Source organism: Diuraphis noxia, unplaced genomic scaffold (genome assembly GCF_037042655.1).
Source record: "Diuraphis noxia isolate RWA-SAM2 unplaced genomic scaffold, SU_Dnox_SAM2 contig0001, whole genome shotgun sequence".
NCBI lineage: Eukaryota > Metazoa > Arthropoda > Insecta > Hemiptera > Aphididae > Diuraphis > Diuraphis noxia.
In genome coordinates, this window is record NW_028301711.1 from 59,745,312 (window position 1) to 59,798,462 (window position 53,151).

The following is a 53,151-nucleotide window of genomic DNA, read 5'->3' on the forward strand; positions in this document are numbered from 1 at the left end:
TTTGCGTAAAAATTCCCGTTTTTCTGTCATTTTTTTTTGTTTTTCTCGATTTTTTTGAAAACTGTTGGAAAATGTTTACTTTTGACCTATATAATACACCAAGGATATTGACTTTTACATCGGAAACCACCCCAAAAGTTTGAAATTGAAGCATTATTTCGACTAGTTATGCTGTACACAGACACAAAAACAGAAAAAAAAAAACACACATCATTGTAAAATCAATACATTCATTACTTCGTTCAGAATCTAAAAACTATTAATAATACCCACCATATTTTATTAAGATATTATATTATTTTAAGCGTACACCCTGGACGTAAATTATTACACGGCAACTAGGGTTTTATCATCGGTTCACATACTATATGCGACTATTTTATTATTATATTGCGTATTTATAAGGCTATAAATAATAACTACAGCAGCATTGCAAGAACCCTGGCCGAGTAGGATTTGTTTTCTAAACAACGATATATTTACTAAACACTAGGAACAGCAGGAACTGTATTTATAAACAAGTAAAGGATCTTTTTACAAGTTGCATGTTTACGCCATGTGTTTTGTTTATTATATTTTTTTTTTGTTCCTACCGGTGTACCTATATATAGTATACACGTTCCAAGTGGCCTGACCACAGGAGGGACAAAATATTTCACTGCATGCGATGACCTCCTGCTGCAGTGACCCATACACTCATCGAGACCTGGCACCATCATGCAAGTAGTAGTAAACGGGTTTTGCTTTCGAAATCTGAAAGTGGTTTGATGTCGACAAGTTTGGTATTGTTCACTGTAAAATAATAAAACCAGTAAAAATTCACAATTTTTAAAATATTAAACTTCTGTGCCTATATAATCAATCAATTATTGCACTATAAAAATATGACCAACGAGCAAACTGATAGGTACCTATTATAATATCCATATAAATATATCATATTATATGAGATTTTTATTGTTTTAAGACAATATCATCATTTTGATAAATTTTAATATTTTTTAACAACTATTGAATTATAAATTGTACGAAAATAATATATATGAAATGTACCTATATTATAATATATTTAAATAATAAAGTATTTTTCTGCCATATAGAATTAACGTATCACATTATTGACATTATCAGGAATTTACACATCTCGTGTGCTAGAACTTACGATTCTCCAACCAGTACAGTAACTAGTAACTATATTTTTAAGTACCTACATATCTACCTGCAAATTAGTACTAACATGCTACTTGTATAATATATTGAGGCATTATAGCCTATAAGAGTCGAATATTATTTATTTTGTCACTGAAAAATCTAAAATCAAACGACCTCAATAGAAATGATATAATAATATTAAAGTATCGCTTTGTATTTTTATTAATAAATAAATAAAAACGATCATAATATTATGCAGTAGGTATCTATACCTACTTATTAGGTAGGTCGTTGGTACTATAAAATAAATGAGTCATTATAATTTATAATTTTTGCTAGGTATCGATATTTATTTTAACATTTAAATAATAATATTTTTTATTTTTAAATTACGTTAAAACAATAAATTGAGCCGTTTATAATTTAGAATTTAAAATTAAACAATGATATATTTCTTTTATGTGCAATATTAAAATAATAGGTACAAAAAAAACAATTAGCAAACACAAATTATTATATTGTTTTATTTATTATTGAATTCGGTTTTACTCTGCAGGGCTCTGGGTAAAAATTACCTCAGACAAATAGCATTCAGCGTAAGTAACAATAAATAATTTATGGGCTAATAATGGCTTATTAGTTATATTATTGTCATGACTAATAGCTGGTATTCAATATGCTTTTACTAAGAATTGGTAAATGTCATTCACATGATTATAAATAAAATAGAATCATACAAAAACAGCTTTTTTTTTTATCTATTAACACTTACTTCTATAATCTATATAATATATTATCAACATTAAATTAATTTGGTTATGATAATTTTTTTTTTAATCGTTTAAAAACTAATTAAATGTTGAACTGTATTAGTTTTCCTTAATATTTATTTTCATTCAATAATAAAATAATAATTTTAGTATAGTAAGCAGCAAGCTGATAATGTTTATTGATAGTATACATTAATTTATAACATAATAATTAAAATATGAGACATAAAAGTCAGATGACACATATCGTCTATAAATATCAGTGTTAATAAAATACTCTTTAGAAATTATACCATAATTAAATCCAAATGTTTAAAATATGAATTAATCATTCCAATTTTATAGATGTTCAGTTGCAAATCATTCTAGAGTAATAAATCGTTTTTATACACCTAATTAAACTTAATCATAGAATCATAAATCGATAAACAAACAAAAATAATCTTTTCAAATCCAAAACCTATTGATAAAGCATTAAGGCATTTAAAACCATAATGAAATATTAATGAATATTTAATTGTATTTTATATTTTATAGAAAATAGAATTGACCTTTTTATTTTTGTTGTCAAATTGACCTTCTAGAAAAATGTTCATGATTTATACGAGTTATGATTCTTAATACCTACTAACATAAATTATAATACTTTTATAACTTATAATCTAAATGATACAGTATATGTTCTAATACATTACTTTATAGGTATATAATTAAATATTTCCTAAAATATTATTTTTGCATATAAATTGCATTCATAGACATAGAAAATAATAATTTAACGTACATGTTTTTGAAACAACAGCAATGTATATTTAAATTTAATCAATCGATTAGAATTAATTTCGCATTGCATAAAAACAATATAATAAATGCAACTCGTACCTTTTTATGGGGTTTTTAAGGTCGAATCACTTGAATCCCAGTTCAGTTCTAACGATTTTTTATAGACATAATCATAACAGATTATGATATTATAGGTTAATAGGCAATAGATAGTAGCTAAGTAATAGCTGTTGCTTTTTATTGGTTTTATTTGCTCTATATAGCTGATGTTATATCGATTTATGGGTACTAGGTAGTTCAGTAGTTCTACCATGACCTAAAACTCCATATCAAAATGTTTTAGATTATGAGCAGAGCAATTAATGTATAATATGTAATATTATGTATATATCTATTATCAAATGAAATGTTCTAAAATTTGAAGTAAAAAAACGATTGATTCTTCAACATCGAGAGTGGTTTCTGTTTCAAAATTGAGTTCACTTCGTAGTGAGGGAATTCAAAACTCAAAAGTAAAACTTAAAAATACACTTCAAAATAATAGGGTAAAGCGGGTTTATATATACAATTCAAAAATTAATAATCGTAGAGACTATAGAGACTAAATTTGTTTCGATTATGTATAATTAATAAGTTACTAAAATTTTCCAGAAAATATATTGTGGGTACTTACTACTTTTCGGTTATCGCGACTACCACCACTACCAACTAAGGACATAATATTATATATCATAAACATGACGCGGTAGGCTCACTCGTACAATTAAAATCAAAAATGTCTCTTGATCAGTTAGGTAAAATTATGAAACAATTTTTTGAAGTATTATAACTTGGCTTTATATCAAAACCTATCAAAAATACCGTGAGATATAATATAACACATGTATGCTATATCGGTAGTCACGATAACCGAAGTCAAACGTAAATTGTGCCCAACGAAAGGAAAAAATTGTAAATTGCGATTTGTATTTTTCAGGTATAAATTTTTGTACAGCAAATTGCTCCCAATCGAAACATTATTTTTATGATAGTTATTTAACATTACCCAGAAGATACCACGATGAAGTGAAAATGTTTTTTTGGTTTGCTTGGTTAGTTAATAAAAATAGAAAAATTATTTTTATTTTTTTTTTAATATTATGGTATTAATTATTATAGTTTTATAAATTTTTTGTTAGGTTAAAAATGTTAATAATAAAAATACAGTTAGTTATCTGCATAGTAATGAGACATAATTTTTACATAATATTCAGCACTAGTTATAGTGTTTTCATTGTATTATTGAATAATTATTTCCATTTTTTCGATTTGGTGTTTTTAAATTTATATGGTTCATTTATAGGTACTATTATTTTTTATATAAATTTCGAATATTGTAACTCAAATGTTTTATCCATGAAATTATAAATATGAAGATGAGATATGATGTTAATGAATGATAAAATATTTATTTATAAATAAATAACTTGAAAAGCAGGGCTCAGGACTTTATGTGCTTAAAATCTTAAAAATATGCGCATACATATCACATATGGACCAAAATATATCAAAATATGCGCTTAAATATGCATTTATTTTTTTATTAAAAAAGGCTTATTTATACAAATGTACGTAAAACAACATATATTGTACATGTTACTAAAAATGTATATCTTATACATACTATAATATTTTAAAAAAAGTCCAAAACTGTTGAATGTCATGTCTTTGGATATTTTTAACTCTCAGCATCTTCTATATCTACCAATTAAAATGTGTACGCTTACCGATGTGATTGGAGCATATTTAAAATATGTCAGATCATTAATATTCAAGTCTTCTGGTAAGTCTTTCATGTCGATTAATTCACCGTTAAGAATATTTTTAATTTTATTTACCCTAGCAAGACCAACATTTTTATTCAATACATTTTCCATCTTTGTACAAATATTTTTATTCCCAGTAAGACGTTACATAGGTAGCATTAAAAGTTGATTTACTAGTAAATAATCAAAAATTATTTTAAACTATGCAATAAAAATCAATAAATCTTAAAAATATGCAATTGTAGAAAAAAATCCAAAATATTCAAAAATATGCATAGTCAAATTTTAAACTTTAACTCTAGATATCACAACACAAATTTGTAGCAGATCAAATTTATTGTATTATTTCTATTTACTTCCCGAACAAATATGCAAATGTATAAAGTCAAAATACAAAATATATGTGCAAAGTCCAACATTTTTATTTGTAAGCAGTTAAACTTCAAAGTTCAAATTTTGATAAAAATGAATATTAATAACAATTTCACTATTTTGTTGCTGTTTAAAAAGATATTATCGTCTTGAAACTTGATGCTTAAAATCAATATTAAATAACAAAATATTCAGATTTATTTGAAGCTATTTTACCACTACATTAATCACATCGTTGTACGGAACGCAGTAAGCAGTATTATTGACGCGTGGTAATGTATTGAAGTTATTTAACTTTTAAGTTATAACTTATAACGTATAAGTTGATGTTGATAATAATAATTAGTATCTCCATAATTATTACAATAAAATGAATAATAATTGTTTAAAAAAAAAAATTAGTTCAGCATAACAAATTGAGTAGTATGATAGACAAATTAATTACTAATAGTAGGTAATAAAAAAGAACTATAAATTAATAACCTTTGAAATAGAGATATTTTTCAATTAGAATCGATTTCGTATGCAGTGATTTATCATTGAATTCAAATTTAACACATTTATTACAGTGACCTATACATAATGATGGCGATTGGCGAGGGCACTTTATAGTTTATACCTAATATATTGCTAAGTAACTTCCCAAGATTTTTATATCGATGTTGTAGCCGAATAATATGTTTGCTGTGATTGCCGATTGGTCTAGTATTAGATTCACAAAAGAATTTATCTATTGCCAAAAAATAACCTAAACACTATAATATAAATTTTTAATAGTAGGTTTTAATAACAATAATCCCATACCTACTTAATACCTATCTAATATTAAAGGCCTTCACTCAGAATCATTTTTAGTCAACATTGGTTTTATATTATTTAATTTAAATTTAATACATCATTGCAGTCTCTTTTCTAGACACCTGTTGTACAGAAGATCAGTATTCATTTGCCACTTTTTTATATATAGGGAAGTTCTGGAGAGCAATACCCCTCGATTTATCTTAAAATAATGAATTCCTCCATTAGTCTCCCCCGTCTACACCACTGGTCAAAAGTGTCAACTAAATTCACTTTCCTGCAAAAAAAATATATTGAAGTTGAAAATATTATTTCGACTGCCTAATGTATACATACATTATTGTAAAATCAATACATTCATTATTTTGCTCAGAATCTAAAATAAGTATATAAATAGTAACATTCATCAGTGGAGAAATGGAATGGTATAATCAAAGTGAAAACGTTTTCTGGTCAATTTTAAAAACGAGCTGTGTAATATACAATATATTATTTTAAGTAAAAACATTTTTATTACCTTTTTTTCGTTATAATTTTGATAGTTATTGGTGGCTATTAATTTGATGGTTGAGAGGGGAGGGGGAGATTAGAGTATCGTCAGTATCGAAACTCATAGAATAATAGTCTGCTTTGGAATATGAAATAAAAACTTTATATTATCACTATTCATTCAAAAAGTAATAAATTTAAAAACTGGTAGGGATTAAAAATATTTAAAAATATTGATATTATAATCTTGAAAAATAATTTTGTTTTTTTTTAATAACTATAAGCTCTATGTACATTTTTTTTTCTTAAAGATTTATACTTGTTTGAAATAATTAGTGTTGAATGATAAAATAATTAAGTGGTATAATCTAAATAAATGTTAATTTATTATGAGCAATTACTGAAATTTTATATTCCTAATAAATTTAGTAGGTAGGAATTATTTTAATCAATCAGTAGGTACTATTGTCCACTGCATAACTAATTAACCATGTATGACTCAATATGTGTGCAGTAATGGGATATTCAGTATTTCAAAATCTGTGTGTGATTTTGTCTTGCAAGTATTTTGTACATTTTTGTACAGAAATGGGTAACACCATATTTTATAATAATGCCTATCTATATCACAATAATATTGAAGGTAGGTAATGATTTTTTTTTTCTTTAAGGTTTGAACGTCATCACATCATACCGCACTGATGGTTAAAAAAGAAGGAAATATTAATAAGATGGCTATAACAAACAACTTATTGCTGGAGATGTACACCGAAAAATTCAATTATAAATTTAAAAAAAAAGCGGCTAAGTAATGGATGTCGCTCTTCTGTAGAGTAAGGTATTACAAGTGGGTTACTTGTAAATTGTAATGGATAGAATTAAATTTGAATCCAATGATAACGAAAAAAATTCTGAGCGGGGGCGGCTTATCTATATAGGATATAATAGATTATTAAAAACTTTTCAAATCTGTGATTTAAAAGGAAAATTTTTTATGAATTTCTAGCTTAAAATAATTTGAACATTGTCGTAATTTTTACGTATTTAGTTAAAATTTGAACTTTAAATGCTTATAAAAAAAATCGTACCTATGTATTTTTAATATTTTTCAACTGCTTTTGTAACAATGACACAATGTGTTAGGTATCTTGAATTAAATTTTCAAGCTTTTCTACCCAACAAATAAATTTTTATCGATATTTATAGAAAAAAAAAAACTAAAGAGTTGAAAAAAAAATAACAGTAAACAGCTCAAAACATTTTGAAAATCTAATCAAATATAGAAAATGCCTATATAAACATTCAGTGAAAATTTCAAGTATCTGCGGTGATTTGTTTTAGAGTTAAACCAAAATAAAAAAAAATCGCTAAATGAGAAATCTAGTGAAAATCCTGTTGTAAAAATTTAAATTTCAAATGTTCATAAAAACTTAATTTGACTTTCTGGTGGACATTTTTTTTTGTGATAAAGATTGAAAAACTTATAAGGAGCCTTGTATTAAATTTTCAAATCTTAGATTTAAAAAGAAAATTTTTATCTAGCTTAGAATAATTTGCGAATTCTTGTGATTTTTACGTATTTTACAAAATTCAAACTTTTAATGTTTATAAAAAAAAAATTGTGACGATGAATTTATTTTATTTTTCAACTCCTATTTTAACAATATGTTAGGAGCCTTGAATTAAATTTTCAAGCTTTTCCACCCAACAAATAAATTGTTATGCATATTAATTTAAAAAAAATAATAATGACCGAAAATTGCATATGCCTATAAATAGTTCAACTCAAAATGTTTTGAAAATTGCTTATATACTTATATGAACATTTGGTGAAAATTTCATGTATCTATGGTCATTTGTTTAAAAGCTACATCAAAAAACCAAAATCGATTTTGTCGAAAACTGATTGTGCGTAAAATTTCCCGTTTTTCCCTTAATTTTTAGTTTGTTTATCCCCATTATTTAGAAAAATATTAAGAATTTTTTTCCTTTTGACCCCCTCAAAGTACCAACTAGATTCACTTTTTGATCGAACGAGGTACTGAAGTCAAAACTCGAAGCACTTTTACTGCTCCAAAACGTGATGAAAGACACAAAAAAAACACATTATGGTAAAAATGTAAAATCAATACAAAATGAATCTAAAATGAAATAAATTCATACATATATTATAAATGGTGTTCTATCAAAATGCATTATTGGCTTGTAATATTTTCATATTAACATAAACAAATATCGGCCTGCATTAGAAACCATAGTTTTTTATTAGCGTGTACCTTTTATATTATTAATAGCTGATCCTGTGCACTTCGTATAAATCTCCTTGAAGATTGATTCCAAGTATGATATTTTGGCATTTCAAAATATAGCAATGTTTGTGCAAATCATCGTTTTGGCATGTCTCAAAGAAAATATGGTTAATGTACCTAGTAGAAGGTGGCTGAGCAGCTCTTTGTACTGCGTTCTGTGTTGTAAAATACACTCTTTGTCTATTTTCTAAATGCACAGCTAAGTGTACAACAGAAGGGTGTCTCTCATGAATAGGAAAAGAAAATATTCGCCAAACTGCTTCATTACTACTAACATAGCGGCCCATTTGGTATTGGGTAACTTCATCATTGGAATGCTCTGCACCAATTCCAATCACAGCCATATCACTCCCTTTGGTTACATAGTATGCAAATGTATTTAATAGATTTCACAGAATAGTAAGATTCAACGTTGAAGTGTACTTTGAAGGTCTTTGATAAAGTGGGTGAATATTCGAAATTTTTCACGTTCATTTTGGTTGTCACGTTCTTGTTCACTTTGATTAGATCGGTAATTACCTTGGTTTGTAGCATTTCGGGTTTTTCTACCTAAATTGCTTCGTCGTATAGGAGGCATATCAAATATAAATTATTGTGTCACATGCAATAATTAGTGATCATAGGTAACTTAACACTCCGCACAAAACATGATATACGAATTTAATTCGTGTATCAGTTGACAAAAGCAAACTCAGTAGAGTAGGTAACAGAAAATCTAAGAAAAACAACACTTACGACATATTGACAGTTTGTTGATGTTTCAATTTTCAACTTTTTTAGTAAAAATGTACGTCTTTAAATAATATACATACCCGAATAATGAATAAAAAATGAAATGGCATTGTAAATTGTTCATCTACCAAATCATTATAATTTTAATCGTTCATTAACAGAGAGCTCACAAATAATCGACCACCGTAGATGATGTTCTTGATCAGTGATTACATTACCATGGAGACGATCAATATTATATTATCCATATTATAGTAAGGGCTGTTTTAAAAAGAAAAGAGCTGTTTTTAGGGTCTTCCCAGCAATTATTCGAATTTTTCTCGCTGTAAAAACCATCAACGACTTCAACGAACATTAAAAAAAATAATTGGCCAAATTGGTCCAGGCGTTGTTAAGTTATGCGCTTACCAACACATTTTGCGATTCATTTTTATATTATAGATAACAACTGTTATAGTACAATTTTTACTCAGTGTTATACAAATTTTCGCAAAGTGTTCATACAAATAGTGTTAAATAATTTATCGGATATAAAAATGGCTCTCCATGAATTCGGGGCACCTCCAATGCAGCTCAACGAATCGTCAGTTATTCGCCTCGAAGTTCAACTAATGAACTTGGCATTTTTGGTCGGAGTCTTTCTGATGTTGGTCATATAGGTACGTAGGATTTTATACATTTATATACATGACGACATATTCTGTTCACCGTCCGGACAACAAAAACGGCATTGACCGCTGCGGCTGCCGTCGCTGGTTTCAACCGTTCTGCGACCTTAACGCCGATCCTGACGATTTGTAATCGACCGAGTGGTTTGGAGATTGGACTTCTGTTTGCAGCTCGGTGTCGAATATTTCTGCAGACGATGAGTCGTGATAAACATTTTTTTTTATTCCCATTGCCATGTTAATTGATGTGATTGACGGTGGTCAGTGTCTCTACGACGATACAATGGATAACAATTGATATTGGTGATTGTATCATTTATACAATTTTTTGGATAGCTTTTCGTACATTTTCTATTGTCCATACACGGCGCCGTCATGTTTATATAGCACCGCATGTCCGCATGGACCATGTTAGCGGTAACAATCTCATATAATAATTCTTGACAACTAGATTCACTTTCTGATCGAACGAGGTAGGTACTGAAGTCGAAAATTGAAGCACTTTTACTGGCCCAAAACGTGATGACAGACACAAAAAAAAAACAAATTTAAAAAAAAAACACATCATGGTTAAATCAATACATTCCTCGCTCCGATCAGAATCTAAAATGTTATATGACATATTATTTGAGAAGATTCCGAAAACCGACAACCCATTCAAAGAATGCTAATAACTTTACAAAGATTAGCAAACAATTTTATTTAAATAAGTGATTTATTTTATTATATAATTTGTGTTACATCTGATATAATATATTGTTTAACAAATGATTCTAATTTGGTACATATTTTATTAAATGTTGCAATTAAGCACTAATACTAAAATTTTAAACAAAAATGCAACAGTCTGCAAACATTATTGTAATAGATCTATAAATTGTAATCATGCTTGATGCTATTATGAAAGTGACAAAAAACATTACAGGGGTTTTGATATAATTTGAAATAAGCCTTTGGCAAGCACTAAACGTGTGTATGTGATCTCTATCAGTCGCCGTTAGCACATGCAAAAGTCCTCTGCAAAGTTCACGGAGTCAAATATTTGGTATCATAGTTTGAGCAGCTTCATCCCAATACAAAAAATAATCTGTTTAATAGCAATATTATAGAATAATGTACAACTTGGAATTACTTTATACTCAGAATATTTTATTTAATGCCTAATGTGGCAACTATTTTACTGTTTAGATATGCTAGTATGGTATTTATTTACTTTAATAAGAATTTATTCAATATTTTTACTCAATCAAGTACTATGAAGCTCGCAGCAATTGACACTTAAAGTATATTAGAATAAACAATAAACAAAATAGACAATACATAAGTGTTATAACCTAGTATATTTTTCAAAATACATATTTATACAGAAAAAAACAATTAAATAATACGAGTAAATCAATTTTTTGAAAAAATGAATGATGTATAAAACATGTCTACTAAAAGTAAAATATTACAATGTTGGACGGGATGTACATATTACAAAATATAATTAACTAATTAAATTTGTTATAATATAATTTTCTAACAATCTATAGACTAAAAGGATATGAAACCATAAACATTAATAGGTAGGCATACCTTATGGTTGCAATTATTACCTACATATGTCATAATACTTATAATGGTATGATATGTCGTAAAACTAAAGTGTACAATATAATAACATATTAAGTCAGTGATGATAATGTCCAATGTACATGTATAAATATATTTAAATTTTATAACTACACATAAAGATCGCTCAATGTTTGTATACCATTTAAATATGTTTATTGTATGTGAATTTATGAGTAAAATATTATGTTCGTGAAAAATAGTACAGATGTTCATGTTATATTCATAGCACTCAATAAAAAATAGTAATAGTGCAAAGCTGAATAAAATGGCAAATTTTCAAAGTGTATTTGTGCATTTATTAATGTAGAAAAATTATTTAATTAACAAATAAAACTGATTGTTACATACTAACTATTATAACAATAAAATATAAAAATATAATTAGTTATTAAACTTTTTAATAAATAATGAACACAATATTCAGTTCTCATATTTTCTTTCACAAAAAACTTTTTTAACTTTTACAACTTACAAGAAAAAAATCAATAAATCTATTGGTAAAATAATTAATTCTTAAATAAAAAATAGTATCAACACGGTTTGGTTTGAAATTTAAAATTTTAAAATTTTATTCTTCTCTAGTAAATATCTAACAGGTTATCAACTGTTTATTTTTAGTTCATATTAAAATCTACTGGTTATCAATGATACAATTTGAAAAAGGTATGTTTAAACTATAAAAAAATTACAAACTGAATTCAGAAATGTAAGAGTATCTTGGGTTAGTTTTTATTTAACTTAACCAATCCCACACCAAACTCCTTAACCTGTAAAGCACACTATACTCTATCTCCGATTAGAAAGAACTTGGTAGTTCTGAGTGAATATCAATTTGTTTAGTAGTTTTATTTTATATAACAAAACCCAAGGTATTAAAAAAAAAATTGCATTTTAAAATATAAACGGTTTTTAAATCAAACTCAATTGATATTCTGTAGACAATTTAAAATATATATATTCTATATAATTCTTAATAAGTTGTAAATGTATTTAGTATAACAATTTCACAAAAGTGAATTTTATATAATAAAATAAAAAGCATTGTGTATTATTATAAATATTGCCATTATTACAAAAAAAAAAAAAAAATGTTAATATTATAATAATTAAAAAGGACGGAATATATCTTCACAGTCATAATCAATTTTTTGATTAGTTGCAGGAACTTAACAACAACCAAGTAAACAAATTAATTCATAAATTCAATTTTATGCTTAGTTAATAATATAAACTAAATTAACATAAAACGATCCTATTACAATCTTTAGTTTAATTTAATATGATTGTATAGTATTTTGTGATAAAGGTTTTACATCTTAAATGTATTCTATCAATTTGTTTAAAAATAACAAGGATAAAACACTTTTTATTTTAATAAACCCAATTCACGGGCACCCACTGATGTTCATTAGATATAATTTCCAAGGCTTCAACAACTTTACGAAATGTCATATCAAAATCTTCATTAACTATAACTAGGTCTATGTACTTTTCGTACATACGTTGTAAACATGCACTTTCTTCCAATGATTTCTTTACGTCATCTTCCTATAACATTTTAATTAAATTTTAAAAAGGTTCATAATATATTTACTAAATGTTTTTATGAACTAAATATTTATTATTTTGTTCAGTAAGTTTGTTTTAAATATTTTATTATTTAAGTATTTTTTTCAACCATATGGACAATAATTGGTAAAATATTAACTTGTAATAAGTTTTATAATTATTCAATGATAATATAATATATATGCTAAATTTTAGCCAATAATAAAACAAAATATGTTTCAATATTCAATATATTAAATTATAGTACCTACACAATTAATCATCAATATTAATCTATGATTTAAATTATTTATTATCAAAATTAACAAGTTTTGGTTAATAAATAAAAATACAATCCATAAATAAACTAATATTAACCAATATTTATTAGATAAAAAGTTTTTTGATTATTTGATTATTTTACCATCTTAAAAGTTTGAAATTTAGTTGAAAATGTATTAATGCTTACAAATATACTAAAATATTGTAATACATAAATGTAAAAATGCTCAAAAGTTTTGGGCAGAATAGAAGTGTCAATGTACCATATACTGAATAAACTAAGTCTATAGAAATAATTATAACTTATGGTTTGGTTGTTAAGATAATCCAAAATATATTATACTCAAATGAATTTCAGAAAATATAAACAATAATAGGTACTACCACTATTATTACTATCTGTATTCAACTAATTGTATTATTATGATTTACAACCAATCATCTTTAATGGTTAATTTTAAATCACAAGGTAGTATACTAGTATTACACTAAATGTAATACGGTTAATTTAAAACTTAACCATGGAATAGTGTAGTAGATTAGTACAGCTACTAAAGGATAAAACATTAAATCAAGTTAATTAAAATAAGATCAGTCTAACTTGAAATAATAAAATTATTCTCGCAGTCTAGTTTAGTTCTAGTCATTTATTTATTTAAATAATAATTACCTCATAAATTGACGCAAGTGATTCTAATGTACGGGCTCTTCTAGAACTGTATCTAATGGAACTTTGGCGATCAAACTAAATCAATATAATAAAAATAATATATTGTACTATATTATTAATATAATCACATGAGTTAACACTACATCAAACTACAGCTAGATGTGAGAAAAGGTATATCACTTTTTAGATTTACTAACAAACTTTTTACTTACTGTTAATGTACGAGTAGAATAACCAAGGTTTCTGGAATAATCATATAGGCTTTTCATCACCTCAACACCAGGTGCTGCTATGAAAATTACATATGGCATGAATTCTGAAGAATTGTGAAGCATTTTTAAAGCCTAAAACATAGTTTCAATGACAATTAACATAAATATAACAATTGAATTTGATGAATTTTAATTAAAAACAAATAAACCAAGAACATATATTGTACATACCACTGGACTGCAGTCCAAGACACACATTTTTCCTTGATTAATAACGTCACGAATGGAATCCAAATTTGTGCCGTATAAATTGCCACCATTTTCACCGTATTCCAAAAACTTATGTTCTCGAATATCATGTTCCATTTGATCACGATCAATAAACCAATAATTTTGACCATTTTCTTCTAATTCTCTTTGTGGTCGTGTTGTGTCTAAAAATATAATTCAAAAAATTATATACAAATTGTATGAAATAATTTGAATAACTTCTAAACCTTAATGACGTCAAATTATAGTATAAAGATTAATCTATTTTAAAACTGTATTTACATGGTATAACTCCTGCAAATCTTTGAGGATCGCTGTTTATCAGACGACCTTTGAGTGTACGTCTTCCCACACCGGTTGTACCGATTATTGCAAGTGTACGTCTCTTAAAAGGAGGCATTTTTGTAACTTCTTCGTACAGTAATAATTCTGCTTTATCAAATTCACCATTCCATTTTGATTGATACATTTTTTTACACTTTTTTTTAGAAATCTAAAGTAAATTTTTCAATATTATTTTAAGAATAAACATTTAAATATAACTTATGATATAAAATAACAACTTTATAAGATCATTTATAGTTATGGTCTATAATTTATACTTTATCCATAACATTAAAATTCAAATATAAAAAATAATTATATTTAATAGATTACCCTAGTTCCACAAATACTAGTTTTATGAACATAGTCTGCTTCTGGTGCTACAAAAGCTTTTCTTCTTTCCTCCAATTCTTGAGATGGTATTAACCCGGGAAGTTCATTATCACCCACTTTCTTTGCTTGCCACCAGTTGGGATCTTTTTGATCCAAAACCTATATTTACGCATAAAAATATACCATATTAACCATTTAGTTCCCTAACAATAACTAGTACATATTTATGATTTTGTTATATAATATCATAATATAATTAATACTATTTTATTACAATAAAAATAAACAGATTTTATAAACACACTATACATAAACTAACCTGAAGAATGTCTCCATGTTTAAATGTTAGACCAATTTCTTTGCAAGGAATTAAATTGTCTTCCAATGGGTTATAATCAAATAATGCTCGCATATAACACTACAATTAAATAAAAACAAAATTAAAATTAGTAGTTAATATGAACAAATGTTAATTGTTTTTAAGCATACTTGTTGGGTTTGAATTGTATTCTTTTGGGAAAATCCAGGAGCAATTCGAAACTGCAACGTATCTTTGCTACGACTAACTTCGTTCAATAAATCTTCAGGACTTTCAACTCTTTCGCCATTTACTTCTAGTATGACATCTCCTTTTTTCAATAACCCTTGTTTATCAATGGTTCCTCCAGCTAATATTCTTGCCACTATAAGGTTTCCATTTTCGTCTTGTTCAACAGTTAAGCCCTGTATAAAAGATATTTGCATTTTATATATATTTTTATTTAACCTATGCAAATACTGTATAAAATATAAACACTGTTTTTATTTGTATTTATAATTTTATAACTAAGAAGTAATGAGACACTAATTTTAATTTTGTTCAGTCATAATTACATAAAATTGAATGCGTCATATAAAATCAAAATTGTGGGCTTGTGAATTACGTAAGTATTAGACCTTATCAATCTATTATTTAGTTTAAATGTAGCTAAAATATGCAATATTTTCATTTAAATGTGGTATATAACAAAGAGAATAGATTGAATTTCTTATTCTAAAAACCTTCTTATTTATAAAATTTGTCATGAAGTGAACAAGTATAAATAATATATTTTAAGCCATTAATAAATAAATATCAAAAAATTATATCTTTAAATTTGAGATCAAGTGAATAAAATTAAATTTTTGGCTCTATGAATACTGAATTCAGGCATGTAGCTAGGATAGCACAATTAAGGCCTAGTGATTATTACCAACATTATTTACTTCCCACAAACTATAAATAATAACTTGAATACCTACTAATATTACACTATACACAAATTACGATTTTTGACTAAGTCAAAAGTCCATAGATTTTAATTGGGGTGGGATAGCCTTATAGACAAAGAAAAATATAACACAGAAACAGACACAATATTGTCACTTTAAATATTACAAGTTAATGGAAAATGCTGAATTGCTAATATAGGAATACGAATTCATACGAATACAATAACTGATTTAGATATATTGTGCCCTACGTTAACACAGCAAATATTACAGGCATATAGGCATTTTCCCCCTAGCTTTTCGGAAAAGTGTTTAGGCCGGGCCACCTTAAGCAATCCTTTAGCTATGTGCCTGGCTGAATTTGTTAACGTAACTAAACCTAACTTGGTAAAAGAATTACGAATAGGTGACATAACACTCAGGCACTCACCAATGGTTCATCTGGTTTTTTTCGCAATCCAATTACTTTGTACGTTTGTGTAGACATTTTGGTTCCGTTCTGTTGTTGTGGTGGTGAGGGGGGAGTTGGAGGTAAATCAGAGGTATCTAATGCTTTCTTCAGTCTCTTTAACGCTATTTTATCATGTACTTCTAAAAGGGTCTAAACATAACATTTGAGATTAAAAAAGATCAATATTATAAATTTTTTTGATAGTTAAAACTGACCTTAAAATGTAATTTGGTAATTATTGAGAGTAAATCTTTGGCCACTGGATGTTGTGACGACGTACAGTGATGACACAAATCAATTAAGGTTTGCTTAGAGTTATTGGCTTCTGGTGCACACGTTTCGTACTCCTCCAAAGAGTTTTGAACCTGCACAACAAAACGACTAATGAAATTAATTTTCCACATAGTTTTAAAGTGTAAGTAATAATAATAATTATGTTTTATAAATTATATTTTAATAATGATGAAATAATATGAAGAGAGAATATAGATAAGTAATATTTTTAATAGTTGTATGTACAACTATATAGACTTCTGTAGTAGTAGTTATACATTGTCCTTAAAGAAAATTATCAATTATACAATGGCTTTAGTTTCCATGGTGATATCGTGGTATACGTCCACAAAACATATGAAAGAAATTTTCGACGGTAAATTTTGTATTATATCAACGAAGGTATTTCAATTAAATTAAATAGCACAACAGCTCAAAAATTGTAAGTAAACTATATGCGTTATGCGTATATAATGCTATACAAGCATACCGTGCATAGTCAGTATTGCACGCATGAGTGCATGACTATATATTCATACTATACCTACATGAGACGTAACTCATAGTCATAAGTCATAACATATTGGGATAATAACCATAGGCAAGTAGAACTACCAAGTATAATGTATAGCTAAAAACGACATTTATCGTATGAAATCGTTTTCAAACAATTATCTAACTGACTAACTATACCTATTACTATTATTATTTATCGATATTAATCGAGATATTAATTGAAAAACAAGATGCCAAAGTATATGCTATCAATACGTCAAAGTTTTTCTGTAGTAATTAACTAACCTAACTAATAGTTCAAAACTAGATTTTTTTTTATAATGTTTCAATATTTATTACACTAGTAAGGATGATTGAAAATAAAAAATAACTAATTAGAAATACTCATTGATAAATGAATAAAATTAATTACTATAGAATACTTTTAATTCTTACTACCTATTTTGTAAATAATAATATAATTGCAAACACTATTATTACAATTATTTTTTAGAAATAAGTTGAATTTTGTCCGTGGCTTTTTTTCCTAGATTCAAATTTCTATATCTATTAAGCAGTATAATTATTTGTATTGGTTAAATTGGCCTTCAGTTTCATATTATTTGTCCAGACTAGAATATTATATAATTTATCTTTAGAATATTAGCAATGAATCTGATAAAAGACATTGTAAGCGTTGTATAGCACTAATGGCTAATGATACGAGTGGGTGCTAACGAGCAAGTCAGCAAGTAAAATTAATTTATATTATTGTTATGTGCATATTGTAAGTCATAACGTTGGACGATCTCTACATTAATATATTATTAAATAAACGACACACCCATAAGGAACAAAACAATACGGTTTCCGATGAGTTAATTTCGGTCCGAAAAACAAGTGGGGAGAAAAATAAAATGCAAGTTCGTGACAATTTTGCGGATATTTGTAAAACATTGTGATAAAAGAAAAATTCTAACTGTGGCTACAATATACACGTCATAATAATAAATATATCAATCGCTTCACTATATTTTAAACCACATTGATACGATTGAATGCAGATTGCAGAATGAGACGTCTGTATTTAAATTAATATGAAAAACAGAATTAATTCGTGAAAAAAAAAAAACAAGGACAATTATTGAGGACACGACGACGATACTCGCAACACTATGTAATAATATAGAGTGACCTGTTAACAATACGACATTGATAAAATAATAACCATTAATTAATAACTCTATTAAATATGCACAGCCTTTAAAATTGTTGATACGGGGCAGTTGAATATAAACATAATGATGGTCGACTCTTCACATAATATAGAAAACATTGGATAATAGAAACGTTTAAAACATCTAAAATTTACTATTCGTCTATAAATTATAAAAATTGGCCCTTGAATGTTCATTGTAACTTTTAAGTTGTCAATCTCGCCGAATATTATTATACAACAATTTTAGTTTAATATAAGTACTATACTTAAATACTTAATACGTAATCTATCTTTATGATGTTTATAATAATTATTATTACCAAAATACAAAACAAATTTGTATTATTTTTCATATTGGTGGTTAAAAAATAAAATACCATTACAATCAATAATATATAAATTATAGGAATCTATTTTTCACGCATAGCAGTGATTTTTGATTTGTTACAAGCACTTATGCGTTAGTTAGACGTAGTTGACACATGTGGATACGAGGTCTTCTTAAGGCTGTAACAACAACGATAATACGAGATGCAGATGGACGATACGTTGTTTTTTTAGGTTTCCCGTAAAAAAAACCACTGGAAAACGGACATGGTGATGTCTTGCCCTACCGCACCTAGTCAAAGAGTAAGCAAGCACTAGCTCTGAAAGAGACTAGAGAGGCACACTTCACACATTGTAACGACGATGATTCTCGACGTAAACAAAACCAGAAATCGTCTACAAGTTTACAACATAAATAATAGTAGGTATAGTAACGAAGGAGGAGCTGATGACGAACAGGTGTGCACCAAACACTGCAATCTACAGAAATAATATAATCACTTGTTATGTAGGTATAGTATATTAAGCTGCGTACGAAACATTTTGCGGTATTAATGCCATATTTTTTTTAACTTACAAGTTAATCACACTAACTTAGTTTAAATACGCGGTTAAAAGTTAAGAATGTTTAATTAAAAAATTATAAAAGTGTATCCCTGACTATTCTCTGTGCTGTAGCGTGGCAGTTAAGCTCCTGTAAATCAAATCCTACATGATATTATCTTCGACTAAACTTGTCCCTATCATAACAATGTTTATATAATTATTCTGACAAAGCAATTAAATATCTATTGAATAATAATAAATTATAGAATGTATAATATACAATATATTATTATATATGCATATACCTATGCGATATACTGAAGTACCTATAGCAGCTTACAAATATCTATTTACTTTTAGATAGGGTAAAATTATTATTTATAACATTATATACGACTCATTTGCATAGTGCATACCTACTTTCGTTGTAGCCTTGTAGGCGTTAGCCAATAGGCTCTAGGTAGGTCGCGTACGTGGTTTTGTAGAGATTTTAACGTTGTTCGAAGCGATGTTATACAATTGATATAGCATCGATTGAATACAATATGCGTAAGTGTAACACCATGTCACCATTCAACTACTCAATAGAGTTTCACAGCAAAGGGAATTGCATAAATCTCAAACGGAAAGGCGATCTGTCGTGGATCGTACAGAGGCAAATACAATGGCAACAATGATATTATAATATTCGACTGAATCACTAATATTCTAGGCGCCACTGTTATTGTTTCTGCAACACAATATAATATTAACTAAACTGTATTTTATCGGTTGAAATAAATTTTTAAAAATCCTGTCAATATAGATATTAATTGTAAAGGGTAAATAACGCGAGCGTAGCAGGGTGGGGTCGTGTGGACGAGAGGGGAGAGGAATCTAAAAAATGAATACGCTCGCGGCTTGCTTTAGTTTATAAAAGTGTATAACAATAATATCGATATGAAAATCTACTCATCAGTAACAACAAAATAGTAAAATCAAACGTCAGGGATGAACGAATTTAATATAATAATATTATAATATACAAACATTACCCGTTAACGACTCTCTCCGAATTCCGTTAGCAGCGGACGACAGAATACTTGTCGAAGACGTGTCTCGCACCTATTACGTACACGTACGCGGCACACACTGCTCGAAAACAACGGACAACAGTTGCCGGCGACGACTCACAACACTGCGCGTTCCGTTGACGGGCGTGCACACTACGCGCGCACGCGCATTACGAACAACAACCGACAGTGTATAATATTATTATTAAACCTGATGCGTGTACCTCCTCGCCGATGACCAATGCCGATTTACGTGTGACAATATCGCAAATTTGATGATGTTCCTGGGTATAATATTATTATTACTATTGTTGTAACACCGTCCTCGGATCAAGAATGCGAAAGAATATAATGGATAATATTATGATGTACACGATTTATTAGTCAATCGATTCTTGGTTATTATAATTAAATAACCGGTATGAATTAATATTGTTTGAAAAATTTTAAAATACACAAAATATTGGTGAACTGTGATCAGATCTGTGAACAGACAATAATAGTCTGGTAAGAACGTGCTTACGGACGACGGTGCGTACCATTGATATACTGACTGTCGTTTGCAATTCAGAACACCGCATTAAGACAATAATTATTTACGACAGAGAAAATAATAAACAAAAACTATTGAGCGGAGAAAAGAGACGAGACACCGAGAGTAGTGGTAGACCATGGTGGGATAAATATTGTCGGCGGTGCGTACCTCCTACCTAGTTTTTTTTTATCTCCAACTCGACCTACACGTACAGCCGAAACGATCGCGCGCATACAGGTGGTTTTCGTTTCTTAACGGATTCCAGTTAAAACACGAATATTATTATTCTCAACCTCGGGTTCGCCGCCCGCCCATGTCCACACTCCTCGCCTGTTGTATGTTATCGTGTACAATAATAATATTAGGTATGTGTACAGGTAGTTATTATTGTAATAATAAAAATATTATCCAGGGCCACCAAACAGAGATTCTTGTTACTCCGATCGTCCACGTTTTGAACCTAATAGGCAACAGCACAGAACTGTACTCGACTGTAGCCTGCAGGTATGCGTCGTCAGATTTTCCTTTTTGTCTTTTCATCCTTATTATGATTATCTTTTTTTTACGCATTGTATGAGTACTCGCTCACTGCTCGACAACAAAAGGTATACCGTACGATTACAATAATACCATATCGACGAACGACAATCATGACGTACCTCTACCGCTAGTATATATATACTATATAGTATGTGTGTGAAACATATATATATCATAATATAAGCTGGAATACCTTCACAGTAGGTTATTGTCCATACTCATTTGCTCGTCGACTGAGGGTGATAGAGAATATAAAATGTTCTGTCTAACTCCTCAATTCTTGAGTTAAACTTTTAGATTATAATAATGTACGTACACCGTATAGTACGACTTCTAAAACCTTTTTAAATAACGTTCAAACTTTAAATCATGTCTAAAAGGAACTAATTACTAGTGAACACTGAACTTAAACGTTCAACTCTCACAACATTAGTAGCCCAGTTTAGCAGCATAAACACTAGGCAATTATACGTCTAATAAATGTTTATTATACCTACCTAAACAAATATACGAATAAACGTTTAATATTCTTACGTTTATAGTTAAAATATATTTTAGTCAAAAGGTGCTAAATCACGACTATTATTCTCGATGAATTACATATTTTACTCTGCTTATATAAAATACGTTAAATTAAATATTCAACTAAGTTTGTTTTGATTCCAGTGATTTTGTATATAATATTATGATAACCGAATATTATTAAATGTACGAATTATTTATCCTATAAATTTACATTATGTACCTGCTATTATATGATCGATGTTAATAAACATGATTTTAACATGCCAAATATATATATATTATATATATTATATATATTATATATACATAATATATATACCTCCATAAATATATATGTACCGCAATCGTGTAAATCCTATAGGCTATAACATCGACGTAAAAATAACCAATAAAAAATCAATGTTCAATTATTTATATAGCAAAAAATATACGAATATTTATAAGTAGATATAATTTATAAGTATCGTAAACGTAAACGTAAAATAAAAACTTACTAAAGAAGTTAGTGAGCTTGTTAAAAAAAATAGAACACTAGAATTTTAAATTACTTAAAGTAATATTAATATTATATTAAGAGGATGTCGCACCCACATATTATGTGTTGTATACGCCTTCCTTATACACGTACTACATGGCAAATTTTCGTTCGCTAGTTTCAATAGCGTGCAGTTAGTTTTGGTATTAGAATGAATTGGCCAACTGTCAAACTTTTAGGTTATCTGTATTCTCTCGTTAGTTTTTTAATATGTTTTAATTTTTAAATGAGTTATCAGTATATAAAGTAAAAATATTTGAAAATGCAAAATATCGTAAAAAACCAACGAGAGTAGTGAGTAGTGAGTAGTGAGTACTAAGATAATGTTCTTACCTAAGCATCTGATAACGGGTCAATTCACTCTAAACTCTAACCTAATTACAAAAACTAACAGCACACTATTAAAACTAGTGAACGAAAATTATCTATGTTATGCTTATTTCTTTTGTCAATTAAAGAGCTTATGTCGGGGCTATTAGATATATACAAGGCGTATTCGTCGTGTTTTCCGCCAAAACACAAACCGGTCAGTGTTTTCCACCACGGATTGAAACACGGCGTATTACATCTGTCGTGTATAGCTATTTCAATATAAAACAATGAGTTTTGACTTCAACGGAAAACGCTGCGGAATACGCGTGTATAGCCCCGGCCTATGAACCAAAATGTTAATTGTTTTTTTAATGACATATTTTTTTTTTTTAATTGTATGCACGTTAAAAAATTGGATCCCCTTATTTGGAAAATTCCTGGGTATGTAAGATAATAATGTGCTAACGTACTATTGTCTATTTTTTATATTGGTCAATACTATAGGATATTGTTCAATAAACGACGCATCACGTTGTCTGAATTTTTATTCTATTATAGGGTAATTACTAATTGTATATTTTTTTTATCGATATTGAAGGGAAATTACCGAAAATATTAAATATAAATATAAAATAACGAGATATTGTTATATAAAAATACTTTATTAGATGGCAGTTACCTACTTAAAAATAAATGTGATCTACTAAATACCTATTAATTAATGGCAATTGATTGTCAATAAGCACTAAGCAGAAGCGATCAACACAATTTTAAAAATTATATCATAACTTAGTAGCTATTGTTTCGCGCGCCATATCAGTGTACATAATATACGCTTCGTGGTCGGAGATTCACGTTACAATAATAATAATAATAATAATAGAGCCTCCAATTGTAAATCATTTTTATAGAAATACTCAAATACTCATACTTTTAAAATTATTAATTTTAATGATTGCAATACACTAATGTTACGAAAAGAAGTATATGATAAAATCGAGGTTGAATAAAGAAAATATGAATTGATAACTAATCAAAATTTCATTAAAAAGATATTAAAATCTTGTTAATACTAAATAGGTAACTTAACTATTTATTTTCATCCATAATTATTAATTTCTTAGTCATTTAAATAATTATTGGTTAACAAGTAACAACATTTGTGTGTGTGTGTAATATTTCATGTCTATTATATATCAGTATCGATATCATTGTCGAATAACAATATAAGAATATAACGATATTGTGATATATTATTACATTATCAGGAAAGAAATATAAAAAAAGCGGGTAAGTCGTGTATGTCGCTCTGCTGTACAGTAGGTTACAAGTGGGTTACTGTAATGGATGGAATTAAATTTGAATCCAATGATATTATATCATTGTATACAAAAAACGATTCTGAGCGAAGACGGTTTATCTGTCTAGGATATATTATAGATTATTAAAAATTTTCAAATCTTAGATTTAAAAAAAAAATTTTTATGAATTTCTAGTTTGAAATAATTTGCGAATTTTCGTGATTTTTACATATGTTGTGAAAATTTGAACTTTAAATGCTTATAAAAAAAAATTGTGACTATATATTTCTTTTATTTTTCAATTGCTATTGTAAAAATATATAATGAGCCTTGTATAAAATTTTAAAATCTTAGATATAAAAGGAACATTTTTTATGAATTTCTAGCATAAAATAATTTACGAATTTTCGTGATTTTTACATAATATGTTGTAAAAATTCAAACTTTGAATGCTTATAAAAAAAAATTGTGACTATGTATTTCTTTTATTTTTCAACTTATATTGTAAAAATATGTTAGGAGCCTTGTATTAAAGTTTCAAATCTTAGAATTAAAAAGAAAAACATTTATGAATTTCTGTCTAAGATAATTTGAACATTGCCGTAATTTTTACGTATTTAGTCAAAATTTGAACTTTAAATGCTTATAAAAAAAAATCGTGCCTACGAATTTTTAATATTTTTTAACTTCTATTGTTACAATGTGTTAGAAGCCTTGTATTAAATTTTCAAGCTTTTCTACCGAACAAATACATTTTTATCGATATTTATAGAAAAAAAAACTAAATAAGTTGAAAAATTAAAATGTCAGTAAACAGCTCAAAACAAATCTAAATATTTTGAAAATTTTATCAAATATATAAAACGCCTATATAAACATTCAGTAAAAATTTCAAGTATCTGCGGTAATTTGTTTTAGAGTTACACCAAAATAAAGAAATCGCTAAAAGTGAAAATCCAATGTTGTAAAAATTTTAATTTCAAATGCTCATAAAAATTTAATTTGAATTTCCGGTGGAATTTTTATTTGTGATAAAGATTAAAAAACTTGTAAAGAATCTTGTATTAAATTTTTAAATCTTAGATTTAAAAAGAAAATTTTTTATGAATTTCTAGCTTAAAATAATTTGTGAATTTTCGTGATTTTTACGTATTTTGTCAAAATTCAAACTTTGAATGCTTATAAAAAAAAATTGTGACTATGAATTTCTTTTATTTTTCAACTGCTATTGTAACAATATGTTAAGAGCCTTGTATTAAATTTTCAAGCTTTTCTGCCTAACAAATAAATTTTTATCGATATTAATTTTAAAAAAACTAATAATGATCGAAAATTTGAAATGCCTATGAATAGTTCAACTTAAGTCGAAATTTTTTGAAATTTCATGGTGGATAGAATATATTTATATAAACATTAGGTGAAAATTTCATGTATCTATGGTCATTTGTTTTAAAGTTACATCAAAAACCAAAATCGATTTTGTCGAAAAATGAGTGTGCGTAAAATCTCGCGTTTTTCCCTTAATTTTTAGTTTGTTTTTCTCAATTATTTAGAAAAGTATTAAGAATTTTTTATTTTTGACCCCCCAAAGTACCAACTAGATTCACTTTCTGATTGAACGAGGTACTGAAGTCAAAAATCGAAGCATTTTTACTGCCCCAAAACGTGATGACAGACACAAAAAAAAAAAAAAAAAAAATCGCTCCGCTCAGAATCTAAAATTATATTGATAATTATAAATTTATAAATACATCGTCAATACTAATAATTGGGTAGACAACAGTAAAAAATCAGAAGTATAAACTATTGGCGATAGAAAGTGAAAAGCTGTAACGGGTCCGCTGTGTTATTTTCATAGACATATATAAACATTGTATATGTCTATGGTTATTTTTCCATAACCCCGTTACGCATCCATCCCCCGCCGTCCTAAAAATTGATAAGCTATCTATCGCCAATATACAAAGAGATATTGACGTTGATATGTTTTTCTACTACGGTTACCGGCTTACCGCTGACGTAATAATTCATAACTTCTACAAAATAAATTGTAAATAATATTTTTTAGTTAATCTTCGGCCTCAGGATACACAAAAATATAAAATGTAAATTTGTATTGGTACAGTAGAAAGCAAAATTCTAGAATTCTACCGCTGCGGGCGAGTACCTGCTATACCTACTTTACCTAGAGGCTAGAATAGAACTAGAATACAGCTATTTACGACGTGGAAAATTTAAAAATAAATACGTCCCTTACAGATCACAGTAGTATGCATTTTATAATTCACATGTATCAATATAAAAAAATAAGTGCTAGCACAATAATATCTAGTACCTAATACATTCGTGTGAAACTGTAGTCTTAAATAATAAATATATCATAATAGTTTCCAATCTTCGAGGTAATTATGAAGTTTGAAAAACCACTTTTCAGAACATTTTATATTCTTGAGAACTTGTAGCAGTTAGGTAGGTTGGTAGGTAGGTAAATTTCACTGCCTTAAGGCAAATTATAGTTTAACTAACTTAATAATAGCTGATCAAGTGTTCGATTTCTGATTAAACTAGTTAAATAGAAGAAATTAATGGGACAATAAACAAACAAAAAAAACTGTGTGTCGTTAAAGAATTCAATGGAATTTTGCATATCTCTAATATACTTTTTTGGTATTTTTTGCACAGTATAAAAATTGTCAAAATTTTGTCAAAAATTATGAAAATAAAAGTCATCATTGTACATAATATCCACGAATATATATAAATTTAAACAATAATTATACTAAATATTTATATTAGATTTTTGAAGTTCAAATACGAAAATTTGATAAATTATAAACAATTATAAGTATAAAGGTAACTTGACCAACTGACCTAAGAATTTACTTAGAATTTTCCTATTAGAAAATTAATTATGTTATAAGAAAATTCTGCGAATATCCAATAGAAATCTAGAATCTAAGATTTTCTTTTATCTGAGAATTGTCTTAGAAAAATTTTAGAAAAGATGTTTATGAATAGGAATTTGATTATATACCTATCTTAGATTTATCTAAGAATGTTCCAAGTGCCATCTATGAATCTGGCTAAATATCTCTGATAAGTATTGTAAGAAAATTAGTACCATGTGTTAAAGAGTTTTAAAATAAATTTAACATTTTAGACAATATATATACTAAATAGTTGTTAATTATTAATTATTACTAACATTATTTTTTCTTAATGCACAATATGCATTCATTGATTTATCATAAGTGAGGTGTTATCCAAGAAAACAAAAATAATTAAACAAAAAAACGTCTATTAGATTATTTCGAGTCTACGTATGCCCTACTAACATGTATTCAATGTTTTAAATACTTCTAATTATTAACAAGTATATATCTATGAATTTGAAATAATTGATTGATGTAATTTCAAATTTTATCAAATTCAATTTTCTCATGTTTATTTTAACTCAGATTTAAAATAAACATAATTGTTTATTAATATTATAATTCAGAAATATATTTATTATTTATTGCATAATTATTCTATGATTTCTTGTGAAAATATAATATACACTAACACATTTATAACTTCTATTAGGTGATACAAAATCTTCTGAATTAAAATATTGAACATTTTTATTTTTAAGTATGAGCCTACATTAAAGAGAAAACAAAAATTACGATTCATGATATTTGAATGTATATACTAGGCAAAGAAATAATTGTTTTGCTTTACTTATCTCGACTTATAATAGCGTATTTAATGGACTAATATACAATATTATATGCTTAATTAAGTAACTATATGACTACCGATCCATGAAACATTTTGATGTTTTTAAAGCATTTCATACTTTTTGAAAAAAAAAAAAAAAATAGGGCATTGTGGACCTAATGAGTATTGGCTCCGTTTAAAATCTAAAAAATGATGTCATACAACATAACCAGTTTTAAAGGGGTATTAAATAGGCAATTTCAACAATATTTACAAAAACATTTTAATATTATATAACTTTAATAGAGTTTTGCTATCAACCATCATTAATTTTCTATAATTATACATTTATTATTAAATTAATTTCTTTAAAAAAAATACCTAAATACTAATAATAAAAAAAAAATAAAAATTTGGGGAAGTCACTCTGCTGTCAGTTAAGTGTGCGTCTGATCATTGAGTTCACAGGCAGGTATACGTTTAAATATCCAATGTCACCAAAATTTACCACTTATTTAAAATGTATATGGCATTACCCTAAACTTTCTCTTTCAAATCCGTCAAGAAAAAAAATGGAGAGTTAGGTATTAAATTGTAAAATGTAAGGTTAAGGTGTTAAAATAAAAAAATTAATGGATTTTCAACTAGGTAGGTACAGAATAGATTACATATTTTCGTGATTTTGAGAAATTTCGTAACAATTATAAAAAAAAAGCGGGTAAGTCGTGGATGTCGCTCTGCTGTAATGGATGGGATTAAATTTGAATGCAATGATAGGTATCATTGTATACGAAAAACGATTCTGAACGGAGATGATTTATCAGTCTAGGATATATTATATTTTAATATTGTCATATATTCTATTTTGAAATAAATATTTTATTTTTCAATTAAGTCGCATTTTGCATAAGGCATAGTTAATCAATTAGTGTAGTTATAATGTAGTTATCATAATTCATAATACCTTATATTATCATATATATACATGTACCTGGTTTGAGGATAAATCGTTATCATTACGCGATTTCATAAAAATTTATAACTCAAACGCTCAAAATATTTTTCCTATAATGACGCTTCAAATTTTCTCTATAGCTATTTGAAGCGAAACTTATGGAAAACTTAGTGTTAAATTTTATAACCTAGGATATAAATACAAACAATATTATGAATTTTGAACTACAAAATAATTTGCAAATATTCATGGTTTTGACGAATTTTTGTCAATATTTGAAATTCAAATGCTAATAAAAATTTAATTTGAATTTCCGGTGGACATTTTTTTTGTGATAAAGATTGACAAATTTGTAAGGAATCTTGTATTAAATTTTCAAAGCTTAGATTTGAAAAGAAAATTTTTTATGAATTTCTAGCTTATAATAATTTACGAATTTTCGTGATTTTTACGTATGTTGTCAAAATTAAAATTTGAATGCATGTAAAAAAAAATGTGGCTTTATATTTCTTTTATTTTTCAACTGCTATTGTAAAAATATATTATGAGCCTTGTATTAAATTCTCAAATCTTAGAATTAAAAAGAAAAACTTTTATGAATTTCGATCTAAGATAATTTGAAAATTGCCGTAATTTTTACGTATTAAGTCAATATTTGAACTTCAAATGCTAATAAAAAAAAATCGTGCATTTGTATTTTTATTATTTTTTAATCACTATAAGAATAACTTATGAGGAACTTTGCATTAAATTTTCAAGTATTTTGATAGGGCCATAAAAATTTTATCGACACTTCAAAAAAAAATTTTCAGAAAAATTGAAAATTTCAGTTGTTTATAAATACCTCAAAAAAAGTCAAAATATTTTGAAAATAAAATCATGTAAAGAAAATGCCAATCCTAATAACTAGTAAAATTTTTCATGTATCTATACTTATACTTTTTGAATAATAACAAATGTTTAAAATCGTTTGAGGATAAATCGTTATCGTTACGCTATTTCGTAAAAATTTAAAATTCAAACGCACTTAAAATTTTTCCTATAATGATGCTTCGAGTGTTCTCTATAGCTACTTGAAGGAAAACTAATGGAAAACTTAGTTTTGTATTTTTTATCCTTAGTTATAAACGCAAAAAATTTTATGATTTTTCAACATAAAACTAATTTGCAAATATTCATGGTTTTGACGAATTTTTGCCAATATTTGAATTTCAAATACTAATAAAAAAAAATTGTGCCTATGTATTCTTATAATTTTTTAATCACTATAAGAATAACTTATGAGGAACTCTGTTTTAAATTTTCAAGTATTTTTATAGGGCCAAAAAAATTTTATCGACACTTCAAAAAAAAATTTTCAGACAAATTGAAAATTTCAGTCGTCTATAAATATCTCAAAAAAGTCAAAATATTTTGAAAATTAAATCATGTAAAGAAAATGCCAATCTAAATAACTGATACAATTTTCAAGTATCTACGACTTTGAGGCTAGCTACTTGAAGGAAAACTTATGGAAAACTTAGTTTTGTATTTTCAATCCTTAGTTCTAAACGAAAAAAAATTTACGATTTTTCAACTTCAAAATTACTTTCACATTTTCGCGTTTTCGACAGATTTCGTAAAATTTTGAACTGTAAACGCTTATTAAAAAAAATTGTGACTTACGATTTTTAATTTTTTTTAGCTACAATAAGAACAACTCATAAGGAACCGTGTATTAAATTTTCAAGTTTTTTTGATCGTCCAACATTTTTTTACCGACACTTCAAAAAAAAATTCTCAAAAAAATCGAAAATTTCAGTGGTCTATAAATAACTCAAAAAAGTCGAACATTTTTGAAAATTAAACTGTATATAGATATCACTAACATTTGGTGACAATTTCAAGTATTTACAGTGATTAGTTTTTGAATTACAACCATATAAAAATATCGATTTGGTCGAAAACTGGTTTTGCGTTAAAATTCCCGGTTTTCTGTCATTTTTTTTTTTTGTTTTTCTCGATTTTTTTGAAAACTGTTGGAAAATGTTTACTTTTGACCTTTATAATGCACCAAGGATCTTCAATTTTACATCGGAGACCACCCCCAAAGTTTGAAATCGAAACATTATTTCGACTAGTTATGCTGTACACAGACAGAAAAAAAAACACACATCATTGTAAAATCAGAATCTAAAAGAATTTATATTTGTACTTTTCAAAATACCAACTACAGATCCAATTTGTTTTATTAGAAACTACCCTCAATGTTGAAAAACGTAAGAATTTTTCTATTTAAAAATATCTTCACAAACGAATTACAATAAAAATGTACAAAGGAAAACACATTATATATTTACATAGTACATTAAACACTTTACAGTTTACAAACAATGTATAGTGCTGCCTATAATATTTTTCTAGATAAAACTTTCACCAAGGCCACTTAGAATTTTAAAATACATTATTTCTAATGTATATATGTCACATATGTAAATAAAACCGAATGAAAATACGAACTTTCATATGACTATTTTCTAAATTCCATTATACTTTTAATTCACATTTGGTCTAGACTTCTAGTGTCATTTATTTTTTTTTAACAAATTACAAATAATTTAATATTATTGAATATGATAACCTTAACATAAACTATACAGTATATGATACATAGGCGTGTCTAGACCTTTGATGCAGAGGATGCAACCTGGTGCGTGCCCAAGGTGCTAATGGCCCTAGCCCCCTTTTTTGAATAATTTTTCTTAATAATTCATGGACTTGAAATTGCAGAGGGTGCAGGTGCATACCCTGCACCCCCATGGACACGCATATGATATGATATAAAGATGTAAATCTGTTAAAAAATATAAGAATACACGACTACAATTCGACTAATATTATTACTTATAATGAAGTTACTAATCAGTAAGCAACAACAGGTTTGTGTAATTATCTATCAATAAACATAAGTACATAACAATATCATAAAAATATTATAAATATATTAGTTATGATAATTAAACATTAAAGCTGAATCGTAGAAAAATATGGCAACCGAAACGTTCGAAACTGCAATTCTATAGGTTCTATAGGAAGATACGAAACAAGTTAAAGAAGTCAAATGGTATGACCTTCTCAACTCCATTCCCCCAGTCTTATAATATTAATATGTATGGTTTCTTTTTATATTATATTTCAATCGCTAGTTTTGAAAGTATAGATAGGTACTTCATATACATAATAAATACACATGACATGAATTCACGAAAATATGGTGGACACTGAACAGGTTGATTATTAATACAACGAAAACTAATATAATATATTTAACTATTTTATAGAAAAAGCCGTAATAACAAAACTTTGAATAATTATCATGCCTGAGAAATATTAATTTTCAAATAAACGCTTTCTAATTACTTATTTATGTAAGCAAATAAATGACTTAAATAAAACTACATTTTACATATACGTAAAAATTAATTACAATTTAGTAGGTACAGAGTAAATTATTATCGGTTGTTCAAATTTACCGCATAACAGAATGATATACAACTTAACAGTTTGTATAGATACTATACATTTGGGCTGAACCCAAATCCGAAATGGGTCTAGAAATTTAAATTTATTTCTGTGGTTTGAATTCAGATTATAATAGGTATAATAACAAATAAATGAGTTAGTAAAAACAAGTAAATAACACTATATATTATATAGCTAGGTCCCGGATTTATTTTAGTAATATAATACTATAGCCTAGTTGAGTTCCGAAGTTTTAGATTCAGAGCACTGCAACAAAATGTATTGATGTGTGTTCTGATAGATATAACCTTTTTTCTGACCAACTTCATGTTAAAGTAGATACTGAAGTAACGGATGCATAATACAATAATCAACGACTCCTTTATATTCTTGACGTAACACTAACAGTGATTTTCACCTAAATTTATACAAATTTAAAAATGCTTTAGCCGGACAATGTTCTCACTGGAAATAAAGTCTAAATTTATGAAGACGTTTAAAGTTGTTTGTAATTGAACTAGAAAAGTTGGTAGAAAAGACCTCCAAAGAGGGAATTCAAAAGCTGATCTGTAAATATAAAAGAGGTATCAAACGATCTGGTGACTACGTCGATAAAATAGAAATAGCTTTGCAATGTATATATAAATATATATATTCTTGCATATCTATATACATTTTGTAGAAATAAATCCACGTAATTATATGTCCAAATTGTCTGGCACTCTAACTATCTATAATTATTCCTATATAGTGACCACTAAGGAATACTAGAGACTAGATCTCCACTAAGATGTTCCAAAAGTATGTAGGTACAAGTGATACAAAGTAAAAAGTTATGCTAACTATATAATAGTATACTTAACTTTACATAAGTAATATACTATATACAAATTCCCTTACTTCAGGATAATATAGCTATAGTATTATATTTTATTTATTTTTAAAAACAATTTTTCAGTTGTAAATATAACGAATTCATTAATAACGGGTAATTCGTAAATTAATTATGGTTTTTACTTTTTTAGAATGAGTTCTTACTTTGTCAGTGTGATATCGGAAATCGAAAAATTGTATAAATAAAATCATCTGAAATACATAGGTGGGTAGCTATATTTTTGAAATCAAAAAATTCTTGGCATAGTTTCTAATTGATTAATAAATAGGTACCATAATTTTAGATTCTGAACGGAGTGATGAATGTATTGATTTTACAATGATGTATTTGTTTTTTTTTTTGTGTGTCTGTACTCTGTGTACAGCATAACTAGTCGAAATAATGCTTCAATTTCAAACTTTGGGGGTGGTTTCTGATGAGAAATTGAATATCCTTGGTGCATTATAAAGGTCAAAAGTAAACATTTTCCAACAGTTTTCAAAAAAATCGATTTATTTATATGGTTGTAATTCAAAAACTTATCACTGTAAATACTTGAAATTTTCACCAAATATTTATGTTATAGTATACATATACAGTTTAATTTTCAAAATTTTTGCCTTTTTTTTGAGTTATTTATATAGACAACTGAAATTTTCGATTTTTATGAGAATTTTTTTTTTGAAGTGTCGATAAAAATGTTTTGGCCCTATCAAAATACTTGAAAATTTAATACAGAGTTTGTCATAAGTTAGTATTGTAGTGATTAAAAAAATTATAAGAATACATAGGCACAATTTTTTTTATAAGCGTTTATTGTTCAAATTTTTACGAAATCTGTCGAAAACGCGAAAATTTGCAAGTAATTTTGAAGTTGAAAAATCACAAAATTTTTTGTGTTTATGACTAAGGATTAAAAATACAACACTAAGTTTTCCTTCAAGTAGCTATAGAGAAAATTCGAAGCATCATTTTAGAAAAAATTTTAAGTGCGTTTGAATTTTAAATTTTTACGAAATAGCGTAACGATAACGATTCATCCTCAAACCAGGTATATATATTGTACATCTATGATAATATAAAGTATTATGAATTATAATAACTACATGCAAAATTTTTGGAAAAATTGATTACCCATGCAAAATGCGTCCTAATTGAAAAATAAAATATTTGTTTCAAAATAGAATATATGACAATATTTAAATATAATATATCCTAGACTAACAAGTCATCTCCTTTCATCTCCGTTTTTCGTATACAATGATACCTATCATTGCATTCAAATCTAACCTACCCTAGTCAGAGGTCCACCCCACCACCTAATGTACAGCAGAGCGACATCCACTTACCCGCTTTTTTATTATTTGACAAATTTTATTGCAATAAAAATTTAACCAGATTAAGTACCTTAAGCTTGCTATTTTATTTGTAAGACATTGCGTTTACAATATTTTGTTAAAGGAAGATTTTTTTTACGTACGTGTATGTGTTATCAATTATTAAGGTATGTGAAATCTTGCAGGCGTGTATATGTATTTGATTACAAATTTACAAACTTGTAGATGGTAAAACAACGCGTATGTTTATGATATAAAATGTGTTCTATACATTTATTGCGATTGAAAATATGTGCTAAATATTTACATAACATAATTTTGGAAATTTCAATGTGTGGCGTGGGAACACGTACGTTGGTATAATCACTGACGTAAGAAAACGCAGGTATTATCTACTTACATATTCAGTGTAAAATACAATACATCATCAAATCGTGTTTTGGTATTTCAAAAAAATACTTACCTATGATAATAATTGATGATATAATAATGTCCCTAATAAATAAATCTATATTATTGAATATAAGTAATACGTATCAATTTATAATATTTAGGTAGGTATACCTATTACTAAGGTATAGTAAAGTACTAATACACGAAATTCCTTATTCATGAATAGAGTTAGAACGTTGATGACTTTTGAATTTTTGTTCCTTGAATTTTTCCAAAAAAATTTGTTTCATGCTTCCTTGATGCAGAATATTCTAATTTTATATTGCATTTTTTTGCATTCGTAACTATAAATGCATTTTTTCATCTTTTAGGTCATTTTTGTAGTTTTTATACAAGGTGGGACATTTTTCTCAAATTTTAAATTGGAGCAAGTGTTAAACCCAAGTTGGGAAACAAATTTAATTTATTTAAAAATTTAAAATCTAACTTCGGACCTGTTTGAGACTTAGAGTGTTATGTTATATATTACACCCATTATCACACCCATATCTCTAGTAAAAATTATTATTTATAAATACATTTTTTTCACTTTTTTAATTAGTTTTTAAATCATTTTTAAGGTAATTTTTTGAAGTTTTTAGGGCATTTTTGCATTTTTTTTAGGGTATTTTTGTGTGAAAATCTATAAGATAACAAAAAAAAAAGTTAGGATACCTACCTATTTACGAATAATAAAAAATATTATCTAATTGCATGAGTATCAATGTACAATTTTAGTAACAGATATATGAAATTATGGTATAATAAATACTCGTATTATATCCACACGGTAAATTATTATAATTATAGTTACACAATGTGATATAATTATACAACGTTAATAAGAATTAACTATAACACAGATTTTTTATCACGCTTTTAACATGTCAATAAATAAAGCAAATGACCTTTATTTACATACAGTACATTATTCTAACAAAATAATAGAATAATAACCACTACCTAAGAAAATTATGTTGTTTGATATGAAAAAAAAAACAGAGAAGTTGCTGTATAGTAGATCGCGAAAACAGCTTCATTGATCAGGTTTAGGTAGTGTAATTTATGCTCTAAGAGACGATTTGTGCTTAGTGTATATTTTTGATATTTTTAAACTGCTTTAAAAAAATTCAAAATTTTAAATAACTTGAAATTAATCTAAATATTAAATATTTTTAATATTGCATTGTGAAGATAGTGAATATAATAATAATTTAAGTAATAGTGATATGTTTTAGCTTTAATCTTTCAAAAACTAGATTTGTGTAGAAATTACTATTTGATTTGTTTTTGTTCGTTATTTTTGAAAAAATAATGTTATTTTGAAAAGTCCTTGGAAATGTATACTTTTGAGTTTTGACCCACAAAAGTATCGACTAGATCTGATTTTCAACAAAAACCATAAATTTCATTCCATTATCAATTTTGAAGATTGAAGCACTTTTTCTTGTTATACGATTTTTATATCATACATTTTAACGTTATTAATTATTTTCAGATTAAAATATGTCGTGCTTATTAAATTTTATCGGTAAAAATTCTAGGGTCCAGTTTAAATTTGCTCCTTGTTTTATATAGATTAGGTTGTCAACGACTTAAGTATTTTTTACCTGTTATATGTATAGATACTTTTCTTATTATAGTTTATATCATATTTTATTCTTCATTAAATCAATAAATTAAACTTACTTTAATTAATGATTCCACAGTAGGATTATCCATCAAAGTTTTCAAAAATATGATATCTGTTTCTTTGGCCTTTACATGATAATTTATTTCGTCCATATTATCACGTATATGTTGAAATGCAGCTGTAAGAATCAAAATACAGATTTTAAAATGAATCATTAAATAGTTAAATATATATAAATAATTGCATATATATGACAGTCTACAGATAGTAGGTATCTGTTATGTAATATTGTGGTGTATTCCTAAAAATATCATGTGTATTATACAACATTTTCATATAAAAATTTGATTTGACTTTCCGGTAGACATTTTTTATTTGATAATAGTAGACACTAGACAAATTTATGAAGAATCTTGTATTGAATTTTCAAATCTTTGATTTGAAAAGATAATTTTTTATAAATTCCAAATTCAAATTAATTTTCGTGATTTTTACATTTATTTTGTGAGAATTTAAACTTAAAATACTTTATAAAAAAAATTGTGACTGTATCTTTAATATTTTAAACTACCATTGTAAAAATAGATTATGAGCCTTGTATTACATTTTGAAGCTTTTTTACCCAATGAATACAATTTTATTGACACTTATAAAAAAAATTTCAAATTTTAAATGTCAATAAATAACTAAAAAAATTGAAAATGTTATCAAGTATAGAAAACGACAGTTTAAACATTTAGTGAAAATTTAATGTATCACCAATATCTTAAATCGATTTTCTTAAAAACCGAATTTGCGTAAAAATTCCCGTTTTTCCTTGATTTTGTTTTTGTTTTTTCCGGCGCTTTTGAAAATTACTTTAAAATTGAAGTTTTAAAATCAAAACATTATTTCGACAACTTATCGTGTACACACATACACACACAAATAATTAATGAATTAATATTAATCAAAAACACTACCATTGTAGAACCTGCGATACATTAATCGTTCCGCTCAGAATCTGAAAATTGTAACTAATGGCATTGCAGCCGATGTTAATAAGGAACAAAAAAAAACTGAGGCCGTGGATACTCAACTACTTTGATTTGGTCATTATATAGTTCACAAAATATTTATTGATAATCATCTGATATTTACTAGCTGGGTGCCATCTGGCATCTGAGACTTTAAAATTGTAAATGTCCTAACCGTCATTTTTCCTTACGTCGCTGAAAATGCGCTAGTCAGGGCCGGTTCTAGCTTTTTCAGCGCCCATTGCTAGTATTATTTCGGCGCCATTTACACTCTTTTTAAACATATAAACAGACAACCGCCTCCCTGATTTTGGCGCCCCTGTGCCGTCACACTCGTCGATCGTATCTAAAGCCGGGGCCCTGGCGCTAGTAGATTCGGCCATATATATTATGGTATACATTTAGCGAGTACCTATACGCTAAAATAAAACGGATAAGTAAATATTATACGGACGTATACCGGTATACCCCGCAAATTACAATACATGACTGATTAATGCCTTAATGGTTATCTATTTATTTATACAACAAAACTGGAAATCCCACGCTTTTATATACCAGCTTAGTTTGTACTGTCGTATTATGTAGATTGTAGTTTAAAATATGTAAGCAGTATTCACGTAGAAAATATATATGTACTTTAGCAAATAAGTTAATTATTGGCGACTGGCGTAGTCAGGCCAGCGAAGTGATATGCGCTGAAGCTACATAAAATTTTACTATTTATTAACGCCGCACGCGCAGGCACGGACAGTCACGCTGTTGTTGTGAAACTCGGCAAGGGCGTAAAGGTGCGACGCACGACGGTCGTACGCGTGTGAACAACGAATTGTCGCACAGGCTTAGTGTTTTGATTTATGGTTGATTATATACTTACAATAATGAACGTGTTTTTTTGAGAGAATTTGACTTTTTATCTTTGATAAAGAACAATTTTAGTAAGAGTAATGCTTTGTCAAGAGGGCGTCTTACACTCTTACTGACATTAAATAAGCGTACACACCTCATATAATTTGACAATTTATAATACTATATTGTTTTTAGTACCCGATGAGAGTTTTGATTTAGATTTTAGAATGTACAGGGTAAGATGGTCTCGGGTTTAAGAACATGTCAGTATACACGGGAGCAGGGTGATACAATACCGTAAATAACTAAATAAATTCAAATTATATCAAATCAAGATTAACATCATTAAATTAAGCACAAGGTATAGAAAAAATAAACTGTGAAGAATAAAAAATAAAATAGAGGTGTTTTAGTGTATAAAAATTGTATTATAAATTATAATTATAAAATTATTATTCTTTTCTATGGGGAAAAAATAATTGTTTTGAGATCCTAACTCTATAATTCTATCATACATTATGCTATAATATGACGTGTAAGAGTTACGCGATTTATTTTTAAGATATTGTACTTAGGGTACATTTTTTTTTTAAACTAAGTCCGCGGCATCTATGGCCATTGGATTGACATTATCTATATTTATATAAACATTAATTAATACCACAACTACTATACATTATTAGTTAATTATTGTACATTATGATGCGATATATGCTATTGAAAGATACATGATAAAGATAGACAGATATTTAGATTTTACTTCGGGTACATTTATTTTTATTAAACCCTTATACATTATATATTAAGCAAGTAATACAGGCGCGGATTCAGTAGGGGTGCTGAGGGGGCTCCCCCCCCCCGTAAGCTGTGTTTTGTTTAGGAAAAATGCCCAGTAAAAAGAATCAAAACTAATTTTAACACGTTGAGTGCCGCGGTCGACGGGTAGTCGACAATTGTCAATTTGTACAGGCATCTTTATGGCAATATGGCCTTATAATTTACTCGGTTATCAGAGCAATTCTTCTGAATCAATTTATCAATTGATTACAAAGTTATATTTAACATAACTGTTTCGTGTAAGTTATTTTTGAACACATATATGCGCGTTACTCACATATTATATTTTATTAGATATTTTATTTTGTATGTGAAATATTTCCCCCCCCCCCCCCCATAATCTCGGGCTGGATCCGCCCCTGAAGTAATACCTACTGCTAAATAAAAATATGTTACAGGTAGCATTTAGAATCTAATGGACTAACGTATAACACCGTATTAAAGAGCATTTTATAATTCTACGTCAAATTTAAATTATAAAAAAAACCAGAAAGCTGGAATTATGAACTAAGATAAATATATGAATATTTGTTGAAGACTGGGAATACGTTATACTATCAAATATTAGATATGTTATGGTGAATTTTACACCACTCTCAGATGTTGTTTTTAACGAGTATGAATAATGTTGTTTTTATAAATAGCTTATTTATATACCATAATTAATAGCCTGCACAATATACTGCAGTTTCATTGTCATCTCTTCAGTTATTTGTTGTCTATACTCTATATATCTAATGCAATTTTAAAAACGTAGAATATTACTTACAACGCTACTTAGATATACTATGTTAAGGTTACCTTTAATCTCGTGGTTATTGTGTGGATACTAAATTTTTACTTTATTTTAAGATAAATTCATCAAAATTACGAAAAGAAAATTAACAGAAATGATTTTGACAGATATAAAAACACTTAGTCACGAATACACTACTGAATATTGAAGAGAGCTGCAGAGACTTTATATTATTATAGACTATAGTATTATATTATTTCAGTATATAGGTACCTTTACGTTTACCTCTTTACCTATATGGTATAGGCTAGATATAACACTTGTGTTACACATGGACACAGAACACTTAAGAGGATGTCAGCACACTATTTGTTTTCTCTCTCTGGCTCACGAGCAACATGGACAAACGCATTTACGCAGAATATTTTTTTTTTATGTAATTTTAGTGTAAAATCACCCATTACAAAAAAGATAAAGAATAATATTTTTGAGGGAATAACATATCGATATTATATTTTATTGTTAGGTACTTGATTTTGTATTCTACTTTCAAAAATAAGCAAAATAATTGTTTTAAGATAATATTTAGACAAATCGATATTATTGTCCTTATTTTTTGGGTGATTTTATTTTAAGATTACTTAAAAACATAAAAAAAATAATTCTGCATAAATGCGTTTTGTATATGTCGAGTGTGGGCCATATAGAGAAAACAAATAGTGCACTGACATCCTCTTAAGTGTTATCTATAAGTATAAAGTGATTGTTGTTGTTTGTAAATAATGTCTATACAAGAATAATAATCGAAATAACTGTAATCATATGGCGTTATGACTTATGAAACAATATTTGTATCTAGGATAGGTTCTATTATCTATGGTTACGATTATGCATAAATAATACGTAAACATAATAATATGTAGATTGTTATTTGTAGATATACCGTCAAACCAGGTGACTTGAAATGATATTTTTAAATACGTTCCGTATTATTTACTTATTTATCATAATGACGCCCGCCGTCGCCCATATGAACTATGATTCTACCAAAATACAGACCAAAATGTAATTTAAAAAAAAAAAATGTTACAACACTTAAATTAAGAGTTACTGAAGTCGTAGTTTAACGAAAAAATCTAAGGTATTGTTATTTTTTATCGTGGATTCATAGACCATAATGTATCGTTATACTAAGCCTTTTGGTTAAAGGAACCAAAGAAATCATTGTCTTTTAAAGACTTCGACGTCTTCAACGATTACAAATTGCAACCGACACATATAGGTCACAATAGATATTGTCTTTAGCAAGGGTTGCCATAAAAATTGTAAAATACGAAACAAAAACGTTGTGATAAAATGAACATCGAAATTCTAATTCAAATCCAATAATAAGATTGTAAAATCTAAAAAAATGTGATATTAATCAGTAATCACATGCCACAAAGAATCGACATTAGATTATGGCTAATCTTTAATACGAGTATACGACTATAACAAGTCCGTTGAAGTACCTAGATTATACGTTATGATAGCATAATTCAAACACCCACGTTTCTGTGACTTATTCAATAATACATATTTGATGCACTTATACGACTTATCCAGGAAAAATAAAGTTATTCTTTTAATAATGTTATAATTGAAAATTTTTAAATGTTTTAATTTTTGGGTTGCACGACATATCATTGCCACCCCCCGCCAACATGTTAAAATTGTCAATACAATAAAAGTTCCCATCACACAATTTGAAATTTACTCGAAAAAAATGAAAAAAAAAAATGAAGACCTACTATTCGTTTGAAAAATCTACACTAACCTAACGCGTGATTGGACTGAGTGACAAGAAACATACGTCATCTGCTCAAACTATCTCCCTATAGACTTGGAACTGAATTTGGAGATGATGTTTTTAAATTAATATTACAAATTTCTAAATGAAATTTGCAGGGAGCTGACACGAGGATCGTAAAAAACCCGTATATTTTACGAGACAGTCGGTGGATACCAGATTGTAAATTCGTTCTGTTAAAAAATAATACCGTTGTCGTGGATCTTGTGCGACGAAACGTGATCGACGCTGGCCATGCTGGCCAATAATTCTCGCCGGTCCGACTTGTTCCTGACGAAAAACACCATCTCGACGTCACACCAGGGATGCGCACGAAAACGATTATAATGTTATAATATCGAACAGGACCGCGCCGAAACGTCGGCCGTAAAAGCTGTGAACGACACGCTGCGGTAGACGTCACTTGCAGCAGCGGCACATACGATATGATCGCCACGGTGAACGTGCACCGACTACCTTCTGGTTTCTACGTACGAACGGACTTGCGCCCGAACACGGCGGCGGCGGCGAATAACAACCGAACCGAAAAGCGACCGTGCGCGTACCGGGGTGCGTACGTGTGCGCACCACGTAGACGTGGTCGAGCGTCGTCGCCGTCACCGGTTGCGCGTGTGCGTGCTTGTGTGGGCGAGGCGGGGAAGAAGAAACCGGTGAAAACGACCGCGGTAGACGAGCACCGCTCCCCGCCGCGCCCGACCCCGTACAGGATTTGCCCATAACATATAGATGACCGCCTCAGCCGGTTTGGCGGGATCTACGCTGCCGCCGCTGAATGCTGATCGTTCCTCGAGACTCCGACCACGACGGCGTGGCGGCGACCAGCGTTTGTCGTTGCGATGCGCACGCGGGTTTTCGTATCGCGCGCTCGCGGCCGAGAGAAAGGATCGAGGCGAGTCCGCCGTCGGCTGAATATAATATGTTATGTTTTAAATTTTTAAACAGGATTTTAACGGTTTACTAACATTTTCTTCAATGAAACTTGCAATATATTTAAGAACAATATTATTTTGATAATAATAATTCTTATTTATTACTACTATATCATACCATTTGGTTGACACCTTGCTAAATAAAGACCGAAAACAATTTATACTTCTAAAATATGAAAATCCGGCTGCATACTAGTTGCGGTCATGACGATTTTTGAGATAAACAGATATAACAGTTGCGGTCACGCCAATTTAGGTAATATCTTAATTGCGGTCATAGCTTAATTAACTCCAATTCCAGGCGAAATTTATATTATACGATTTTAAACATATTTTTCGATATAATGTACACAGCGTTTATAAATAAAATAGATTAAATTGTATACTCCGATCATAGTTTCGAATATTCGAATAATTTAAACATAAGTATCAACATTTTTAACCATACCTACACAATAAATAATAGTGTGTAGACAGTCCTAAGTATGTTACATTTTCGATATAAATGGGAAGGAAAATGTTGATTGATACATTTTTCTAAATTAAATAAATAAACGAAATATTAATTTCATATTTAATTATTATATAAACTATATTAACTATATTATATTATATTATTTAGTATAGTTAGTTATTATTATTTGAGTGACCGCAACTGTATGTAACCTTTTTGATGGGTGACCGCGACTAGTATGTAACCTTTTTGAGGGGTGACCGCAACTAGTACACACCGGAAAATCCATATGGTTCCGAACCCAAGTAGGTACCTGTTGTACCGGAACCGTAATTACATTAGCGAAGATGTATCACCCAATACCCATTATATAAAACTCATTTTTAATTGTAAAATATCTTTTAAGAATACAACGAACTTATTTGTATTCATTTAAAATATGTTGGTCCGTTTTAAGTTATTTATTTACTTTTGAAATGTTTAACTTTTTTTAGGTTTTGTAGATTTATGTTACCTACCACATAATTTTCTGTATCAAAAAGCTTGATAAACGATAACTAATAAATTTAAAAAAAAAAAGCGAGTAAGTCGTGGATGTCACTCTGCTGTACTGTAGGTTACTGTAATGGATGGGATTAAATTTGAATGCAATGATATGTATCATTGTATACGAGAAACGATTCTGAACGAAGATGATTAATTGTCAGTCTAGGATATATTATATTTAAATATTGTCATATATTCTATTTTGAAACAAATATTTTATTTTTCAATTAAGACGCATTTTGCATAAGGCATGGTTAATCAATTAGTGTAGTTATCATAATTCATAATATCTTATATTATCATAGATATACATATGCCTGGTTTGAGGATAAATCGTTATCATTACGCGATTTCATAAAAATTTATAACTCAAACGCTCAAAACATTTTTCCTATAATGACGCTTCAAATTTTCTCTATAGCTATTTGAAGCAAAACTTATGGGAAACTTAGTGTTGAATTTTATGACCTTAGATAAAAATACAAACAATATTATGAATTTTGAACTACAAAATAATTTGCAAATATTCATGGTTTTGACGAATTTTTGTCAATATTTGAAATTCAAATGCTAATAAAAATTTGATTTGCATTTCCGGTGGACATGTTTTTTGTGATAAATATTGAAAAACTTGTAAGGAATCTTATATTAAATTTTTAAATCTTAGTTTAAAAAAGAAAATTTTTTATTAATTTCTAGCTTAAAATAATTTGTGATTTTTACGTTTTTTGTCAAAATTCAAACTTTGAATGCTTATAAACAAAAATTGTAACTATGAATTTATTTTATTTTTCAACTGCTATTGTAATAATATGTTAAGAACCTTGTATAAAATTTTCAAGATTTTCTACCTAAAAAATAAATTTTTATCGATTTTAATTTTAAAAAAAACTAATAATGATTGAAAATTGCATATACCTATGAATATTTCAATTTAAGTCAAATTTTTTTAAAAATTTCATGGTGGATAGAACATAGATACTTATATAAACATTTGGTGAAAATTTCATGTATCAATGGTCTATAGTTTTAAAGTTACATAAAAAATCAAAATTGATTTTGTCGAAAACTAATTGTAAGTAAAATTTCCTGTTTTTCCGTTAATTTTTAGTTTGTTTATCCCGATTATTTAGAAAAATATTAAGAATTTTTTACTTTTGATCTCACAAAGTATCAACTAGATTCACTTTCTGATTTAACAAGGTACTGAAGTTAAAAAACAATGCATTTTTACTGCCCTAAAACGTAATGACAAACACAAAAAAAAATATTCATGGTTTTGACGAATTTTTGTCAATATTTGAACTTCAAATCCTAATAAAAAAAAGTTGTGATAATGTATTCTTATAATTTTTTATTCACTATAATAATAACTTATGAGGAACTCTGTTTTAAATTTTCAAGTATTTTTATAGGGCCAAAAAAATTTTATCGACACTCATCAAAAAAAAATGTTCAGACAAATTGAAAATTTCAGTCGTCTATAAATATCTCAAAAAAAGTCAAAATATTTTGAAAATTAAATCATGTAAAGAAAATGCCAATCTAAATAACTGATAAATTTTTCAAGTATCTATGACTTATACTTTTTGAATAATAACAAATATTTAAAATCGTTTGAGGATAAATCGTTATCGTTACGCTATTTCGTAAAAATTTAAAATTCAAACGCTTTTAAAATTTTTACTATAACGATGCTTCGAGTTTTCTCTATAGCTACTTGAAGGAAAACTTATGGAAAATTGTGTGTTGTATTTCTAATCCTTAGTTATAAACTCAAAAAATTTTATGATTATTCAACTTCAAAATTACTTGCAAATTTTCACGTTTTCGACAGATTTCGTAAAATTTTGAACTATAAACGCTTATTAAAAAAAAAATTGTGACTTACGATTTTTAATTTTTTTCAATTACAATAAGAACAACTCATAAGGAACCTTGTATTAAATTTTCAAGTTTTTTTGGTCGTCCGACATTTTTTTACCGACACTTCAAAAAAAAATTGAAAATTTCAGTGGTCTATAAATAACTGAAAAAAAATCAAAACATTTTGAAAATTAAACTTTATATAGATAACACTAACATAAACATTTGGTAAAAATTTCAAGTATTTGCAGTGATTAGTTTTTGAATTACAACCATATAAAAAATCGATTTGGTCGAAAACCGATTGAAGAACTATTCATAGGCATATGCAATTTTCGATCATTATTAGTTTTTTTAAATTAATATCGATAAAAATATATTTTTTGGGTAAAAAATCTTGAAAGTTTAATACAATACTCTTAACATATTGTTACAATAGCAGTTAAAAATAAAAGAAATTCATGCTTACAATTTTTTTTTATAAGCATTATAATTTTGAATTTTGAAAAAATACGTAAAAATCACAAAAATTCGCAAATTGTTTTAAGCTAGAAATTCATAAACATTTTTCTATTTAAATCTAAGATTTGAAAATTTAATACAAGATTCCTTACAAATTTGACAATCTTTATCACAAAAAAATGTCCACCGGAAATTCAACTTAAATTTTTATTAGCATTTGAATTTCAAATATTGACAAAAATTCGTCAAAACCATGAACATTTGCAAATTATTTTTTAGTTCAAAGTTCATAATATTGTTTGTATTTATATCTAAGGTTATAAAATTCAACACTAAGTTTTCCATAAGTTTTGCTTTAAATAGCTATTAGGGAAAATTTGAAGTGTCATTATAGGAAAAATATGTTGCAAATGTTTTGAGCGTTTGAGTTTTAAATTTTTATGAAATCATGTAATGATAACGATTTATCCTCAAACCCGGTATATATGTATATCTATGATAATAGAAGGTATTATGAATTATGATAACTACATGCAATGTTTTTGGTAAAATTGATTAACCATGCCTTATGCGAAATGCATCTTAATTGAAAAATAACATATTTGTTTCAAAATAGAATATATAACAATATTTAAATATAATGTATCCTAGACAGATAAACCATCTCCGCTCAGAATCGTTTTTCGTATATAATGATACCTATCATTGCATTCAAATCTAACCTACCCTAGTCAGAGGTCCACCCCACCACCTAATGTACCTACAGCAGAGCGATACCCACTTTTCAGCTTTTTTATGTATGAAAATGAAAGCAAAATGTTTTTTTGATAGTAAAGATGTTATAGAAAAAATACGATGAGAAACGGGCTGCATCCGAGTTTCGTCCCGAGAACCTTTTTTTATACCAATTCCATCCCTGTTAAAAAAAAGGTATATACCAATTCCGTCCCAGTTAAAAAAAGGTATATACTAATTCCGTCCTTAATAATTTTCATAATTTAGTCGTATATATATATTTTAGCGTTTTTAAGAACATATTAGCATTATATTTTAAGCATTAAAGAACTTAAATAACCGCTCTTTAATTATTATAAATTTAGTAATCTTACCAATTTTTATATAATATGCTTTGCATTGTTTTCGAATGCACTTCCATTGTTCAATATCGTTATTCAACTCTTTATGAAAACAAAATTTAAATTCATTTTTAATAATTAACATTTTACCTTTTTCATTCTACATATATTGTAGACTATCCATTTTTAATATATATTAACGAAGCACGAACACGCACAAATAACGACTGAAAAGTGTATTTGGTTCAATAACTGAAATCGTATTATCTTTATTTCTAATAAATTAAATAATATAATAATAATTAAATAATAAATAATTTAATAATATGATATTATTAAATTCGGTTATTTTGTGCGATAACTGATATCATATTATCTTTATATCTAAATGATGTGATATTGTTAAATTCGATTTGACACGGGACGAAATTGGTATATCCGTCAAAAAAACCCTGGACGGAACTAGTATATCTAAAAATTCAATTTTTGTAATTGGGACGGAACTCGGATGCAGCCGAGAAACGTTTTTTTTTGACAATTGGCCTGGTGGTGGGAAAAAATTGGCCTCTTTAATTGCATGCACACCCTTAAAAAAACTGAAATGGCACCTATGACGCCAAGTAGTAGTTTTATGTTGAGGTATTATAAATTATAATACGCTATCACTTTATTATCTATGGTCTATAATAAACGGAACTATACTGTAACTTTACTGTATTAATCTATTATAAATTATTATATTATATTAATTTAATTTAATCTTCAACATGCCAATGAGAAGATATACAGGTTTTGTTCAAGATTGTGATTTATAAACCAACCTAATTGTTGTATCTGTTATACTGTTTTACTAGAGAGTAAAATAAAAAAAATCGTCCAAACTTAGTAGACGGTGTCGTCGTATTTACAGTCTAAACCCGATATCGTACACCGGTACACTGGTATCTCGGTTTTCTGTTTTCAAACTGTATGTTAGTTCTTTTGAAACCGTAAATGTACACTGCTCAAGTATAATATTTAAACAATACGTACATGTATTATTTGCAAATAGGAAAAGTGCGTGTTCAAACAGAAAGTATATCTTATGGCTTAAAGAATTTTATTCCATGATAAATTAAATATTTGTATTTATGTTTAAAATAATATTTAACATTAGGTTTTACTGAAATTTAGTCATGTGATAAAATCTACGATTTTCCGTAAAAATTGTTCACCCTTATTATTTTGAAAATGATTAGGTATTTCACAAATTTCTTAAGAATTTACATCAGGCATATGAATGGTAGTTATAAAATCCAGAAAGTATTACATATTAGATTATAAGAACCAAAATATTATCAAAAGATAAATAAACAATTAATTTTAATGATAGTAAATGTCATATGTTATAATTAATTAGGGTTCTTTCACTGTACGCCTTCCTCCTCATAATATATCTGTAAATATTTTGTAAAAAAAAAAAATAGTTAATTATATGATAAAATAATATCATGACTCAAACGATTATAAAAAAGAAAATGTTCTTAACGGTTATTCCTATTCTTTATTTATACATACTACATAGTTAGGACAACATGGATTACTTAGGTGTTATACATTCTTGGTTTACCTAAGAGTTAAAATTTTAAATATTATAGTTATAGATCAAGAACAAGTTTAACACACAACGCTTTTTTTGTTTAAATACATGTAGTAAATATCTCATTAACCTCACGTAGGATATAATATTTAATATGTACACTTATTAGTTCCCTATTACTCAGTGGCGTACGCAAGGGGGGGGGGGCTGACGGGCTGAAGCCCCCCCATTTCCCGTATTATCGTATTATTTTTATTTTTAAATCTACCGACGATTCAATATAGTACATATCTAAGTGTGTATTTCCCCATTTATTACAACCACGGACTAAGATACCATATATTAGTATATTGTATATTATTACTATAATTAATATCTTTAATTGTGATGACGACCACAATTCATAGATATGTAGATATCTATAATCTATGATTCCAACCGAACGTACTATGTTACCAACAATCCGAACAACGTAAATCTATAAAAATAGCCAACATTCCTATTTCCGATAATTTTTCGACTTTCGTTATTATACATCAGTTATCTATGTAATTTTGGAAGTTCTACAACAATTTTCAAAAACGTCACCTAAACGATTACAGTTATTAGATTGGACTAAATAAAAATGTTTAAACAACAAAATGAGCAATAAAATACATTTAGTCCAGTCTAATAAGTTTAAAATATATTTACACTAAAACACTGTAAATTACAGTCATTGGAGTTTTTATTAAAATAAATCATAACCTTATACCGGAGACTAATAATTTCTAATATTAGATGTATTACCAAATTCATAATTATAAGAATACTTATTTATACTTATATTTTTGTAAATCTTCATTATTAATTTTTAAGGAGGTATTAGAGTTGTTCTGTACACCATATTTATGTTTCACAACATATATGATCTAATAAATTAGGGGTAAAAAAAATATTTACATATCTAAAAGGGTGTTTCTAATTCAAGGATATCACTAGGTAAATCCATTTTCAAGCCCCCCCCCCCAATGTAAAATCCTGCGTACGCCACTGCTTTTACTTATTTTGTAATAAAATATTCTAGAACATTTTTTTTAAAATATACCAATCATCAGTAATATTAACGTTAGTATATGTATTATCACCATGACGTTTGTGAAATACCTACAATAAAATAAATGAATAATAATCAAAACATTCCAGTTTTTAATCTCTTCATTTTTTCTGAATTAAATTAAATTAAAAATGATTGTCTTTATTAAAAATAATGTCTGATACATTTCAACGGATTATCTGGAGTAGGTACATACAACATACATTCTATTTTAAATTAAGAGAATATTTTTCAAATTATAGATGCAAAATACACCAACTTAGTACTTATTACTAATACTGAATTATAAGTACGTTAAACATGTATAAAAATACAATAATATGAAACAATCAGATTTTTCTTGAAAGATTTTAATGTAATGAATTTAGGATATAATTTATAATACAGCTCACCCTTGTAATAGGTAAATTAAGAACATTTTTCTACAATATTTGCAATTACTTTACGTATAAATCAATCAAATGTGTTTTTTCTACTAGAAAAAATAATAAACAATATAAAATTATTTGCTATCTAGGTCATTGACCATTGCAGGGTTATATAATTTTACTAATAATATTTTCAATAGGTATACGCGGCATACTATATTTATTTTACTAATTTTGTATGTAATATGTACCTACATAAAAAGATATTTTTTTATATTTATATTTTGTTCCTTAACTGTTTTTGTAAAAATTATAATTCATTATCATTTTATAATATTTAAAAGCAAATGTTCAAAACATTATTCATGAATAACAATTTTACGATTATTTCATAAATGTCTGCAAATAGGTTTTATTTAAATAAATATATGTTTAAAAAGAGTCGTTTACATTTACATACAGTTTTAATTAAATAATGATCGGCCAACACGCACACCAACACAAATATATTCAGTGGTTCACAAATATTGGTGAGAATTTTCAGCGGAAATATTTAAAAGAGTATATGATGTGTAACAACTAACAAGTTGGCGGAAACGAATGGATTACATATCATTATTATAATTTTTAATATAAATATGTGCAATTGCATTTCATACCTATGTATGGCTTCCGAGTGATATATATGCATTATGTATTACTCATTATACATACACTATTTACATATATAACACATATTATTGTAATGATTTGAGCAGGTACACCTGCTTCCATTTTATCCATAATTTGATTCTAAATGACAATAGTAGATTTTTAATTTATAAAAAGATAAATATATTTTTTAATGTCGGAATTATTTTTAGATTATAGATAAATAGTACATACTTGCACAAGACATATTATGATTGTAAAATAAGTGTGTCGAGAATTTTAGATTATTTATTAGAATTAATATTTAATATCGTTATAAACTAAGAACACATGGACAATAATAGATATAGAATATTGGAACACGAAAGGTTTTACTATTAATATTTCGTTTAAATATGTGGTATACCGCTTGTAATATTAGATAAAATTTAAATATTGTTTGTTAATCGTTATTGCATAATTGGAAACTCTTTAAAACCATTAACTTTTTTTTCAATCGATCCGTAAAATATGCTAATGTTTTGTTGATTATTTTCAAATAATTTCAAAAAAATTATTGAATTCGCAAACAAACATTTTTAGACTCTGAGCGAAGCGAAGAATGTATTGATTTTACCATGATGTGTGTTTTTATTTTTTTTTTTTGTGTCTGTCATCACGTTTTGGGGCAGTAAAAGTGCTTCGATTTTTGCTTTGACAAGCATTCAAAGTTTGAATTTTGACAAAATACGTAAAAATCACAAAATTTCGCAAATTATTTTAAGCTAGAAATTCATAAAAATTTTCTTTTTAAATCTAAGATTTGAAAATTTAATACAAGATTCCTTACAAGTTTGTCACACCGGAAATTCAAATTAAATTTTTATGAGCGTTTGAAATTTAAATTTTTTCAACAATGGATTTTCACTGGATTTCACATTTAGCGATTTTCTTATTTTGATGTAACTCTAAAACAAATGACCGCAAATACTTGAAATTTTCACTGAATGTTTATATAGGCATTTACTATATTTGATTAGATTTTCAAAATATTTAGATTAGTTTTGAGCTGTTTACTGACATTTTAATTTTTCAACTTTTTAGTTTTTTTTTTCTATTAATGTCAATAAAATGTGGTTGGGTTGAAAAGCTTCAAGATTTAAAATAAGGCTTCCAACATATCGTTTCAATAGCAGATGAAACATATTAAACACTATATAGGCACGATTTTTTTTTTTTTATAAGTTTAAATTCTAACAAAATACGTAAAAATGACGGCAATTGTCAAATTATCTTAGATAGAAATTCAAAAAATTTTTCCTTTTTAAATCTAAGATTTGAAAATTTAATTCAAGATTCCTTATAAGTTTGTCTAATTTTATAAAAAAAAAAAAAAAAAATGACCACTGGAAAGTCAAATATTTTAATAAGTAATAATAATATATAATATATCCTAGACAGATAAACCATCTCCGCTCAGAATCGTTTTTCGTATACAATGATATAATATCATTGAATTCAAATTTAATTCCATCTTCCATCCATTACAGTAACCCACTAGTAACCTACTTTACAGCAGAGTGATATTTACTTTTTTTGTGTAGATATTACAAGTTTTTCTCCAGTTATTGTTGTTACACCCGATATTACTATAGTTATTCCAATATACTCTATAATTCAATAGCTTAAAATATTTTAATAACTTAGGTATTTGCATATTCTAAAAACCTATTTATAAAATATTGGCACCTTTTTAGAATCGATTGGATAAATTCACGGCCAACTACACTTCACAGACATTTTGAATTTTTCACTATATGAAGTCACAACAGACGACTGACAAATAAACAGAGACTAATGACAATAGATTTGAATTTTATAAATTTGTATTATAATTTATAAACAGTATTTGTGTAAATTATTAATAT

General features: G+C 27.3%; 1 protein-coding gene across 4 annotated transcripts; it reads right to left on the bottom strand.

Moving 5' to 3' along the window:
• Window positions 1-11,199: 11,199 nt before the first annotated feature.
• vari (MAGUK p55 subfamily member vari) lies at window positions 11,200-42,663 on the bottom strand. Of its 4 annotated transcripts, none has more exons than XM_015514650.2 (12): window positions 42,408-42,663; window positions 36,987-37,108; window positions 17,052-17,201; window positions 16,816-16,986; window positions 15,624-15,857; window positions 15,454-15,552; window positions 15,135-15,293; window positions 14,760-14,970; window positions 14,439-14,641; window positions 14,208-14,339; window positions 13,996-14,070; window positions 11,200-13,043 (listed from the first exon to the last, which is right to left on the bottom strand). In XM_015514650.2, the coding sequence occupies exons 1-12, from the start codon at window positions 42,502-42,504 to the stop codon at window positions 12,867-12,869; spliced, it is 1,830 nt and encodes a 609-aa protein (XP_015370136.1). In that variant the 5' UTR covers window positions 42,505-42,663; the 3' UTR covers window positions 11,200-12,866. The 4 variants fall into 4 exon arrangements, with proteins under 4 accessions (XP_015370136.1, XP_089072279.1, XP_089072278.1 ...); XM_089216153.1 differs by lacking the exons at window positions 36,987-37,108; window positions 42,408-42,663 and adding exons at window positions 20,117-20,426; window positions 20,731-21,304; XM_089216152.1 differs by lacking the exons at window positions 36,987-37,108; window positions 42,408-42,663 and adding exons at window positions 20,113-20,426; window positions 20,731-21,304.
• Window positions 42,664-53,151: the final 10,488 nt, after the last annotated feature.

Excerpts from the sequence above, each read along its gene's own strand:
- vari (XM_015514650.2), bottom strand. The coding sequence starts at position 42,504 with ATGGTGTTTTTCGTCAGGAACAAGTCGGACCGGCGAGAATTATTGGCC. Across the intron at positions 37,109-42,407 it reads GCACAAGATCCACGACAACG|CTGCATTTCAACATATACGT; the intron begins GTATTATTTTTT and ends TGATTCTTACAG. Across the intron at positions 15,294-15,453 it reads AACATGGAGACATTCTTCAG|GTTTTGGATCAAAAAGATCC; the intron begins GTTAGTTTATGT and ends GCGTAAATATAG.